This window comes from Mastacembelus armatus, chromosome 16 (genome assembly GCF_900324485.2).
Source record: "Mastacembelus armatus chromosome 16, fMasArm1.2, whole genome shotgun sequence".
NCBI classification, from domain to species: domain Eukaryota; kingdom Metazoa; phylum Chordata; class Actinopteri; order Synbranchiformes; family Mastacembelidae; genus Mastacembelus; species Mastacembelus armatus.
In genome coordinates, this window is record NC_046648.1 from 7195159 (window position 1) to 7267247 (window position 72089).

Genomic DNA, 72089 nt, shown 5'->3' on the forward strand with positions numbered 1-72089 from the left:
GTAGTTGTCAGCAACAAGTTCCATAACCCCAGTAGAGCAGCACTAGTTAATTCATCAGTATTTGTTAACGGTTAATAAGATATTTCACTGTTGAACTGAAATCAGAAGCAATACCTCCAGCCTCTGAGCTCTGTATACTAGAAGAAATAACAAAGACCTGTCACTTCTGCTGGATGATTCGACCTGTGCTCAGGCTGAAGGTGGGCAGAGGCTACCTGCACCTATAAAAAAAATAAATCTGTACTTTGTTCCACAGTCCGTGCAACAAAGCTAACGGGAGAGGGAAGATAATAGTCAAACACAGCCTTTAGATTACCTCACACTCTTGAGAATAACTCTAATCTTCCAAAACAATTGAAATGACCTATGTGGGTGTATCAGGGTCTGCAGGGCCATTAAATTTAAACTCACTGATGTTGCACAGCCAGCCCAACAGCACTTTAGAGGTTATTAAAGTTTATTGCTATTGTTTTTTTAAATATGTATTTGGTGATTAGCACTGCTGTAAGTGTGTGTGTGTGTGTGGGTGGGTGTGTGTGCACGCAGTGTTTTGTGCATTGGTCGGCTTGTCCAGCTTTTGACCCTTTTCTTTTTCAAAGATTAAGGGTGTACTTACACACTAAGACCATACTTGGGCACAGCAGAGCCTCGAATAAACATGCTGACAGTAACAATGCTAATAATCTGTTGTAGCAGTTATACTGTTTGCCATGTTCACCATCTTAGTTTAGTGATTAAGTGGCTAACGTGCTAAATCCAACCTGCTAACGTTCAATGTAATACTAAAGTGATTCACTATTTAACTTGAGAGGAATGTCCATTATAGTATATAGTATATATAACTGTTACTATATAGTATATCCCTCTAGGGACCATGAATGTCTGCACCAACTTGTTATCCATCCTGTAGTGGTTGAGCCAATTGATTAAAATCCAAAGCCATCAACCTCGGTAATGTCTGTACCGAATTTAATCCACAATCCATCTGATAACTGATATTTTGTCTGGACCAAAGTGGTGGACCAATCAGCAATGGACTTTACTGCAAACAGCTGGTGTGGCTAAAATAGCTTGCCTGCTTTTAAATTCAACACGCTCTACTTTTTCAAGAATTTATTTTCATTTTTTCCATTTCCCATCACCCTCTGATATACAGTAACTACATATTTCACTGTATTTGATTTCAGTCCATCCCTCTTGTTTAGACCCTTCCTTCAAGATGACATAAAGGATAACAGTGATCAAGTCAGTTCATGCCATCTTCTTCACCCTCAGTTTGAGTCTGAGTTTTATTTTAATATCTTGCTGCAAGACATTGGCAACGTTAGGGGGAAAATTCACAGTTTAACAAATGAAGCTTTCATGCCTCTTTACAGAGCTTCATTCAAAGTGATTAAGAGCTTCTACTGCTTCTCTTCAGACTAGTAAAACACAATCCCTTTAATTTGGGGATTCAGCCACTGCATCACTGCTTCTCCCCCTGATTCAGCTTCCCAGCAGAGTTGCCTGTCAACTCTGTGGCACTGGCTTTTTTTCAGCATTAGTAGGGAGCACTGAAAGACAACACAAGCTCATTGGCTTTTAAGACAAGAAAACGTGATGCCAGAATAATCAGGGCTTTTTTAAATCTGAAAACCATAAAGTGAAGCTGAATCTACACTGGGTTGCTACAAGTCTTGGTCTGGTCATTTCTTTAACATCCACATCAGGGACAACTACTAGCAACAGCAGAAACTTCTATTTATTTTCTACTGCATTCTTTAACTAGTTTCTGTAAGCCCATTATAAGTTCTCTCTGTTTTTCTCTCGTATAAGTAAAAAACTCATGTGAGACAATTTATTAATGCTATACCTTTGGGGACTCAATACAGATTTTGGATCAGAAAGCAACAATTTCATATAGACTATTACATAGGAGACATGATTTTGGATGTGAAAACATAATATATGAGCACAACTTGTTGATCACAGGTAAAACAACATTTCATTTGCATTTTTTTACATGCTGACACGTGACATGTGCTTTTATTATTATTATTATTATTATTGAACTCTAATTCAGAATTGAGTTTTATTCTCCTTTTAAAAAAATGATCAAATTTAAAAGGCATGTAGCAGAAAGTAGGAAGTAACCTTGAAATGACAAAAAAAATCTGAGCTACAAAAGCACTTACAGTATATTAGAGAATAAATAGGTATGTTTTCCATCATTACTGACAGTTGGTGTGTTTATAGTGCTTGGAAATGGGTAGGACCTGAGGTTCTTTTCATCTTTGCCCTCTGCAACACACTCAACCATTCTTATGTCGTACATTAGCATAATGCAGACAAAACCATAAAAGTTCTGAAAAAGGATTAAGGGGCCAGCGATATCTCATTATAAAAAGTCTGGTCATCCATACTTAAATAAATGAGATGGGGGCTGGAGCAACATTTACGATAACTGTTTTATCATCAGTCTAATGGAACTGTTCAATAATTAATTAGTTAATCAATTAATAAATATGTATTTAGTTTTTTGGAAAGTCACTGAAATCAATACATAATATTTTTTATCATACTGTACTCTTCTCTCTTTTTATGCAAATAAAGCATATCTGATGACGACAGGATGGTTTGTAGTGCAGTCGGTGGAAATGATTGACAGCTTGGATTCCTTCAGGTATCAGTTTTATTTTTATTTTATAAGGTTACATTGTTTTATTTTTTATTTAGTGCTTATTTAGGAGCAATCCAAACATATTAGTTAAATATTAACACCCATGCATAGAAAGAGCTTGGATAGGAAGTCTACATTTATTTTCTCCTATGTTGTTTTAGTAGTTCATGGGCTGATGTTGACATAAGCACAAGCAAATGCTGCACAGGGGAGACCCTTTACCATTTTAGGTTTGTATGCTGCTATTGTCAGACGGTGAATCACTATGAGAGCTGGAAAATGTTCTAACCTTTTCGAAAACCACTTATTTAACAGGCAGCCGCTGCCTAATACAGAAACCTCTTAGATTCAATGTTTCCTGTTGTGACGAGAGAAACCCCTCCTCCCTTGAGAAATGTAAACACAGCTCTACATTAGGTTCAGAGGATAAATGCATATTGTATGCCCCCAAAAATACTACAAACCAAATATAAGATATAGTACTAACAGATGTCAGATTTTATTAGGCTTTACTATGATCTGACCATCTTGTTTTCTATGGCAAATTGAAGAGAAAGTTACCTCAGGGTCTCACGCCACTCTGTTTTAATACTGAGACCAACATGTAAAGGTGTAATCTGGTTTGACAGCTCAGATGGGGAAAAAGCCCCTAACTCTCTGTGCTCCACCTGAGTCTCCATGCCCAGAGCAATTTACACTTACCTCACCTATCTATTCTCCTCAGTGCACTAGCACTGCCTGAGGAATGTATTGAGTTATTTTGGGTTCATGTTGGCTTCTATTGTAGAGGTGAGACTGTCTGTATACGCTGAGCCTTCATAAACACAGGAGGATGCTTAAACCTTTCCACGCTCTATGGCTCGGCCACCTCATAATCTATAACCCTCACCACATTATTTTATTTATTGCATGTGACACATTATTGACTGTTTGATAACCTTGTCATTATGATTAACATAATGAGGACCCCACGGTCATACCATCATTTTCCATCATATTGTGAGCAATTGAGCCAAGAGACCCAGAGAAGAGTTGCACTTGTTTTTGCAGGTCTGACGTAAATGGACAGCAAAGCCCCATATCAAAACCTCTGTGTCCTTTAAGGCTCATTAAACCCTGCTGGTGCATGGCCACCTACAGGCAGACTGGCAGAGAGGAGATCAGGCAGGCAGGCAGACAGGCAAGCATGGAGGATAGCAGGCAGAAAGACAAGTAAGCACGCAAGCAAGCATGAGCACAGTACAGCAGGTTCCTGACAGAGTATTAACATAGCCTTGTTCTTCATGCTGCCTACATGCCTGATTAATGAGGACATGCCTGCTGGATGGTTGAGTGAGGTAGTGAATAAAGACAGAAGGGGCAGAAGTAGACCAAAAAAGAGGGAATAAAACAGAACGAGATGAGGGACAAAGGTAGCAAAAGGACCTTGGAGATGGTAAACTTTCAAGTTCTACATCTACATTTACATTAACACATTTTTCACAATGCAATATCTTATTACAATAAGTCGCCGATATGTACCTAAAGTTACCGAAAGCCAAAGTGGAACAAATCAGTTTATGGATGTGTGCAATATGACATGGGTGGGAAAAAAGGGGTGAGAGATTGCCTGTTGTGCAGGCATGCAGCATCGTTTCTCACATTCATTATTCATAACAATTTCCATCCTTGAGGCTTGGTCAAGCCATAAAGTGGCAAGGTGAAATAAATCTGTGCTCATGAAATACTTCTCTACAAGCTGGTGATGACAAGCCACAGGGCTAGTTTGTGAATTGTAGAATCTAGCGAGCTAACATGCTATCCAGCCAGGAATATTGGATAGTAGTCAGTAGTCAGTCATCATCTGCCATTGGCTAAGGTGTTGTAGAGCCTGATGGCAGGGGGGATGAAGGATCTCCTGTATCGTTCAGTCCTGCAGTGCAGTGAGGTGAGACGTCCTCTGCAGCTGCTTCTCTGCTCCAACAGGATGTTGTGAAAGGGGATGGTCAATGTAGTCCAGGATGGCCTCTACCTTTGTCTGTGTGCATCTCTCCATCACAGCCTCCAGTGAGTCCAGCCTCATTCTAGTCACTAAACCAGCTTTTTGCACCAGTTTGTCCAGTTGCCTTGCAGCATCAAACAGCACACTGGCTACCATAGTTATGTGAAACATGTGTAGCATCTTCCTGCAGATATCTAAGGACCCAAGCTGCCTTAGGAGGAAAAGTCATCCCCGCAATTTTTGCTTTAGAACAATACAACTTTACAATCCCAATACAATCCCAATTTTAGACTCAGGTTGAAGATCCTCTGTAGGGGTTCTCACAGTTAGGCAGCACTATCCTTAGTGCTAGGGCCACCTGCCTTCCCACAGCACAGTCTTTGTATCTGCAGCCTCACCCCTGTTACTGTAAGAGATGGTGGAGCATGCCCAGGGGAAGGAGAGGCGTAGCTGCAGTGGTGGAGATGCACACAGGTGAAGGACAAGGAGGAGAATTTGAAGGAGACAATGTTGAGGAAAAATGGCTGGACAGGCTGAGGCTGAGTGATAATTAAACCTCAAAGACTTGACTTATGAGCAGAAAACGAGAAAAGAAAAAAGGGGGGAAATAAATGGGAAAAGTATTTCAAGGGATTAAGTGATTAACGTATTAACCGAAGAGAGTTAATGTTAAATTAAACATGTTCTCATATGTAGCAAATGTCCCCTTACATTCTGCATTCCTTTCAAAGGACAGTTGTCACTGATGCTGCTTTTATTGAGAAGAGCTAATGAGAAAGTAACCGGAAGTGGTTGTGTTGATGATGATCCTAATTACAATTGTCACTAGAATCCTTGCACCCAACATGAAAGAACCACCAAGGGCTTCCAAAACTCATGCTGTTTGCAACAACATTTTCTTGATTAGAGGTAGCTATAAATTGTCTGTCGTGCCTGAGAGTGATGTGAACATAGTGAGGAAATGCTTTTTTTGTTTATGCTTTGTATGTCTATAATATTGGCTTTTCACTTTCTCTTTGAGGGACAAATCCAAACTACAACCACCTGCAGAATGTTCTCGGTGTGTCTCTGTCCTGACATGAAACTGGCTAAGGGACGTTCATTTACATCGAGTCAGACTAAATCTAGAAAATCTTGCTTCACCTTTAAGAGCGACTCCTTCAAGTGCACTGATTGAATGCCTGATTTGATTATTTTAAAAGCTGGTGTGACAGAGTATTTTTGTTGAAACATATGTTAACACTGACATTGTGATTTAGGCTCAAAATAAACCTGTGCATTTATATAAAGACTGAAAAGACAACCAAAAAGAAGCCCAGTGCTGCACGTTAAACTTAAGACAAAGAGTGAGCATGGCAATCAGCAGGAGATGCTTTCACATCCAGAATAGGACTTATTCAATTCTCTATAAAGATATAACACAGTGCTTAGCTTGCGAGTGAGACTCTCCAGCTGTGGAAAACGGTGGTAAGTTTCAGCAGGGGGTCAGGTGGAGGACGCCTGTCTGCACAGCCTTAGTTTAGGGCAAACTGGATGGCGTGACAGGGGAAATGTCAGCCACTGAACCCTGGTGTGTTTGGTGCCTTGCTGGCTATGAGAGGAAAATATAGAGCTCTACTCACTACCTTCAGGACAGCAGGCAATGTTCAAGTGTTCACATCCCCAAAGCCTGGAGTAAATGGAAGAACTCTAATCGATAAGTGGCAGCCGTAGAGAAAAGGTTTTCTGTAGAAGTATCAATGCAATAGCTCACTTCAACCAGCATCTGCAGGGATCTCCAACTCACAGTCCAGTATGAGAATAAAGCTGTTTCAAATTCTTTTCCAGGCTATTAGTATGAAGTGTGACTCTATTATGTAGCAAATATCCAGATCCTCAGTAAAGATTTAAAAAAAAAAAAAAGAAACAATAACAAAAGACATTTACGTTCCACATGACAGGTAACACATACACAGCTATGTGCATTTGAAAGTTCTTCTTTCCGTTTCATTAATGTGTACATATTAACGGGTATTTGCCATTTTTGCTGTGAATGAGCTGTCAGCCTCTTTCATCCAAGCTTGAGAAGACGTGGGCATATCACAATAGTGTGTGACAGAATAAAATGTTAATAGGGGGCAGGCCATGCCCAGGGAGGCTGCTGGAGCTCTGATCAGCCTCTTGACGCTTCTTCATTACCCAAAGCTGTCATGCTTAAGGCGACAGTGTTGATAGAAATGTGCCCACTGACCTTATCACTTTTCGGATGACTTTACTAAGGAATTCAGTAATAATAGAATAAAAGTCTTCATGTACTGATGGGTAGTCTTAATGTGAGCCCTTCAGGGACTTGCAGTGCAGTAGTTGAATGCCAGCAATTTATTGGTACTAGATGCGTTGTTTATTTGGCAGGTGATTTCTAGTAGGAAGTTATATACAATGACATGTGGCATTGTCTTTAAGGTGGCCACTTTTGGCACCACTAGCTTGGCTCTGTCTGCAACAAAATCCAACAACCAGCACGTCTCTGTTATAATCTCAGTAATTATTGTTATTTTTTAAATGACAGACAGTATTTTGTGGGATTCATTCCATGGGATAGTTTTGTCCCAGTTTCCAGTGTTTATGTTAAGATAACTTAAGATAACCAGCTGTTGCTTCATATTAACTGCCAGAATGGTATCAGTCTATAGAATTTATTGCATTTCAAATTGGATACATGGGGATTTGATACATGTAGCACCTAAAGAGTGAGGAAAGAATGGGTACAAACAGATGTGTTAATGAGCAATACTAATAGCTTACTCCTAATTAATTTTGATATGAGCTATTGCGATGACAGGATTAAAGAGAAGTTCAAGAATCACTAGAAACACCTGCTAAAAGGCCTTCACATATATACATGAGCTTAATTCAGCATCATTAAGAGTGAGGCTCAGTGACAGTGACATTTACTCTCCAACAATGGATTTTTTTTTTCCATTTGAAACCAAAACTGGAAAAGTCTGTGACTGCTGAATTAGAGCAGCAGAGGAGTATGAAGAGAGCGTATTATCAGCAGCAGTGGGAAATGAGTAACAAGAGAGGTGAATGGGGGTGGATCTGCTCAAGTGGTGAAAAGCAGCTGGCTGTGGTGGGCTTCCATCCTCCTCTGAGTGTAACCAAGCCAGTTACATCCCAATCCACGTCACACATGCAACGACCGACAAATCTCACTGGGCAGCTTTTGCAAATGTTGGTTTCTGAAGTTGTGGTGTGCATGTTTCAGAACTATGTGGGAGGGGCACTGCTTTCTCAGCCTGAGTGCTGAGAAGCTCATAAGGCTGCCAGAGCTTGGGTGAGTAGCTGGATGGTTTTGTACTGGCCTGAGATCTGCATCACTGCTGTCTTTTTTCTGAAAGATAGAACAAACAGAACTCAATCCAGGAGAAATGTCACACTAAAAGTTTTAGCTGTTTTTAATACCAAAAGCTTTAGGGGATAATTTTAAATGGAACTTTTTCTTTCAGATACCAATGTAAGTTTGTCTTATAATGACCTTATGAATACAACCAGATGTTCATGTTTATTTCTGGTGGAACATTTTGTAATCCCATAGTGTTTAATGTACTTTAATTGCCTTTTGCGAGCTCAGCAATTGTCTAGTCAGTTTATATCTTTTCATTAATCACCAATATATACTGTTTTATGTTTCTTCTTCTGTGACATTACCACAACCCAATAGTACCCACATGTATGAGGAATATGTCCCATTTAAATGAATTGGAATTGAAGTCTTTATGACAACCATGGTCTGTGCCCCATTATCTCCTAATACATTATTCATCAGTAAATCAGATCCATAATAAAAGCCAATGATGAAGATTGCATGAATGAAATGTCACTATCAATATGCCTACAGATTAACATTAGATGGCACTATCAAGTAAGGGAATCATGTTTTTAATATGCAGGTAGCTGGCTGCTCAGATTCAGTTAGCATCATAAATTGATCTGCTGGAGCTTTGTTGGCATGTTTTCAAATGAATTTGCAAGAAACAGAAATCGATATGAAAACATCTTAGGAGTGTGCAGCCAGTCAAGAGCCCTTGGAGGAGGTATAGTGGTTCATTAGATCATAATGGGAAATGGAAAATATTTTTTTACACATTACCATGAGGTAACACATACACATTTGATCTCAGCCCCTCTATGGGAGGCTCAGATTAACTTCATCCACAGTAGTTTCAGATCACAGCTCTCTGAAGCATCTAGCTTAAAACAACATAGATGGGCCTCAGGCCTCAACCCAGATGCTCTCTTGAACAATTTAACTGATTTACAGCCCCATACACCAGCTGCGATGCAGTCTGAATTAACAAGGAGCAGATGGCCATTCAGAGGCACAAGTGTCAATCAGCTGGGATACAGGCAACAGGAGACACTGGAGAGCCTTACGGCACCTGTGTGAGAATATGCAAATGTATTCATACGCACTCTACATCGCACAAAGGTCAGGCCAACATATCAAGTCTGTATTAGCCTTTTGACTGAAATTTCACAGTAACCATTAGTTATACAATTAATTTTCATATGATGGAGATTTCTTTCTGTCTGTTGCCCAGTCTAAACTAAACAGGGTTAAATAAATAAATAACAAATCTGACAAAGTTTGACAGCAGCCACATATCTCTTTTTATTTATCCTGAAACATGATAATGCCCAATGGAGTTCTCATGAAAAAGAACACATTGTGCTGTCTCTAAAAGCTAACAGTGTATTTCAGCTTTCCAAGTTCGCTATTGAGGCATCGCTGCCTCTGTTTTTGCATAGCTGCCACCAATTGACAATAACCATAACAGCATTAAACCAGTAGTATAATACAAAGACAGCCGAGTTTGATACAAATCCAAGCATGAGCACATTCAAAACAAGACTTAATCTAAGAGACGTCATATCTCTATGGTATCTATGGCAGCAGAAAGCTCAGAGGAATTAAATTAAATTAAATTAAAATGCAAAATAATGCTTCAAAAAGTTGTGTGTAGTTGTGTACACAGAGCAGGAGCAGAGCAGCAGAGGAGATTAGAACTTCTGATGGATAGCTGATATCAGATATGGTCTGATACTGAAACAATACATCTCTAATATTACAATTCCCACTAAATACTGCTCTTTACAGTTAACCTCAGTTCTCAGGTCAGCGTAAACCACACATCCATGAGCTACATTTCTCATTTCAACATTGTTACAGAGGTGCATGTTGTTTTGATATGGCTTCAGTCATTGCCTTGTGAATTGTGAATTGTTAGTGGCAGAAGTTCAACCTTTTTAATTTGCAGTTCTGTTTCCATTTTTTAATCTATAATGTCTATAATGATTTTTTTAGAGTTACAACTAACATGAACTCACGTTTGCAGCTCTTGCATTTTTACATTTCTGTTTACATTTCTATTACCTCTTCAAAGGTTATCTGAACAGTATATTTACATGAACAAAGAATCAAATGTGTGTAGTGTGGAAGTGGTCGTTCATCGTGATGTATCCACAGAATGATCATTTGCCAAAGCACATGCGACAAGTGGGAATGTATCTCTTTGCCACAGCTGAAGAACCTTTAAGGGAACAAAAAGAAACAATTTGTCTTAAATACACCAAAAGTCATATAAGCTTGGTAGAACAACGGAAGCTGCATATGAGTAGGAGATGAACTCGCTGAGTTTTTGCACATGACAAAATTTGTGCAGTTCCCTCATTTTTTACTGTGTAGTGATGTTCCACTCAGGGTCGGTATGAAGAATAGGACAAGTGACAAGACTTATTCTCACGTACTTAAAGGTCCCTCACTATTGTTTAAACACTGGCTTGAAAAATTGCACAGTTCCTTTAACCTGAATTTGTGGATGCACTGGCGGGCGATGTTCACTGACAGCATTGTGTTCCTGAGCCCACGCATTGATTTCAGCTGTAGAATTGTGCATGCTTTTATTAATACAGTTCTGCCTGAAGGCCTAAAGATCACAGCCATTTAATACAGGTTTTTGACCTTGTCTTCTGCATTCAGAAATTTGTTAACAAGGGGTTTGGGGGAAACATAAAATACTGTCTAATGAGTGGAATGTGTCAAAAAGTGAAAAAATGCAGCGGAAAAATATATATATATATGCTTAATGGTAAACAAAGCAATTAAGTACAAACTCCACACAGAAAGACCCCTGTTAGGTTTTGAACCAGGAACTCCTCTTGCTGTGAGGCAGCAGTGCTAACCTCTAATCCACCATGCTGTCTGCAAATTATGTAAGTAAAGAACATGTAAGATTCAGCTTCAACCTTCATGGCACAGGGTTCTAATTCATTTTGTTTATTGGATTTATGAAAGGGCCAATGTTTCATCCTAACTTGTGTGTCTTTGTCCACAACTGGTGATTTTATGATTCTACTTACTGGGACAAAAGTAAGAAACATATGGCCTGAGGAAAACCTGTAACATAGTTATTTTTCCCATCTATAAATTTTGTTGGACAGAAAATTCATTGCCATCATTATTGCCCATTGGACTGGCCCCAACACAGTCCTCAGAGATGCACCTTGGTAAAAAAAAAAAAAAAAAAAAAAAAAGCCCACAAGTAGGAATGAGAATATTTATCATAGAACTCATTTATGTTGCCTTTGAGGATTCATTCAGACTGATGTGATTGATTTTCTGTTGAGTCCGGCCTAAGACTTGCTTACAAGATTTTAGTGTTCAAATGCTGATGTAGTGTCTAATTTGTAAACTTTTATTTGAAATGTGTTTTTTTCATATTGTCATTTTGATATAGTACCTTTTGTTTTTGGAAAACTTTGTCATTAGCATTCCTTAACGTTATACTGCTTGACCTTGCACAGTACTTACCATCAGGCAGACTTACAGAGAAAAACAGTGATGACTAACAAATGTCCAAAAGAAAGTTGGTATTGATTCCATTTATCTGGAGTTTCTGCCAGTACATTTTTTTCTGACTCTAAACTAAAAATATATATGAAGGGTCATATGTTACAGATGATGGATTGATGGATTTGGAACAACATAAACTTGGAACAACATAAACTTGATCCTTTGATTTAAAGTGTTGCAGGTAAAGTGCCTTGAGATTGAATTGAAGGGCACTGTTCATCCAGTGCAAATCTTCAAAGTATATATCATCTATACAACACAGTACAGTGCAGCACTAGGTATTGCTTTAATTTTTCAAGAGCCTGTTTTTCTAGAAAAATGGAAACACTGAAGTAATGGCTTAATTATGGAGCCTTCTTAACTGGTACTTACTAGGCTTTAGCTGTTTTATTTGTAATAATGTGTTCATATTGTTTTAAATGCTGCACCAAAGAAGAAATGTTAAGAGCTTGCCCATTAGAGTAAAATAACAAAACAGCACAGAAATAAAGACAGGATGTGTTCTATTTTCTTGAACTGCAGTGAACTTTAACTTTGCCTGCATAGTGGCCAAGTTTAGTGTTTTTTGCCTTTCAGTTTACAGTTCTAATGAAATATAAAGCACTGAGCCTTTTCAACAGAAGAGCAAGTTCAAAGAATTGTGTGCTTTAGAAAAGCTCCAATATAAAGTCAGAATTAATGAGAAAAGAAAAACACGCCATATTTCATTTTGATAAGAAAATCTGAGCGGCAGTGTAAAATGAAATGAGCCATTGATGACTCTCATGTTTGTTTGTAACATTAAAACCTCTTTTTCAAATCTCATGACTGCATAGGTCACTAAATGAAGATAAAAAGCAGGCTGTAAAAAAGCAAGAGCCAGGGGAGCAGAATTAGTAAGGTAGTGCATTAACCTTTTCAGGGATACTGAATAATGACAGAAACTCACTGACCTCTTTTCAGGGAGCATGCAATGTGTTGTACTGTACAACATCCGGCAGTGGTTCAATTCATGGTAATGCCGTCCACTCTGTAGTTACTGTGGCAACCCCAAAGAGTGAAGAATAGTCTCATAATTTTAAAAAGAGTCCATCTTGTTATAGGTGGATAAAAGGAAGAATCACAGCAGGAAGTGAAGTGTATGTACTTGCTTAGTGTTGGTGTATGAGGAACTCAGCCAAATGTGCTGATGATAAAGGCTGCCAGAATCATTGCTTTGAATAAATGTCATTTTCCATATAGCTAAAAAGCAGTAAGCTCTAACCTCCTTTCTTTTAACCTCCTTTCTCTTGTTAAACAACTGCTTTGATGATCTTCAGTCAGGTTTTAGGCCCCATCACAGCACTGAAACTGCACTCATCAAGGTGACAAATGACATTCGTCTGAACACCGACGCTGGCAGAGTCTCTGTTTTAGTACTGCTGGATCTAAGTGCTGCTTTTGACACAGTGGACCATGTGATCCTGTTACAAAGGTTAGAGGACTTTATAGGCATCTTTGGTACTCCCCTTAAATGGTTTAAGTCCTATCTTGAAGACAGGAAGTATTTCATTGAAGTTGGTAACTGTGTCTTAGACCAAATGGCATTGACATGTGGGGTCAATCTTTACATGCTTCCTTTAGGCCAGGTAATACGCAGCAATAATGTGTCCTACCATAACTATGCAGATGACACTCAGATTTACATTTCACTCACAGCTGGTGAATATGGACCAGTCGATTCGCTGTGTCACTGCATTGAACATATCACTCTGTGGATGTAAAACAACTGTCTCCAAATAAACAGTGACAAGACTGAAATAATCTTTGGGCCACAGAAACGAAGAGAAAGTGTCAGCGTGCACCTCGAGTCTCTTTCTCTAAAATTGCCAGAATCAAAGGGATCATGTCTAAACCAGACTTGGAGAGACTCATCCATGCATTTATCTCTAGCAGGTTAGATTACTGTAACGGCCTGTTCACAGGGCTCTCACGAGCTGTAAGGCAGCTGCAGTACATTCAGAACACTGCTGCTTGGGTCCTGACTAGAACCAGGAAGTACAACCACATTACTCCTCAGATCTCTGGACAGGCTTCCTGTCGCTCAGAGACTAGACTTCAAAAAAAGCACTGCTTGTGTGTAAGTCTCTTCATGGCTCAGCACCACATTACATCTCTGACATGTTGATGCCACATGAACCATCTCGAACTCTGAGAACATCAGGGACAGGCCTTCTGCTCGTGCCCAGAGTCAGGACTAAACAGGGAGAAGCAGCGTTTCAATTCTGTGCAGCTAAAACCTGGAATAATCTTCCTGATGATGTTAGACAAGCCTCATCTCTGGCAATGTTTAAGTCCAAGCTAAAAATTCTTCTTTTTAGCATGGCATATAACATATGACAACTGACAGTGTTTTATCCAAAGTGATTTATCTGCACTCAGTCTCCTTTAATTTTATTTCAAGAAAGGCATTTCTTTTAATGCTGAATACTAGTGAGTATTAGCATAATTGCTACCAGGTTATTTTTTTGTAAGTGATAGAAGTGACTTTTTGTTTCAGAATAGGTCCCTTCATGGTCCGGTTTAAGCAACAAAAGCAGTTTGGTTATGGAGAGAATCTTCACACTGCTAGATACTGGATCTCAAGCTCCTGTGCATACAAGTTTGTGTGGTTCTAAAGAAAAAGTAATTAAGAAGATCTTAAAATTAATAATGAAGCATACTTTGAGCCACTGTAAGAGTGAAAACTACTAGTAGCTGGGTCCTATGATCCTTTAGCAAGCCAGTATGTTTTTTTCATTATATTTTTTATTTTATTATCTATACTATAATTATTAGCCTCAACATAATATTTAGAGCGATCTATTAGCAGAAATTGAATATAGTATCCATAAATATGTCGTGTGTAATCACTGGAAAAAAACAGCCATTGGCGGGCAGTAGGTGTGAGGGGTGCACCACTAGATGCAGCTAAATCTTTCACATCTTAGTTTGTGTTGGATGTGAATTTTTTCAGGAAATAGGTAGATATGACTGAACCTTGAGTGTAGTATTTGATGGACAAATGATGTTGGACCTGGTTCTGAACTCACTCGTAGAAATTCATTCAGACTTTTTTTTCATAGCTATATTTATTAAATATATATACAGTGGGTACGGAAAGTATTCAGACCCCTTTAAATTTTTCACTCTTTGTGTCATTGCAGCCATTTGCCAAAATCAAAAAAGTTCATTTTATTTCTCATTAATGTACACTCAGCACCCCATCTTGACAGAAAAAAAACAGAAATGTAGAAATTTTTTGCAAATTTATTAAAAAAGAAAAACTGAAATATCACATGGTCATAAGTATTCAGACCCTTTGCAGTGACATTCATATTTAACTCACATGCTGTCCATTTCTTCTGATCCTCCTTGAGATGGTTCTGCTCCTTCATTGGAGTCCAGCTGTGTTTAATTAAACTGATTGGACTTGATTAGGAAAGGCACACACCTGTCTATATAAGACCTTACAGCTCACAGTGCATGTCAGAGCAAATGAGAATCATGAGGTCGAAGGAACTGCCCAAGGAGCTCAGAGACAGAATTGTGGCAAGGCACAGATCTGGCCAAGGTTACAAAAGAAATTCTGCAGCACTCAAGGTTCCTAAGAGCACAGTGGCCTCCATAATCCTCAAATGGAAAAAGTTTGGGACGACCAGAACTCTTCCTAGACCTGGCCGTCCAGCCAAACTGAGAGATCGTGGGAGAAGAGCCTTGGTGAGAGAGGTAAAGAAGAACCCAAAGATCACTGTGGCTGAGCTCCAGAGATGCAGTAGGGAGATGGGAGAAAGTTCCACAAAGTCAACTATCACTGCAGCCCTCCACCAGTCGGGGCTTTATGGCAGAGTGGCCCGACGGAAGCCTCTCCTCAGTGCAAGACACATGAAAGCCTGCATAGAGTTTGCCAAAAACACATGAAGGACTCCCAGACTATGAGAAATAAGATTCTCTGGTCTGATGAGACCAAGATTGAACTTTTTGGCGTTAATTCTAAGCGGTATGTGTGGAGAAAACCAGGCACTGCTCATCACCTGCCCAATACAATCCCTACAGTGAAACATGGTGGTGGGAGCATCATGTTGTGGGGGTGTTTTTCAGCTGCAGGGACAGGACGACTGGTTGCAATTGAAGGAAAGATGAATGCGGCCAAGTACAGAGATATCCTGGAAGAAAACCTCTTCCAGAGTGCTCAGGACCTCAGACTGGGCTGAAGGTTCACCTTTCAACAGGACAATGACCCTAAGCACACAGCTAAAATAACAAAGGAGTGGCTTCGGAACAACTCTGTGACCGTTCTTGACTGGCCCAGCCAGAGCCCTGACCTAAACCCAATTGAGCATCTCTGGAGAGACCTGAAAATGGCTGTCCACCAACGTTCACCATCCAACCTGACAGAACTGGAGAGGATCTGCAAGGAAGAATGGCAGAGGATCCCCAAATCCAGGTGTGAAAAACTTGTTGCATCATTCCCAAGAAGACTCATGGCTGTACTAGCTCAAAAGGGTGCTTCTACTCAATACTGAGCACAGGGTCTGAATACTTATGACCATGTGATATTTCAGTTTTTCTTTTTTAATAAATTTGCAAAAATTTCTACATTTCTGTTTTTTTCTGTCAAGATGGGGTGCTGAGTGTACATTGAGAAATAAAATGAACTTTTTTGATTTTGGCAAATGGCTGCAATGACACAAAGAGTGAAAAATTTAAAGGGGTCTGAATACTTTCCGTACCCACTGTATATTTATATATTATTTATTGCTTTATAATGCTATATAATGCTATATAATGGCTATGTAGCAAGTTTAATATGGCATAAATTAAAGACACATTTACTCCTTGAATTTCCCTGCAGTGTTCATTAAAAAAGTAAGACATCTAATGGGCTGTTTGTAATTAGCTACATAAGCAATGTGTTTAAACATGTAAGCAACAGGGAGTAATTGCTACAGCTACAGTAATAAATCTACTTCAGAAAGCAGAGAGGGGCCTTTGGGTTGATATAATATGATGCTGTCGTGTGAAAAAAATATGATTAGGGGTGAGATTACCCGAAGACGTTTAGCAGACAGAATATTTTTCATTGATTAATGTCCAAGCATCCCAGACTCCAGAATGAAGCCTTTTCAGACATGGGCTTTGGCATAATGTTTGATATATCTGTCTTCTAGGTGCCAGGATCCCACAAACTGATTACCAGCTCCTGGACAATGACTGGGTGTATTTCACAGTATAGAAGAATGCGGTGCACTATGTTGACAGAAAAAAATGCTTTCATGTATGATATTATATAGACTAAAAAAAAAGTTCATGTATGATGTTGAACTGGTGCATGTGATACATTTGCTTGTGATGAACCCCATGTTTCTTTATACAGGACTGACACAGGTGTGATTAACAGTTAATAAGAGATCTTACTTTCCATTCAGACACACATCAGTGTGACTAGTGGTGAATCATTAGACTAAGCTCATCAGTGTGATGATGAATGCAGAGTTGTGACAGCGTAGCAAACACTTGAGCACAGCCTCTTCATCACTGACACCATGATGACTGCTTCTCTCTCACCGTGACAGCGATCATGACAAAACTGCCCTGACAAAACAATGGCAGCATTTAATGGGGTTTTTTTTGGATGGTGTTTACATTTGAACGAGTGTGAGTGTGAAGCTATGTGTCTGTTGGTATTATGTATGTGAATGTGGTTATAATGTTGTGACTCTTTTGACTGTGTGTTCTACTGTGAGTGAGGTGACAAATGTTTCTCACCGAGTGGACCATTCATCAAGCCCACCTGCCCTTCTGGTTAATGAAGTCAGGGACACCACACAGAACTCAGCACACAGTATCCTTCCACTAACACAGACAAAAAAGGAAAGCACGAGCGATCGCACCAGTGTGACTGCCTAGCACCCCCCCCCTCTCTGTTACACCAACAACAAAAGAGACTCCTCAGCACCACATCATTTAGAAGAGATGAAGCAGCTGTGTCACACACTAGTAATTCAGTGGTGCTTGCTTTCAGGGGATCATCGCAGATCCAATTCTGGCTCTTTCTGAACTCTACAATGACAAGGAAATAAGTACGTAAATATGACTCACACTTGGAGGAGTGGATTTGAGGAGTTATATTCAAAAAAGTAGAGTCCAACATTTCAGAATGAAAAACAGCCTACTCCAAATCACTCATCAGAAAATAACTGCCAGTGCGAGAGAACATGATGAGTTGCTATTAAGTTGTGAGTCACCATGAAGTATGTTATCATCGCACATGTCATCCAAAATAGATATGTATAAAGAAGGGAGAGATTGCATGATTTATATTTTGTACTATAAAAAGTAGTGAGAACTGATTTGTTTTAGGATCAATTACAACCCCAGAGAACTATAATTCCAGCCTTAGGGTTATTGGCTGATGTGAACAGTTTCCTTCAGATTTTTAGTTATTTTTATTTCACAACAAAACTTGCACTTGTACCCAAAGCAACAGTACCCACATTTCATCTCTCATAAGGTTAATAGCTTAGCAGCTGATATGATGAAGAAAAACTGGGACCTGTGATGACGTCATAATTAGTGTGAGGATGGTTAACTACAGATCCTCAAACTTCTTTCACTTAATTTCTTTAGCTGCACAGGCCTGGAAAATGGACGAGTATCCCAGTTATGATTGCATATTTGAAATACACATTACATTTGATCAAATTAATAAAATTCAGTGATTACTAAATCTTTTACATTGTTTAATTTTGTTAAACAAAAGTCAACCATTATTTTTATTACCTATTTAATTTTGTTTGCCCAACATTAATGTATTACTATATAGAACCAATTGTATTTTGAACAAAAGATTAATGCTGGCAGTTTGGATCATGTGACGCGGTGCTAATACAATGCATTATTAACCTTTCAATCCAATATAGGTTATGTAGATGCTTCTCATGAGAAATGTGGTCCAGAATACATTATTACATACATAACATGTCTGGTCCCTGCAGGGGCCAAAAGTCAGGTATGATACCCATGGGGCAACAGATCAAGTCAAAAATGTTTGAGTGAGTGTTTCCATTTTTTAAGTCATTTTCATCATGGAGAAAATTAAACAAGAATTTAGCAGTTAAAATCACATTTCTAAACCATTCAGAAAGGATCCATCCCACGAGGACTGTCCCAGTCATGGGGCCCCACCATGTATTAAAAATGGGTATTTATGTGTATGTGTGTGTGTGCGTGTGTGTCTCATTCATGGTAATGCAGCATGCACTCACACCTACACACTGATGATCCCCTGGCTTATCAGACTGCCAAAGCCTGAGCGATGATGCCATTTAATTCTGCAATTGGCTCACCACTGTGTTTGCTGAAAAAGGCAGGTGTGCACCTGGAGGATAGAGGAGAAGACAAAATATATAAGGAACATAGCGATTACCTCTATATTTATATGATAATTTATTATAGTCTATAGCAAAGAAGTCAGTTTTTCTGTGGGCAGAAAGTACAACTTACTGGAAATGGCAGCACTGAATTTATGGTAGTAGTGTGGTGAAGAGAACAATCTGTTCATTGCCTGCAGGGAAGAGTGAGGAGGAGCAGGGTGGTGAGTCTTGTAATTTGACGTCCTCTGTAAAAATACTGGTTGTCTGGTTTTGGCAAATTTGAAAGAACAGATGGCAATTAGAATTGCTCACTGAGAGACTAAACTTGGGTGATACCGGAGGCTATGTACATAGCCAGGAAATGGAATATCTTAAATATTTCTGGCTTCATGATAACCTTTAAAATGAATTTCAACAATCATTTATCAGTGGAATTAGTTGAAGAAATTATAAATATTGTATTGTGAACAAAGGAACACTGATTTCTTTGTGTTTAAAGTAGTGCTGCTTATTTCCCCAGAGTTGTTCTTTACAGGCCATACGATACATGAAAAGAAAAGATAATAACTGCTTAGAAATCTGTGTTTCCTAGTGGAGGACGATAGTTCACATTAATGATGCGCTGCTCTTCATCATGAATTTGCAGTTAGATTAAGATGTAAATGTGAACTTTTGTGAACTGGTTATTATTGGATGAATGCAGGTGGTTCCCTCCTCTACAATACATTTCCTGTTGCATTTCTCAAGAATTCTTGCTGGTAACGACACGAAGCGTGAAGTGCCATATGTCTGTTATTAGCACAGACACTGAATTGACTTTTCAGAGTAGGCAGGGCTGTCATCTACAGTAAAATACAAAGACATATGAACAGCTAATTTAACGCAGAAGCCCTATTTAGGGTTTTAGGACAGGGTCTTGTGGCTGCAGGGAGCATTCACTGAAGTATCTGCTTTTAAGTCTGAGGACAGTCCTCTGTTTTTGCTTTCCCCCACTCATGCAGCATGTGTCACTATAAGTTCTAGCAGCAAGAAAATAAGTGCAGCTTCACATGAATAAAGTGAAGAACCTCATGCTATGACCATGAGAACCACCGTCATTGTGTCACATCCTCCAGTTTATGGTTACAAAGTTGTAAAAAGAGTGTTCAAATGTGGATCCCTGTTGGTTGTTGCTTTGCTGAGGGTGCAGCTGAGTGTTAGGAGAGCTGTCCAGCTGCCTCAGGCTGCTTAAACCAAGATAACTGTGGTAATAGGCTAGATGTTGTCAGTTGTAGAGGAGGGAGAGCAGATACGGAATGTCTCAAAAACTCTGAGTTGGAGGGAAATTATTTATACACCTCTTTGCACTGAAGCCCTCCCTTTTCACCCCAGAGGAGCATCTGCTTGAGCATGTCCATTTGTTTAAATATTTCAAACAGTGTCTGAGAGGTAAAATGATCACCAGCAGCAAAACCAAAAGGAAAAAAAGAAAAAAAAATTAAACTTTTCACTCTATCTCTTCATAATGCTGGGCATCTGCCAGCACAGAGGTGGATAATTGACCAAGGCTCCACACACAGACAGTTTGTGTGTGTGTGTGTTATGTAGTCCTCCACTACCTCCTAGGTCATTACTCTGCCCAGAGCAGACAGGGCATCAATCAGTCTGTCATGAGGCAATGCAAGTGTAGGCATTTCCTTCTTAAACATGAGGAGGAAACCCTCCTAAATTCCACTCTTGGCCAGATCTCAAAAAGCAGATTCTTCTAGTTGGGCATGAAATTCAAAGTCCTGGCCAGTCTCATAAATTACTTTAAAAAGATTCCCAACTTGTCACTTTTCTTTAATATATTTTCAGACTATTAAGACTGGGTATCCTACATCTGCAGTGAAAATCTGTCAGTTGTGGCTAAATGTGACCCTGCTGGGCTGGACTTTAGGTAAAGTAAATGAAACAGAAGCTCTTAAACTTATACGAGCTACCAGAATTCAGTCAAGTGATTAATTAAACAGAGTAACTGAGCCGAACAGGAGTGGTAGCAGTGTCACCAGGGATTTCATAATAAGGCAAAAAGTGTTGATCTTTTAAATTAAGAGTTTGAAAACTTGTTCAGTCTCAGTAAAGTTTAGACTAAATTGTGTATGACAAGAACTTGCAGCATGTTTTGAAATTTGTGCAGTGGACTGAAACAGAGGAAAACTTCATTTGGTGTGAATCATTGTCTTTGGAGTTTCTTTATTTTTACCTATCTCTACGTTTCAATCCCCTGCATTATTAAAAACTTTTCTTTTCAATATTCTATTTCATTAATGTTTAATACCACAGCTGGGTTTTCACAATTACCTGTACAAAACATTCACTCTAACATTCGCTCTAAAGCTTCAGCTGCAGGCTTTACCTATCATTTAAATTAGTAGAGCTACAGTACATGTAAATCTACTTGGGATTCATACCTTTCAGTCCTGTCTAGACAGCAGAGAATATACAGATAACTCAATACAACTTGAGAGGCAAAGTCTATTCAAAGTTGGTAGGATAGAAATGCTTATTAAAGGGAAGGATTCTAGCAAATTACAGTTAATTAAATGAGAGAGATCAATGCTAATGGTTTGTCATTTGGGACTGAGTTAAAAAAAAAAAGATTTGAAATCAGAAATATGTTTAAACAGTCGACCTATAAAAAAACAGCCAGAGGCTTACTGAAAGTAATCTCTCTCTGAATGAAAGACCTAAATGTTCTGACATCTTTTTGCCAGGCAACTATAATGTAGTTTAAGATTTCAACAATGTTTAACAATTGAAAGCAAGCAGCAGGAGGCTATTTTAAATGATGTACCAGCGCGTATAATAGCTTGTCATTTCAACAGGCAATGTTTGCAGTATATCATGATTCAAAAGTCCTCACAGTCCTAATCCTTTATCAGAATCACCTAATTTCTCATCAGTTTTATTGTCAAATTGTACTCCTAATTGTATATCAATGGATTCTGACATTGTGATATCTCATCATCATACATAGAAATGCTCAGTACATGAACAGACAGACTTTTAACAGAATCCTTCAACTGAACTACATATACTGCATGTTCAGTGTCATTTATTGACTCTGTACCTTTTGCATCAGAGCTCCCCTTGATGGTGACTGACAGAGCCAGAATATAAATGTCAGCTCCAAGACCCAGGAGGTCACATGACCACTGAGTCTGCACAGTCTGTTGTGCTGTTCAGTGTGGAATAGTAATGAACTTGGTCAGCTCAGAGGAAATCAATGTTTTTTCAGGTTACTCCTATAGCTCTGAAAGTAAGGTGCTGCTCCTGACTGTCCCCCAATGCAAAAGTTCACAGTGGGTAGTTTAATTATTTATTTATTTATTTATTTATATTTGCAGTTCTTCTGGACCTAGCAGGTTTTTGATATTACCCTGTACTTCCTTAACCCTTCCAGGATCTGGTGCAGAGAAGCACCTTCGCTGTTTGCATTCAACTGACACAAGAGCTGTGCTTAATATGAAGCTCACAAGCTCCCATCACACCTTCTACCTGCCAATATGCTTTTTCACAACACCTGTTAAAGATGCAGGAAGTTTCCAGCAGATGTATTTCCTACAAGATCATGGAACCCTGTTACCTGCAACAACTCTTTCTGAATGTGAATATAGACACTATAGTAAGTGAAAAAGGGCACCACTGACATCAACTAAGGACAGCATGGGTAAAGAACAAATAGACACCACTGAGGTCCTTCTGTGTACTGCTGTGTACCACAGAGGAAAATGGGCGTAAATATTGCATCAATCTGCATCACCAAGCCGAGACTCCATATCCTGCTACATCAAGTTTCCCCTTATGTTGCTACAGAAACCATCCTAATGGTATCCATCTCTTTCACTTTGGTAGTTTTCATTATTCACCAGTGAGGATTTTCTTCTAAAATTGTCTTCAGGCACCTGAAAGAATCATTGGCAGCACAGCCTTTAGAATCAGACTAAATACATCTTCATTCAAATAAACTATATGAGTCTGTTTGCTTTAGTCACAACATGCTTGTAATTAATATAGACTACTGTGTGCAATCAATATAAACCATGTAGCCTCACACAATCCTGGCTCTGATTTATTTCATGAATACTTACATGCAGGTAATACCAATGAAGTGATGACTAGTTAAAACAAAATACAGCATAATAATTCAACAGTGCATACATCTTTGTAAAATGTGTCTTGCTTTTTGGTGCTTAAAGAATATTTTGATGCAAATACTTTTTACTTGTAACCAGATGATTCAGATATTGTGGTGTTTCTGCTTTTAGTAGAGGATTTGAGTACTTGGAGTACCACCACTGATGCAGTCAGGACAGACTTAGATTCTATTATTATATCCCATATTAACCAACACTGCCGCCGTGTGGTGTAGTAGAGTACTACATTTACTGAACATGTAGGAACCATTGTTCCAACCATTGTTTCCTATCGGAATGTGACGTCTGACGGTAAAGGTCGTTCACCCCAAAGTACTGCTGCGGTTTTAGCGACGTATTTAACACAACTTTGACTCTAAATAATTTTAAAAGGTAAATTACGCAGAGTTTAGCTGATCTCGACTAGAGGAAGATATGATAGTCGGACCCAGTATGTCCGCTCTGAGTTAACGTTGTTCCGGGTCAACTTCTTCATGTAAGGTACGTCAGAGCCTGGCAGCTTTTATTGACACCACGTCTATTCATCTCTCTCTGAGGTACTTTATGAACTGAGCGAGTGTGAGCTGGTTCATTACTTATAAGACATATGAACACCATACAGAGCCGGTTCGTGTTATGCTGTATTTGTCTCTGAAGGTAAAACAACATGAGTAAAGAGTCCAGGATGAGGGCGACCATAAACCAGAAGCTGACAGAGATGGGCGAGAGAGAGAGGTGAGAGCTACCAGACAGCTTGACTTAACGCGTCACATATTAGATACTGTGTTTCAGTAATTATATCATAATAATATACTTTTAGCGTTATCCTAGTGTCTCCCTGTGTCAACAATAAGGGGACTTAGTTGTAAAAGTGAAGACATCAGTTGTTCATCAGTGTCTGACTACATATGAACCCAGCTAGTGTTGTGAACTATTCTGTACCGGTGGTTGAGATGTAATGTAAAACGCCTCTGTTGTTGCTGGTGTTAAGGCACAGCTAGTGAGGAGCTAACATGGTGTTTCCTGCTCCAAGCCTATAATCTTTAATCTCGCTCTGTCACTCACACTGTCTCAGTAATGTACATAACACGGCTGGATGCTGTTAACACTTAGAAAAGCAAAGATGTTGCCAGTTGCTATATCATCACGTTTGCATCTTAATGACAGACTGAAGGAGTTACTGAGAGCTAAGCTGACTGAATGTGGATGGAAGGACCAGATGAAGGCTCACTGCAAAGGTAAACACTGCAATACTGTTGTTAAAATGCGAACTGTAGCAGGTACTCATTAAAGCACTGCTGCTGACTGCTGCTTAGCAAATCCTGTGCTTCCTGAATCATTACACTATTTGCTTTTACTTTTCACTTTGTAATGGGAGTTATTAGGTTTCTTAACAGTATGTTTCCGATTTCAGATCATAATACTGAACTTGAGCAGTGTCTTGTCACCCAGTTTCATATTGTTATAGTGTCTTTGGGATGGCCTGCTAGAGCAGAAACCACAGCAGTAGCATGTGTTTAAATGCCAAACAGTATTTTTTGTTTTTCCACAGTTTATTACAGGAGTTGAAGCACAGGTGTTACTAATAACATTAATGAGGGCTCTGTTCTGTTCAGTCCCGGTCAGAAGCCGTGACAGTGGCACACAGAGGCAGCAGGCACGACACCAGCCGCTGAAACTAAAGCAGCTAAATAGATTTCAGCCACCATCCATTTTATTGTCTGCACCTGTGACATGTTAAAATGTCCCCTGTGAAAAAGGACTATATGGGACATAAAGTGCATATGTATTCGAGTGTTGGAACCGAAGTGTTTTGCAGTCGGTGTAGTAGTTGCAGAGACGCCTGACATGGAACTATTTTACTTGCTGTGTTTTTGTTACTGATTTGTTGTTTGTCGGTTTTGACCCAGTGTTTCCTTTGAAACGTTATTAAAATCACATCTACGTATATTTGCAGAAGTAATCAAAGAAAAAGGCTTGGAGCATGTCACTGTGGAGGACCTTGTGGTAGAAATCACTCCTAAAGGAAGAGGTATCTCTACATGACTTCTCATTAATTGATTATGGAACAGTGTCAAATAACAGGTCATAACCATGGTTGTGTTTTTCTTTTGCAGCCTTGGTGCCTGACAGTGTAAAGAAAGAGCTTCTGCACAGAATAAGAGCATTTTTAGCTCAGCATGCCACCTAATGTTATGATTTTTGCCATCAGTGTGTAGTGTATATTAATTATTTGATTTGCTGAGTTTGGCTGATAGTACTGACACACCCTTGGCTTATATATATATATATATATATATATATATATATTTATATATATATATATTTATATATATATATATATATGTATATATTGTGTGATTAAGACTATCACATGTAAATGCACTTTCCTAGCAAAGTTCAGTTGTCCTTTCTGTATGAGAAATAAAGTTTTTGAGCTGTTGGATTTGAGTGGAGAAAATCATTTGCTCCAAAACAAAACTGGCACAATTGTGTCACAAGCTGAGGGTCATGATGACCCTCTGGATCCTGTTCAGTACTTACAAAACCAACCAGAATCTGTTCGGTACTGTATGCATTTACAGTAGAGTACTCCAATATATGTGAATAAAAGCTTTATTTGTTCTGGATTTCATCACCTGATTAATGCTATTTTCTATTTTTTAATGCAGATTTTATTAACTTTTTAAGGAAGTACAGTATTGGCATGCTGATAGTATGAGTGCAGTGCCTTCTGCTGAGATGAAGACTGTGAAGTAAATATTTCAAATGTTAACGCCGCTGAGTTTAAAATGTATATCATATGATATCTATGTTCAGGACAATGTAGTCTATGGTGATGGAAGGAGTACTCATTTATTTAGGTATCCATACTGCACCGATAACACTCAGTACTTTTACTTTAAACATATTACATCAGAAAAAGTACTGGGTGTTACAAGCAAAATACTTATGGCTTCTGTGAGTATATTTTACTGGAATAATAATAAATGTAATGTTTGATGTGTAGTGTAACTAGTGACTATACCGAATCTGCTAAATCCATAGAGTAAAAGGTGCAACAGTGGAAATATGGCATAAAGTTGCATAGAGATTCTTACAAGTTGCTTAAATTGTACAAAAGGTACTTAGTAACTTTAAGGCTGCTTGACACAAAAAATTAATTTAACAATGTGTAAAGTTAATTTGAGGGTGAAAGCTTTTATTAATACAGATTCCATAATTGTCTGTGAAGTGTAAGTGTATTCATTCTTATAAAGGCTGGGAAAGAGTATAATGAGTTTAGCCCTGTTAGATGTGCACTTGCCAGATGCGTAAGCATGATTCATAATCAAATAATTGTCGTTTGATGTTATGTCCAATAAAATAATGTGTTATCCTTAGGGCTTGTTGTTAGTAGAGCCAAGTGCTTTTCCATTTCATTTCTTGTCTAATCAAGGATCCAGCTATACATGTAGTGCCATCCTATAGCATAGAAACAAAACAAAAAAATGTGAGAATGGATTAAAGTAGTTGAAAAACTGTTGCCATGGTAACCCAAATCACATCAAACTGGATGTGGTGAATTAATAGTATCTTCCTTTGGTTAACTTTTGGTTATATCCTAAAAATGATCCTGTAATGACAAGCCTGATGCTGCTTTTACCACCTAGAATAACAGTGTTCTAATGACAGGGAGAGTTTGTTGAGTAGTGACTGTTTTCATGGAGCGAAGTGGATGCACCAGGGAACTAACTTCACCAAAACTGGTTGTCAGGTTGTTTTCAGGCCCATAGTTACTATAGTGCACAGTAGCCTTTCAACTACAGGGGGTGGGCTGACTGCAAGAAACACATGTTATGTAAACCATGATGAGAAAGAAAAGTTTAATCCGTGTATGATTTATTGTTTTGATGTTGTTGTGCAACTCCCTGTCAAATCATCAACACCAGCACTAATGTGGGACTGTTTGGTCCTTATGTACTCTTTGATTTACGTCTTTCATCCAAATGCTGTACCACATCATTTTGTTTTGTTGAAAGCTTGCACATGAAGTGTGTCTGTTTGCTTATGGCCTGCGTCTGGGAGAGGCTATGAACTAAAACACACCTTTCGACAGCTTCACACTAGCTCATTAGTGGGTGAGTCTGGGCTGGTCACCCACCAGAGATAGACAGTGTGTTTTCTTAGCTGAATGACCTGCTGCGACATTAGGGGACAACACGCTGACACACACTGCTGCAGTGGGGGACAAATGTGATGCGCCCATCCAGCGAACACACACACGTCTTTAGTAGCCCTCATCAATCCCCATGTTATCAGCAGATCTTCCTGGGTCCCTGCATGTACAGTGAAAGGGGTCCTGTGCACTGTAGCAAAGACCAACACTGGCCAGAATTAGCAGTGATGCAATTTATTATCATAGAGATTTTTATTTACTTTCTCACTCTCCGTTCTCAGCTTTTCTCCATCACTCAGTACCTGTACAACTCTGCCCATGAGCTGTACAGTAACCAGATGACTGCACATCATAAATAAGCTTGAAAAGCAAGAGCTGTGCAAATAAAAGGAAAACATGATTTAAAATATACCATTCTCCTGTTTATTTGCTCAAGGTTATACATCTTGGATGCAACAGGTAGAGATTTAAATAAAGATAAAATAACTGTTTTGATGATTACAGCAGCAGCTGATTATAAGAAAGCATGCACATTTCATACATGCTGTAGCATCCTGTTTGGAAGCTTATGCACGAACCGCCACAATTCAGGCGAAAACAAAGGCTAAGTGTGCCCTTATTCCAGCAAAGTCAATATCAAGCTGTGTCTGAACAGCACTTAATAACAGTATAAAGAAAAGACAAATGTGTGTTCCCATGTGTGTATCTATAGGCAAGTGTCCGCAGATATATTCACCGCCCCTGGAATCAGACCATTGCAACATTATAGCAGCTGTGTCAACAGGCAAAGGAGCCAAAAGCGTGGTCCTGTATATGCAGGATCGTGGAGTCCCATAGGTGTCACGTGGTGCTCTCTAGTGAAAATGGTAACATCCAAAGACCATAAACACCTCTTACTGTATACACAACTGAAGAAAAGGCAGTGCAGGGTGGAAACATATGGCAGAAATGTGTTCATATTGTAAACAAATGATGGGAAAGATGATGTTATAGCACATTGCCATATTTGGACTCGCAGTGCACCTGCTTTGTGGGGTAATATTTTTTGAAGAGCCCGTGAAATGCTCAAGCACTAGTCATATAACATGGACAGATAAATCTCTCTGTGTTTACAATGTATATCTGACATTTGTAATTTATAGGACACAGCTATAGCCATTTGTGTCTCATATATTTCCCTGTAATGGAAAGGGCAAAGACATTGCTTAAGCATACAAAGGGTCAATGATGGTGTTTCAAAGCAAAAAAGCACCATATGCTACTACAAATTCCCAAGAACCAGTGTACAGTTGGCCCTCTTTACTGTCAACATGTGTGAATGCCATGCTCGATAAATTTTTCTTTGCATTCCCTTTCTAGAATTTATGAGACATGGGGTTGCAACTCTTTTGAAGCTTTTACACTTGCAGTGCTGAATGCCGTTTATGTTCTCATTTTGAAAGGAAAAAAAGCAGAAATAGGGAGAAGTTGGCATGTAGCATCCTGCAGTGTTAAAGACTTTTCAATGTATTTAAACTTTGTTGTGTCTCTTGGGAACTGTTTTCTATGCACTAATGAGTCTGAGCAGCAAATTTCTTTCTGTTATTCCTGGCATTGATGCACCAGTCGCAGGCATACCACTCACACTCTCTTTTTTCCCCCCTCCCTTTTCCCTCTCAGTAGCCCAGTGCAAATAATAAATAAGAGGAAATACATCATCCCTTTTTCAGTCTTAGAGCCAAGAGCAGGTCTGCCAAAGTTAACACAAAGCAATCTTAGGTAATGATCAGCAAATGTGTATAAAGTTTCATAGAGCATGACTTCACATAACTCTTGTTTAGATCACATTGGCTGGCTGGATCTCAACTGTGATGCCGCAGCAGTCGAAACCATGCATTTGAGCACATACACACAGACACATGCTTTTTCTCTTCTGAAGCTTGTTTGTATTACACTTAGAGCAGCACTTCTGTTTTATAAGTTGCTGTAATTGATTCGATACAGCGTAAAACTGTGGCAAGGATTAGCTACCAGTCATAAATCCTGGAATATTAACAGAGGCTTTATGACGTGCTCATTTGTTCTGCAAATATGTGTCAGATTTTCCATTCATTTACACATGTCAGGGGCACAGCCACCAAACATTTCATCATGGATGAAATGATGAAAATTATTTGCTCACTGTAAAAAAAAAAAAAAAAAAAAAAAAAAAAAAAGCTTCATTGAGTTGTTTTAGTGCTTTACCTACAGCACAGACAGTGCACAGATGAAGAGCTGGGGGGTCTCTATGCAACAACACAGAGGAAAGAAGCGAAACATAATCCAGACATTGTTTACCCTGTTTCTGATGTAAAGGCCACTTACTGTCGTGTCCAATGCCTAACCCTTAATTTGCTGCCCTAGCCTTTGAAGTGTGCACATATTTCTGTTCCCTGACACTACCTTTCCTCTCCCGCTCTCTCCTTCTGCTCTGAGCCCCAGCAGTTGATATTGCAACTGGATAGGCCATGTTTCCATGTAGGGGCTCTTTTTTAGGCCTGGTTTGATGATAGAAAACACAAGTGGAGAAAGGGAAAAGGAGTGCTAGGAGCACAGATCCACAGAGAGGCCCCAATCCCAGCCCCGGGCCCAGACAACGCTGCAGGGGATTAGAGCACACCCTGGCAGCAGAATGGTTTCACTTAAGAATTTCAGTAATCACTTTTAGGAGTGTAATATATAGCTGACCTTCGGCAGCGCCACACGACCCCCTGCTCCCCCAGCCATTTGATCAAAGGAAGCGGCAGTGGCTGTGCAAACAGGCGCTATCAGTGGACTCCAATGGATTTACTGCCTGCTTTTTCTCTCTTGTCTCCCTTGAGTCGTGTGCTGATATGCACAGAAACCCAGTTTCGTCTTACAGAACCTATTTTTCTCCCAGTACTAATTTACGGGCCAGATCATGACTCAAGGGAACGTAAAGGAGGAGGATGTATTGAAGGGGGGTGGGTGGGGGGTGACTCTGGAGGCCTCAGGGAAGGGAGAGAGAGTGGAGATGGGAGCAGCTTGGGGCCTGCTCACTGGGCTGAGCAGAGCACTTCTCATCATCATGGGAAAAGCCCAGTAGGTGCTCTCTTCTCAGCTAGAGTAGCCAAACACCATGTCCTGTGCTCCAGCAACAATAACAGCAACCAGAAAATGACAGAGGTCTGGCCCAGTAGGGTTTATATACTGCCCTAAATCACAGGATGCTCTAGCAAAGAAGTGGGGAGACAGGGTGTTGGTATTATAGCAACTATTAATAACCCAGTGCATACTGGTATAAACACAGCTGAGGTGTCTGTGTTGAGTCTCCCATTTTTAATTACACTCCTACGCATGTTCATCCTTAATAGAGCAGCTTGTGTGCAGCATTTTATTGCTCTAAATGGCATAAAATAACATTTCTGTCAAATATAAACATGCAATTACTGTAAACATTCCTCAATGAGAAACAGACTATCAGAAAACACTGTCAACATGTTGACCTTTATGTTTTAGAGCGGAATATCTTTCAGCTGGTTATACCCCGAGTAACTTGTAATTTGTGACTCATGTTCTGGTCTAATTTAAAGTTTAAATATTTCTTGCAGTAATCTTTGTACTTATGCTACTATGCTTGTTTATTTTCTCTTTGTGTAATTAAAAGACAAACCCAAAAAAGATTTATTTGTTGTGTTTCTGTTTTTGCATAAATTCCAGTAAAAGCTGCATAATGTTGTGCTTTGGTGGGCTGGAAGTACCAAGTGTAACCAGTTGAGGGCGTCAAAGAACAATTGACAGAGAAGAATGTGCAGGTTAACAGGAGACACAGCAGGTCATTCAAACAGCTCACTACTAATAAATCTCCCATAATATAAAGGCAGAAATATTTCAAGTGTAATTTTATGTCCTAGGAGTTTTCCTCCTTGGTCATGTAGGCTGTATATGATTTCAGTTTTCAGGAGCACAAAGGGATGGATTTCTAATGGTACAATAGACACGTTTTTTTGGCTGGCATGTGAAGGACTGTTTATGTGACTCAGTTGATGACAATGCATGCTGTGTCATTAAATGACCCCAGGAAGTCCTGTGCTTTTATGAGCTTTTTAGACAGGATTGAGGTGGGGAAAAAGAAAAATGTTTCCTCATTCGAACATGTGAGAGCAACTCACCACATGTTCTGTCTGTCCCAGAAACAACAGGGAAGGACTCAAACAAAACCTTCCATGCCAAGGCCCTAAAAGACAAACCTTACCCTGCTTTTTATGTCCTAGGGTCACTGTAGGTCAGCCTGGTCCCACGGATTGCGCTAAAGGTCCTTTAAAGCTTCTGCAAGTACTTATTTAGACTCATCTGAATCCAGGGTGGTAGTTATCTAACCCCAGTCTTTAACAAGAAGTGATGAGGAAGTGGAGGTGTGAGGCAATCTTACTGAAATGTTTTTGCAATCCCCTCATCAGTTGATAAGGTTCCTTGTTTAGAGAGCAAACGAGAGGAAAAAGTACCTGCTATAAATGCTCTGTGACCCTAAAGTATTTACAGTATATGGTGTGGCACAGCTATGGGCAGACTGATAAGTCTGATACATGGGTGTTTGTTGTGTCATTAAGGTAATACAGCTGGTCATTTTGATGCTAATTGGTGTTGAGTCAGTTACAGTAAGAAATAATAACTTCTCCCTTGGCTGGAAAGAACTCTGCTCAGACTGCAATTGGCTTTTTGGTCTTGGATTGAGAGCCAGTTACATTAACATGTGCTCACCAGTTGCTTTTGGAAAAACAAGGAGAATTGTGTTGACCCTCATGATTATCACTAATTTTGCAGAAGAACAACTCACTGGGTGGGCAAATAAGCTATCAGGCTTAAAGATGATTAACTACATGTCTATTTTAATTAGTAGCAAACTGTTGTAGCCATTCTCTTTGGCTCTTTGTGTTAGAATTATCATCATCTGTTTCACACACATCGTGATCTGGCCCTTAGATAATACAGTACAGATATGAGCAGGTGAGTGGGTTGGGCTCTGTTTCTGTATGGCACTGGGTTTGTGAGTCAGCTGAGGCTCATGTGGCTGGCCTGACTCAGTGGGGCTCAGCCACCAGCTGCCTAGCACCCACTACACATTCCTGTTTTATTCTCAAGCTCCCCCCACACACCCCCCTACACTGGTCAGGACAAAATGTATAACAGCTGCAGCATCATTAGATAAATGTGATTCTTGCACACGCCTTTTTAAGACACTGTATTGAAAATGTGTTAATGTGTATAAATATGCACATACTGTAGAAATATATTTAAACACGCTGTCATGGGTCACATGTAGTCATCTAATACAGCTGTAAATTACTAGCCCTTGGTTTTTAGTTTAAGGATGACAATGTAAGTCGATGTAATGTAAGTCGGCCAAACTGAAAAATATCAAAAGTGAGAACAAATAAATTGAATCCTCTGATTTTTCCTCTGACATGGCAATGAGGTTGACCTTTGTGATTTTGATATCTTTCCATTCTGTTGACTTGATTGCCATAAAATTTAACACAGGCATTCTGTTTCCTTTCAGGATGAATTGTAATAACATTGCTAATCTCTTAACTTGGTATCTAGTTCCACTATCAGGTCAAGTGACACATTCCCTACAATTGCCACAATTGTATTTTGTGTTTAGTCTTAATTAGCTAACACACAATGCTCAACATGGTACATATTATAGGTAAAGCATCTAAGAATTGTCATTATGAGCTTATTAGCATGCTGACATTGCCTGACAAGTTGGAGGTGAGTTTAGGACACAGACGGTATCTCCCAACAGTACAGCAGGACTACCCTCATTGGAATAATAGATAAAATCTCCAAAATCAGCTTTTCCATTCTGCTAACATTTGGTGAATGCAGCATAATACAACCTTGAAGAGGTCAGACTCTAGAACGACTCATGGTATAAAGGACAATACTAAATGTAACCTTGTGGCAGATATTGAAATCTCATAATAATCTTGTTGCTGAAGTTTGAGCTCTTTAGATTTTGGAAATAGATGAAGTTGTCTGCATGGTAATATTAATGTCAAATTTTTGCTTATAAAACACTTATAGATTAATCACAGGCCACAAGGTAACATATAAATCAGCATTAGACAAACATGTAATTACCCTAAAGGCTTAAACTCTAGAGTCACACACATCAATATTTCATACCAAGACACAACACACACAATAATGTCCACATTCACTAAAAACTACCAGACAACACACTGCCAGACACACACACCCTTCCCTCCAGACTGCAGTCACAGCACTCCACACACAGCTGTCAAAACTCAGGGACTTCCAACACAACAATAGTGAGATGTGCTTGTAAGGGCCAGAGAGACAGAGGATGTTGAGCTGACACATCTGAACGATTCACGTTTTCTGAATGGGGCTCCTAGGTTAGATCCACATTTCTTACATTGCTTCTGTTTTTTTTTCCTTTTTCACTTTCCTGCCACTCATGTTATTCAGCTCCTTCTCTCTGTATTAAACTCTTTTCCACCACTCCCTGAATCTCTCTTTTGCTCCAGGCACAGCCCACTGTTGTCACACATCAGCTCTCATAACAATTTCGGGAAGACCTCCCTCAACCTCACGCCTTGTATGTGAGTCCACACGTCCGAGAGGAGTAATAACACCAAAATCCTCCAAATCAGGTCATGTCAAATTAAGGGAGGTATTTCGGGAGCCCACCCACCTCTCCGAAGAGGTCAGTCGAAAGCTGTTTGAGCCTAGATTTGCATATGAAAATACACTTATACTTAGAGTATAATACAAAGTGGAACTGAAACCCAATCACGCTGTCTTAAAGTCTCTGAGATGGTCTAGATTTGGCCTGTTTGCGTCGGTCAGGGCTGGATGTGGGTGAGAAAGCTTGATGGCAAAAAGAGACTGGCGAATTAAAACCCCCTCCTTAATTGAAGCAAGCAAGTGCTCCTTGGTTGAACTAGCTGCAATAATATTTTTTCATCGTTTCCATCCCAAATGCCTGGTAAAAAGATATACATTAAGCCTGAGAGGTTTGTATTAATTTAACAGGTGATGCCAGTTTTGGCACCAAAATTATGTCTCTCGGTTTTCCTGATTTAAATGCAGAAATGTCCTCTAGTGATGCAGGTTACGGCACACAGGGTAACCATTCTGTTCTATTATTGGAAATATTGTCTTCTTATTCTGTGCAGAAAGAAAACTTCTCTCTCAGGATTTACTCCGAGGCTAAAGAGATTACTTTTATCTCAGTTTCATATCTGATTACCCAGAGATGTGTCGGACACTGATAAGATTTTGACCTTGCTACGGCTAATAAACTATTATTTGGCAACTCAACAAGCATTCCAGAGAAGTTCACACTACCCTCTGATTTATTGCCAGGATGTGGCTGTATGGAGAGAGTGTTCCAGGTTGAGGTAGCTGGTGGCACGGCAGGTCAGCGAGATAGTTGAACTACGTAGCTGTGGGATACATTCAGGAAAGTTCCCGAGGGGGCTGTCGACTGGAAGGAGGCAATAAATATTCATTCTGAGGATACTGTGCTGATGTGTAACATTTTAGTGAGGAAGTTTAAGCTGCAGTCTAAATGGTTGTAGAGTCTATTGTGTGTAAGGCTTGTAAATTAAGATGAGGATGGATAGTTGAAATGACCATTTCTGAAGTAAATATTATTTGATTCTACATTTTTTCCTTTTTTTTTTACCTGTCCAACTTTGTCTACTGTTTATTGATAGAGGTAGTGTAAAGTGGACCACTGGTTACTGAAAGCAAACAGTAAAATTATTTGCCAAACAACCAAAGCAATGTGCTGAAAGATAGTAAAAGTACAGCAGAGAAATAGGGAACTGCAGATCTGATTGGTAATTTCCTCATAGTAGATATGACAGTTTTATATTCTTTAGTTGGCTTCTCCACAGTGACATATCAGAAATGAGTCAGTTCCAAGTCATTCTGTGAGTGCTTTGCTCAGTGAAACCATTTTCAAAACCTCTCACTAGTATTCAGAGGCACCTCTTGCTGCTGTTGATACAGTAGATAAAAATTTCTCAAGCTGCAGCAGCAACAACTTTCTTTATCATCCTCTTTTCTTTTGCATGGCCACCACAGTGAAACAAAACTCATCTGCATGCTTCATGTGATATAATTTATACAGGTCCTCAGCAGCTGAATTAGATGCAAAGCACTTCTCTAGTGCAAGGAAATGATGCGGTTTCACAATTCCTAGATTAGGAGTGAAACCTGCAGCTCCCCCCACTGCTTTAAGTGGCTGTGGTGCACACACAAACCCACTGAGACCATAGAAACATACACAGTGGTTTAGCGTTGGGCTTTGGCCAAGATAAATGACTGCTTCAGGTGAAAACAAACCGTGGCCCCAACAGATTTTTTTTTTTTTTTTTTTTTTTTTCCATTTGCAAGTTTGGGGCGACTTCTCTTTGTGTGTCAACTGTTCTTACACATATGCTCCACTTTGACTACTCCACCCTCGAACACTCATTGGGCTTGTGAATTATTCAGAATGAGGAATTAAAGTTCAAATGGTGCTCTGCAGACTCAAGTGCTTTGCATGTGTTGGGTACTAAAAGTGAGACGGCCCTTTCAAATCCATTACCACAGATATTTGTGAGGTCAAGTTGAGATAAGAAACAGAGACCTGGTCATTCATGAAGAATGATGCTAAAAGGAAAACAAAGACATTTTCACTTATCACAGGCCCATATACACCCTCAGGGTTATTGATTCACTCTACAGTTGACCACAATAAAAGTCTTAAGTATACACAGAAGTGCAATAAATCCTGAATAGGGTTTTTATTGCTGCTGTGTCATTTACGTGTTTCATAACAATATGTTTGTGTTTATGAGCCAGCAATACATATAATGAGCCTCTATAGCTGTGGTGCACAGGAGGAGGGCTCATATACAGTAACTTCTTTGCATTTACTAAGGTACAACAATAGAACTAGGTGTTTGTGTGTGACAAATCATACATGTGGATATAAGTTGCATTATATTCCATAACTATTCAATTGCACATCTGAACCTCTACTACCCTTCTCACTTTTAAATCTGTCCCAGTAGATACTTAATTCTAAAAACAGGAATTCTATCATATGATTAACAATATGAAAACACCATTCTTTCTCTTTGAGTGATCACCTGCAGATCACCTGAGTGATCATATTAAATAATCACCTGAGTTCCACCTGAGGGAAGAGGGAAAAGCCTGTAAAAGCCATGAATGGCTTCAATTAAGAGAACAATTGTTTTAGTCACACAATTATGAGCTCAGGGTGACTGAATGCAAAAGGCCCTGAAGGAGGAGCGCAGCTAAAGATCTCTGGCATCCCATTCAGTGTGGTCTGCCCACCCCCTGCTGCTCATTACTGGGACCACCAACTGTGAGCAACATTACAGTGTGTTATAGCACAGTGCTGCAACAGTGATGAGTGATTCAGCTGTAACTGACAGCTAAAGGGCATGGATTGTTACACAACCTGATGGACATTTGGCCTGGTGACTGCTGAAAAAAAGCATGCTTACATATGTATGCTGCAGGACAAAAAATTATAATAGGATTCAGTGAGTTTTCTAGGGCCTCTAATAGACAATTCATACTTCATTTCAAACACTGATAAAGAGGCCACACAAAGAAACCTTAAGATTTTCTCAGATATTCCTATCCTATCCTACTTTAAACTTAGATAAACAGATTTAGGTGATAGAATAGAAGCATTCCTAAATCCCTTAGAAGGATGATTTTTAAAAAAAAGAAGAAAAAAAAAGAAGAAGGAATGTGCAGTGCAGTTGCTGAGTTATTTAAAGCCATAATGAGCTAATGGAAAAGCCCTAGATGAATGGTCTACTAATCTTTTACGATATTGAAATGTATACAGTTTGTGAAGTGATTAGCTCTTGAATTAATCAGTTGATGTACTCATGTTTATGAAATCCCTTTCACATGCCAGAGGATTTCAGGACCAAAGCAACTCTGACATTCCATAGGTGTCTTTTCCTCCTTCCCACCCCTGTTTACAGAGCAGAACGCTTAGCGCTGTAAATGTAAAGAAATATAGGTTTCAAACATATGCCCTCACAAATCAGCACAGGGTCTAAATGGTTCGATAAAATCAGCAGCCATCTTGGGGACACTATTTAGATTTGTAACTCAGCAGAGCCGCACACTTCCACTCAGTTTGGGCTTTGCTTTGGCAACAGGATTTCTCCTTGGAGAGGAATGAATGTGCAAATGTGTTACAGGTGGGATTCATTAAACTGAGACCTGGCACATTGGTACTCGCTCTGCACAATTACCATGGTACAAAACCAAGGAGCAGAGAGACACTAACATACAGCTACTCTGTACGTGAACATACACTTGGAAGGATGGAATTTTAAATTTAAATAAACTGATAAACGCAAACATGTTGCGCACTTAATGCACATTCTCCGTCCACAGCTGAAATTTAAGCATCTGATTTCATAGCCCTCTTATGAGCTCTCCCAAACATAACACGTATTAATGGAGTAGTTTGTGCCCACGTTATTTCACAGAAAAAGTTCAAATTTCATGAGATCTTTTATCCCTATTCAGCGCTTACTTTTCTCAGTCCTCAGATAAAGTTTTAAGCTGTCAGTACTCACTTGATGAAAAATATATCTGCTATATTATTTCCTCCTCCACCACACAGAGCACATTAAGGAACCAAAGGCAGTTATAGTGCAGTGATACTGAATATTTGAGAGATGGTGGAAACTGAAGGTGTTCAACAGATGCTAATTATCACTGACTACTAAAATGCATGAAGTTTGTTTGCAGCATTGGAAGCATTAACAGGAACTGGCTTGCATAATTGTGTGCATTTTTTTTTGGTTTGATTTGAGGTGCATTGAAGTTTTCTCTTGTAAACTCTTGCACCGACAGCTGTTTTTTGTCTTTCCACACATCACACTCATGCATCTTCTGTAAGTGCACTCAAAAAGCTTGCATGCACCCTTGGTTGCATTGTTAATGCATCAAAGTGTGTGTGTGTGACTTTTTGAGAAGAAATACCACAATACAAATGGAAAGCTGAATTCATTATTATAAATGATAACTTACAGTGGCTAATGTTTGCTATAACTATTATTTGGGTCCCAAGTGGCAGCTGTTCAGCAGAAGTTACATAGTCTTGCCATCAATAATGTATGAAACTATTACTATTACCTTACCTCATTTAAAGTGGGTCTAAGATAAAGAGAAGAGTCAGAAAGCCAGCAAACAGGTTCAGTTATAGCAATAGCTAGCTGAATTTAGCTAGCCTAAAGGATCATTTCAAAAAATTACAGAAACGATGGGCAGAACCACAAAAATAGGACCTGAGTGATAAAGAAATGAAATGGACTATTATTAGGATATACCCCAAAAACAAGAACATTGGTTTTGTAAATTTCTAATAGATGTTATTTTGTTGTTCTATTCTATAAAATATTGCCAATCTATACAAATATTTTGCAGTAGGAATGCTGGTTATTCTCCCACTGGAAGCCCATGCGTCAGTCACAGCCATCCACCCTTCACACCTGGTGAACAGGGCAGGGTGCGTTGAAGTGACCCGCTTCCCAAAGTCCACAGCTAGATAATTATTTCCAGTTGCAATTAGAATAACCACAAGATTTTTCTCAGTGAACAGAGGGGATCAGCAAATATCCTTTCCCCTCGCTTTTGCTTTTCTGACATGCTTATATAAATACCGTCCACCTGGTCATGGGAGTGCCTTCAGGGGAGCTATCAAAGCATTCATAAAAATCAAGATGTATGTGACATCCAGTGGATTTCCCCCAAGCAGCACACGGCAGGCCAACTCAGGAGGGCCAGAGCCGGGGTAAAGTTTCCCCTCTTTTCCTCCCTGACTAGCAGCTGATGCCTGATTGACTGTGATAGGCTTTTTTACGCCCTGCACATGTTGTTCAGTGCTGTTCAGTACTCAGTCGATCGTTCTCTCAGCGTGGTGTTTCTCTGGCCTCTGCTGCTGCTGCTGCTGCTGCTGCTGCTGCAGGAACTTCTAGTCTGCAATGTGTTTGTCAATCCAAAACCTGACCTGAAAAGACTTCTCTACTCATGTACTTCACGATTTGTTCCTAAATAACCCTTTCACTGCAGCTGTCCCTTTCCTCCCATGCTTCGTTTACAAATTAGAGCCTGCACTGGTGTATGTAAAAACATAAGAGGCAATAAGATATTAGGAACATGAGTGTGAATGAATACATCTGCACGTGCAGTGTCGCTGTGTGCCTTGGTTTGCGTGTAAAACATTTATAAAATTGAGCGTGATGACACGCACACTCATATCTGGTGATCAGAAACTCTGGGAAGGCGGCCATGATGGAGGGCCGCCTCACTTCTGTGTGTTCGACCCTGTGAAGACTGATTGTTCTGTCTGAAAACAGTTAGAGCAAACTGGGAATGCTCAATGAAAAGGAAACAGATTTGAGGGAGGTACAGTGCAAAGCAGAGACTCAGATGTGTTTGTGGAGTTTAGGAGGAAACACAGGTTTGCTATTATGTAGGATGTAGCGTATGATTAAAGAAAGGGTCTAATCAAATGTCTGTTTGAGCCAAGCAAAGAAAAAACAAAAAAAACTACTGCTACTCTGTGTTGCAGAGACAGTGACAATCCTGTAGGGGACAGTGTTTGTTCTACTCAGTAGAGTCTGACTCTTGCCATAACTGGGCATATATGGTGCAGGTGAGAGCAAAGGCTGCTGCCTGCAGAGATGGCTACATATTTTCCATTCTTTAATTAAGCCCTTCAATGGCGCTACAACACTTAAAGCAAACACACACATGCGCATGTTCCAATGGTGCACAGCCCCTGATAATAGACTCTACATAGGAGGCCTGTGAAGCATTTCAAAATGCCAAACGGCTGGGAGGGTGTAGACATTTGAAGGACACTAATGTAGGAACTGAGGCCTAATATAAACACCATTATTCACATGAAAGCCGGGCTGTGGCCATTAGGGATTTTCGGAGAGGTGGCACTTCTCCACCGGCACCCTAATGGCACTTGTCGTTTAAACATGCAGATCTGTGTATACAACAGTTCCTTTGTAATCTATCTTTTCTGAAACAATCAGCTGCAAAATGCGTTGTCACTCTTTATTCTGCACAAATGTTTCCCAATCTCTGGGATTTCATCAAATCATAACACAAGTCTTCATCCAAACCTGTGGGGGCTTTTTTTGTTCAAAGTATCTGCTTTCTGTATGCCTGTTATCCCATAATAACAATATAATAATATTCTGCTGAGAAGCAGCTATAGCAGCTGTTCAAATACACTCTCCTTTCCATTGTGAAACCCAGAATTGCATTTTTTTCATTTTAAGGCCTATAATTTACAACCACCTTGAGAATATATCTGTCCAGTGGATCAGACTCTTACGAAATTATTAATCCTACAGAAACGTTGGCCGACCATCTGACTGGGAGAAGCTGTTGAACTCCAACATCTTGTGCGGCAAATACACCAGACCTGACCACTGTCATCAACAGTGTAACATGGCCATCCCACCGGCAGCACATTGTAACATGAAGCAGAACAAAACATCCTTGTAATCTTTGAGGAAGATCCAATCGGAAGAAGTGGGGAGGAACATACAGTAAAGGGGAGGCGATGAGGATGAATAACACATTTCGTTTTTGGCTCCAGCTACAATGGCTCATTCAGTAGGAAATTAAACAAATGAAAGCATTTTCAAACTCAGAGAAGACGAAGATTAATTAGATTTGAAATGTTCTTACCAGCCAGAAGAAGTAAGCCCTCTTGCCTTATAATGGTATGGTTTTGATCAGGGAGCCATGGGACTGCCAAGTTGGTTGTTGCTCGGCTGTTTTTGGCCTCACCGCTCCACATCCATCTTGTCAACACATTGACCAACTTCCCCTTTCACTGATAGTGACTCAGGAGTTTTACACCATTGCCATTACCATGAGACTTAAACTGAGAGAGAGGAAGCACATGTGATGATTTTCAGTTGTTTTTTATGTTGTTACTGATTTTTTTTTTTTTTTTTTTTTTTTTTTGATAAATTGCATGATAAAATGTGTATCCAATGCTGGGGCTTAGTAATTAAGATCACTGCAACTCTGCCGCACAGCAAAGCATATATCATTACATATCATGAAACTACTATTATTTTTCTCAGCAATATGCAAATCACATTATCTGAAATGTCAGAAAGCTCTGCAACAGTTTTCTGCAATATGGAAGCGACATTTTGTCTGTTAACCTGCAATCAAAAGGATCTCAAAAATAAAGGAATCTCCCAGTAGGAATTTGTGAGTGAGTGACACACTTTTCTATGGGATTTGGGTGAATCATTGGATTGTTTTAGGTTAAATCCTTCAGTACCACTCTGTGACCCTTCTACAGGCCAGGCCCATCACAGATTAAAGGTGAACACAGGGGCAAATCAGTTATCACGTCAGAAACACTCATCATCAACTTCTCACTGTGCCATTACTGCACAGGCACACATACACACACACACACACACACACACGGTCAACCCTCATCCTTCCTGTGATGCAGGTCATGACCTTGTGTACGAGTACCAAGAAAGGAATGAGAGAGAGGATGCATGATCTTTCAGAGCTATAGCTGATCATTTTCTATACCGTGTGCATACAAGTTTATGGTTTATCTCAGAGTTTATGTACACACACACACACACACACACACACACAGACCATTTATTTGTCAACAACAATATATAAATATATATATATATATATATACATACATATAGGTGCTGGTAGGTGTGTTTTATCTTACCTTTGGACAGAGCCACACTAGCAGTTTCTCATCATTATGCTGAGGTAGGCTTACCAGCTGCTGGTTGTATTTTCATATTAGCCATACAAATTCAAGAGACATATTGATTTAATCTAACTCTTCTTAGATTTCCAATATGTCATATTCTCATTCTTAGACAAAGTTTGTAATCATATCTCTAAAGTGAATCTAAGCTAAACATAATCAAAAACAGTTGTATTTCACCATGACTTTCTGTGGGAAAAACATTCTGCTTGCAGATCTTCTCTTTTGAATGTGTTTGGGCTCAGTTGTGGTTGGGCCTGTGTCTTTTAACACTCCAAACTCAGTGAAATGTGGAGAATTGAGGCCCACTGAGCCTGAACATAAATGCTTTGTAATGGGTGACTGAGGAGTGACAATATGTAAGTCGAAATTACAGAGCAACAGAAGGAAAGACAGAAACAGAAATGAAAGGAATGAGAGAGAGGATGCATGATGGATGCTGGTGACTGTGTCTGCATCCTGCATTTACTGACTCTTAGACAATCAATTATTTGGTCTCAGTTTTAAAATCCAATCTGTCCAACAAATCCTCCAACTTAAACAACCATGAACTTGTCCCCCTACCTTCAGAATGAAACCAAAAGGATCCTTCTAATGCCACATCTTTGTCGTCATGATAACAATTATCTTAATGCAACTATTCTACTGGCAAACAAACCAAACACGCAGTTACAATTAAGGAACCGTCACAGTTTCATTGGCTGGGTTTAGACAAAGATGGTGGTTTGGGTCAAAATAACTTTTGTCTTCATGGTTTCACACAGTTAAGGTTGTGGAGCAGTCATGGATCAAAAACATACACAAGAATTCAAGACCAATCTCCTGTGGGAAAGTCCCATGTTTTCTAACTGTTGCTGTAAGTAACCACAAACTACACTGAACGATTTTTTTTCTTACAGGAGGTGATTTGTTATTAATTGGATTTTTATACTTACAGTAAATTACATTTGTAACTAAGAGTTGTATTTGCTTTGTTCTTTTTGAGGGCCTAAGTCTGAAATGTCATTTGCTGTATATTCCACACGTTGGACTGTAAGTTACTGTTCTGCAGCTGGTTTTTACAGCAGAAGAAATGACAGTTTTAATTTTTTTATAACCTGTGAAAGTCACTAGCCAAATATTTGTTTCAAACTTTCTTGATTTTCAATAAGGTGAATTTACAGCATTGGATAGTTTGATTTTGCATATTGTCCAATAGACATCTTTGACATACTGTAAGTGGATTCATTCTTGTTTTTCATAATGCTCGAGGAAATTTTGAGTGTAAAAAGAAATCTCCTGAACTTGAGCTGGTAGCAAAACAATTACAGATACTAAGGAAAACCCAGCAGGGTAGGGAATAAAAATGATGTTTAGCTGCATGTCAAAACTGCACTAATCAATATTTTTATACTAACAAGAGCTCCGATTACTGTGTGTAATGTGAAAGGGGTCACTGAGAGTGACAGCCCATGGAGAATTATCACTCGATGTAGTTTCCCAACTTTTTTGTGCCTTTGAACTCAGTTGTTTGGTTTTACAGTCTGGCAACTTTAATGTTTTGGTTCAGTCTCACCTCTCTCATCAGCCTTATATCCAGCAGCAGCAGGCAGCTGTTTTCAATGGAAAAGTGCTGATAAACCCACTGCAAGCACCAAACAGCAGACAGAGTTAGAAGTGAGTAGCGCGTGAAGACAGGGGAGCATTTAGTAGCAAAAGAGACACATTCTTTTCCTCAGGACTTGCTCAACATGAGAAGCTACAAAGGGAAAGACTATTACATTTAATTTGTTCTGTGGACAAAAACACGAGATACGCTAATGATGTCGGCTGAACGAGCAATTAGGTGACTGCTTGGTAGCACCTATATCAGTGCAATGTTTAGAATTTGTTCTCCAAAGTAGACAAATGCTGCATTTAAAGAGAAAAAAAAAAGTTTAAATGCCATAATCAGTATACCGATTACTATCTACAAGGAGTTTAATGGTTCAGAATTCATCTTATTTAGCCCTGAAGTCATGAAGGGCTTAGTGGATATTAGCAATGAGTAAGTGGCTCCTCAACTGGAAAAACACTGGCTTATAGTTGTAAAGAACTAATGAAGCATTAGTTCGCACTGCTTCTACCCCCATTGCACGCCCATAGCTTCTCCCAACTGGAGGGACTTTGAGGGGGTATCAACTGGTAGTCCACTTGTTTTCTGTTAATCTGTAATCTGTTATCTTTCTAGCAACCTGTTGCTTCTCAGACTTGGCCCAGCCCCTGCACCTTCCTCTGGGCATAGGTTTCTTGTACGCTTCGCTGACAGCTATCTCCCAGAGCAATTGTTGGTAAACATGACTGAACTGCTTACCCCAACAACAGGTTTCCTCTAACCCCTAATCCAGGCCACAGAGGAGACCCCCCTCTTACCCTTTTGACCTTTTGCTCAGTCCGACCCCAGCACCCCCCGTTCCTCCTTCTCCTCTGCGGAGGTGGTGGTGGTCGATGGGCCAGTGAGATAAGCCTTGGTGGAATTCCCGTCTGGGTGTTCTTGGGAGTGACCTGGGTGGCAGAGGAGCGTCAATGAAAATCACTCAGCACTCCATTCAATAAGGAACCAGTCTGAGCCATGGCTGCATTTCACTCTCTTATTTCTGTTTCTGTTTTGTCTGGCAGTTTCTTTTCCGTTTTGGTTTGAAGGTATACAGTAGCAAGATGAAAATGATGAAAGTGAAAGCAATAGTGACTTTATTGGGAGCCTGTGTGAACTTTTGACAACCCCTGACCCAGGGTAAGACAGTCTTAAAAATCTTGCCTGAATCAATGAATAAGCTTAGTGGTGAAAAAGAGCCTGAAAATGGCACCAAGAATGTGATCTAACGCAAATCCGATTTCTTAGAATTAAGAAAAAGAATCATATTTGGGTCACATTTATTGAATCACCAGACAAAGTCGAAGCAAAAGAATGTAATGCAGTTGTAGTTGCTACAAAAGAATGTATGTACTTTTATTACTGGAGCCATTAATTCTTGTTTGCAGCGTAGATTCCTCAAAGTACACAGGCTTCTCAGATGAGCTGTGCAGCTAGTTGGCCATATTAAACCAAGCATCTAGCACTTCCTTAGAGACTGAGGGTCCACAGTTGAGAGGCCAGTTGTCTGGGAAAGAATGCTACGGGTCTAGAGTAGCCTCTGCTAGGCAATGGTCTGGCCATTGTACCCCAGGAGAAGGTAATTAGGAAGTGAAACCTTGACCAGTTGACAGCAGGCTTTGTTTAGGGGCGAGCAGGCCAAGAGAAATGCTTTTGAAAGCTCTTTCACGTTCTTTGCTAAAGCGACCTCAACCCTTTCCCCCAGAAACATGCTGGGGGAGATCATATAAGTTTCTGAAGAAAAATGCATGGGAGGGGGGTTAAGTGGTATTTATTGAAAGAGGAGAAATCTATAGGCAGCACATTGTTTGACAAGGGTACCAAACCAAATATACAGCATATAGTATCTTTACCAAAAATGTCATTTCTAATCTATGTTGAACTACAGTTCCAGTACAATATATTTAATTCCTTACATACCAACTTCTAGATATTATGCTAATAGTACCCACATCCTGGGCAGAAATCAACAATTTGTCCACTTCAGAGTCCAGTATGGCCACTTCTTTACTACTGCAGCTGCAGCTGGAGCTGCCAGCCAGTTCATAATCAACTCTGCCGTTTACTTTTCCTGTACTGTACGTTTACGCTCCAGCATTAAACTTGTGGATGAGCCAGCCTCACTGCAGTGATGGCATGCAGCACCAGGAGCCCACGCCTGTCCTGTCCCTGTCGACCCTGGAGCTCTGCTCTCAGCTCCTAATGTGTCAGGAAAAGTGTGAACATGACTTTGGCAAACTGCAGTTCATTTTACCATCATCACTGCGGCCTAGTAAGGGGAAACTGTACACTCCTTGGACAGCTGGTGTACAAACTCCTGCAAAGGTTTAACTCCTTGTACTTCTGAATCCAGGCAGATGAAGTAGTAATCCTGACATATTTTACAATAAAAATTATCTACCTTGTTCTGTTTGGCATAACTTAATTAAATGTAAGCCTTCCAACAGTATATGAAAGAAAGTAGTCCAAGTTTAGAAGTTCAGATTCATAAGACAGATGGTGCTTCTTTAATCTTAGATTATTTTGGTTCATACCTGCTGCATCGTTCTTGTGATAGCAATGCTGCCCCACAACAACACCATATTTGAAAAATGCTTGAAAATAAGACAGAAGCACAATGGGAAAAACAAGGAAAAATGTGGAACAATCATGTCTTACCTGAAAAACCCTTCACCACAACAAACAGATTCCTCTGTGCTTGGGTTTGGGAAATAGCCTTGCAGCTAGTCTATAAAACACCAGACAGAAGATGAGAAGAATCAACATGTCCTTTGTTATCCTCTTTGTTCTCTGCCTTATTATTGGATGTTGTTTAGCAGCAGCTTCATCCAACTCAGTCTCACATTTTTGGTTTCTCTTAACATTGGTTTAAACTGAGCAAATAATACATCCACATGTTTGAGTGAGTAAAAAAAAACATTAATGGGCATAAGTCAATCAAATAGATCCCTGAGTTGCATGCTATGATGTTATGATTTTTGTGAATCTGCAATTCAGAGAGTTAAAGGTGGAAATTAAAGGACATTTATGAAAAGTCTAGAATGCAATTTACATATTAAAAAAGCCCAAACCACTCAGGTATATACTTAAAAATAAATAAAGGAAGGATTAACTTGGCCTTTCAGGATTGACTGTGGATCTTCAAACTCTGTTTTGGAAAAACACACGCCAACTACAGTCCCTAATCCTTCACATCACTCGCACTTAAATTGTTAGGGAAAATCTGCCCCTTAATGGGTGGTTTTACGCTGCTTTTCTACATTTACAGTGCTTACGTCTATTAGGGCAGGTGTCACAAACAGGCTTTTCCAAGTAAATGAAGTCAACTGATTGCTCTTGACTTTCTCCTGGAGACTGCAGAGCTGGGACAGGGATCAGTCCTCTGTGACTGAGGTGATTAAAGTTTTTATGTAGTTGACACAGGACTTTGAAAATGCCAAGGGACATTTAGATTAATAATGGCATCTTTGTGGCCCGTATTATGTCACTCCAAATGAGGACTGAAGAGACAGAGGGATGACATTTTTAGAGGTCCAGTACTTACAGTATAAACACTGTATTTGCAAGGAACAACTTGCCAAACACACAAAAACTTGAACCACCACACACACAAACACATGCACACTCCTCTTGAGCGCTACACCATAACACGCTCACTCTTTGGCTGCTATTGTATCATGTAAGTGTGTGTATATGTGTGCGATGAGTGCCATAGTTGGCTGGCGGGCCAGTGTTTGATGATGAAGTCATCAGTTTAAGTAAACTCCAGATGGCCAGGCAGAAAGTAAAACAAGTGCCATCTGCTTAGATTCAACTTCTCCCCTCCCTATCTCTCTGTTTCCCGTCCTCTCTCAGTGGGCACAGCTAAGGATCAGAGTACTCAGAACATTAATGCCATTAGTGAAATGTTTCAGAAGAGGCAGCCAAGCACAATGCATTACACTAGCACTACATTATTACCACAGGCTATGCTCACTGGCTTATTCAGCCACAAGCTAATACACAACCTGAAAATCAACTGAGGTACTCAATGTGTAAATAGTAAAAACCTACCCTGTGCTTCTATATATATATATATATATATATATATATACATGGGTTTTTTTTACTGTTCAACTAATTATTTTGAGTTATGTACACCCTCTTGTTTTTCAGAGTGTTTAATACAGTGCACTCAGTAATTAGGCTTTAACTAATTTTTCACAGACAGGATCCTATTAATTTGAAATTGCTTAAAACTGCCGATCCACTTCCCTTTTCTATCAGACTAAAACCCCTCTTGTGGCTAGGATATAATCCCATTACTTTGTTTATGGCGACTGAGTGACATTAGAACTACATGAATTACAGCATGGATTCTTACCGCAAGTTAATTTTGCATTTCCCTGTCTTTCAGTTGCCCTAAATTAATACCATAGACATCTATGAAACAAGCTCATAGCTTAACATACCCCCAGACTGCATGCAGAGGCAAACATACAAATAGCAGCACTGTATTTGTCCCACTTGTATTCTCGGGAAAAGTAAGGCTTCATGGAAGTAAATCTAAAAATGCACTATTACACACAAGTGGGAAAGTAATGGTAGACATATTGCTGTTACTTGAATGGCTTATGTTGTATGTTATTGCTCCATTTGATGAATAAGCTAGGGCAGGTCTTGTTTCCCTCCTCCCACTGATGCAGAACTTTCAGTGATGGCCTTCATGTGGCTTAAAAACATTGGACTCTACACATTGGTTAAGCTGTGTGTCCCAGAAGAAAAACAGGACCAATCCCCTTCACCACTGTGTGTTGTAATTAAGCCCACAGCTGGCAGTTCCCATTACGCCATCAGGCCGAGCAGGTGGACGTGGTCTGTGCCACTACGGGCCCTCCTCCTCCTCACCTCTATGCCTGCTTTCTTTTTCCTCTCCTCAGCACCTGAACATTGTAAAGAAGCCGTGTCGGCCCAAGCCGCCCTGCAGCCAACAGACTGATGGCTTTGTGAGTGTTTGTTGTGAAACGCTTTGGTGTAACACATCATCTCCCCCTGCCTCAGTGTACAATTTCAAATTCCGCCTCGCTGACTGTTTTAGCCGGGCCAGGTGGGGAAAATGTCCACATGTGGTTTTAGGTTCAGTAAAATTCACACCAGCCTTTTATATCTGACAGGAAACTACATGGAAATGTACCATAATGGAGAACAGGCAAGTGGTGTGACAATTGCTGTGGGGGCGACAACGCTGAGGGCTACAGTGCAACAAGTGACGGTTTCATCACATCTGCCCTGCGCCCTCACTTACTCACTCACCCACTCACTCACTCACATACTCACTCACTCACTCACTCACTCACTCACTCACTCACTCCCCATTCCCTCACACTTCATGGGACAAAAACGTTATGTTCAAGCAAGAATTTTAATGCTGTGCCGCTCTGTGTTTGCCCACACCAAACACAGGCCTGTCCCTGTAGGCTCACTCTCTTCTGGCCAAGATCAGCTGTCTGACCACAGAACAGCCTGCTGTAAACACTAGCCAGATTACCACGCAGGCGACACACACACACACACATATATATACACACACACAGACCGCTCTGCTGGTATGATCACACTGAAAAAACTTACAAGCAACAATTGTCAACAAAATAATTTGCTTGCAGCTGCATAACATATTGATTTAGATGGAGGCAGTTAGAAAGATTACAACTGGATCAAATAAAAACAGAACATTACCATCCAAATCCATTTCAAACTGTGGGAAGACTTATGTAACAGGAGGACTTATGTAAAAAAAAAAACAGGAGAAAATGCAACTCCGGTAATGATGTGCACATGATTGGCAATAGCAGACTATTAAATTTCCCTTCCCCACCTTCCCTCTAAAACCACTGCAGGTGCTACAAAAGCACGATTAGAGGTAAAGCTGAAAACTGTAACCAACCAAAACATAGTGGAGCAGGGTCAGTGTTATTATTGTTCCAAGTGGCACTGTCAAACATAAAAATGACCATGCATTTTGTTGGTCTGTCTCTCTTTGTTGATGTATGTTTATGTAAGGCTTTCTGTCAAAACATAGAAAAAAAGATAAATGTGGCTAATTAAAAGAACATTTCTTTGGTAGTTGCTGTAATAGATACCTCATTGTGGGGTCCAGGGGCAAAGCGCCCCTTTAACCAATCATGGCTCATATTGAATTTGACTCTTGCAAAAGTGGTTGATTTTTGAAATCCTACATCCTGCTTACCAATGCCACACACACACACACACACGCACAGACACAGAGGCATGCATGACTATACATACACACAACCTACATTCAAAAAAATCTTTGTGGTGTCACATTAGATTTGTACAAAGGTGAGACCAAGGTTTACCCTCTGGATTAAAAAACTGAACTGATGGAAAGACTGAGCCCCCTGTGAGTCATGGCTCTGAAGCGAATTGAACCAAGACGCTACAACATGAGCACTTCTGCTGTACCTTAACATTACCCGCAGATTGTCCTCTGCTTTTGTGTGTGTGTGTGTGTGTGCGTGTCTCTGTGAGACTGTGGCTCTGATGTGTCAAAATGCAACATGTTCCAGCTGACTGCAATTAAACGGTAAACTGGAAATACTTACCGTTGATTTAGTTGTACATAAATTGGTTAAAATGTGTTCCAGGGAGGAGCTGGTTACCTCACCATTCACCACCCAAAGCGGACACACATTTATCTAACTGGAGGTTTGCCATTTAAGCCCCCCCACCCCCCACCCCTCCTCACCTGTGCATTATGTGTAGAAAAACAGCACACAGAAATCGCAGGCTTCACTATCAATCAAGGGCCAGGTCTGTGAAACGTTGACCTACGATGAACGTAGCCAAACAAAGACAGACTAAGAAAAAATGCTAACTTTCTTAAGTTGTTTTTTTTTCTACTCTTTATTATTTGACTCTGTTTAACATCATAAATCCTCTGGATGGGAGATAGACTAGAGAGTCTTGGTGAGAGATTTATATCTTATGCCTTTTTCTAATCCAATATCCCCTCCTCTCCAGCCATTCCCAAAATGGTTTGGCTGTGAGGACTCTGTGGAGGCTCTGCTGAGGGAAACCGTGCACACACACATACACACACACACATTCACACACCCTGAGTGACCAGAGCAACAAGAGGAATGTAGCAAGTTGCGCCACATCCCAGCTGGACTGACAGTGAATGCTAGCGGTGTCCTCCTTTCCACTGAGGAGGATGAAAGGACATCAACTCATCTAAGACGCTGAAGGAACGCCTGGAATTAAGAAAAGGGGAAGCTCTCCAACAGGGGCTTGCCTGGGAGACGACCTCGGTTCACTGCTAAAGCAAAGAAGAAGATGGAAAAAAGAGAGAGAGAAGAGAACTTCAAAAACACTCCCTATGCCACACCTGTGATCAATTATGATCTGCAAAATTAGAGAGTTACTAACAAAACCCCGGCCTGTAATAATTCATAATTATCAAAAGAGCAGCGAGGAGGTAGCTCGCAGGGTTCACACAGCCTTTGGAACAAGTCTGAAAGAGGGAGGAGGGGTGTACAAGTACATATGGTGTCCTCGGTGTGGTGTCCCACCTTAGGCTGAGGCCTCGCTCAGCCAAAGGGTCAGAAGAATCTAATTGTGGTTTAATCATACACTCATGTGTGTTGTCAGTGAAAATATTTGGCTTTAGTAACAGCTGTGTGATGAGAGGCATGTTATTATAGAACATCAATGTTAATATCCCCTACCAAAACCTCTTTCACACTTCCAACTTCTAAAACCAAACGGCACTGTAAAATAAATAGCTCAGCAATAAATACCTACTCCACCACTGCTTTCACAGTTGTTTATGTAGCTGGAATTTGCTCTCTGATATAACACGTTTGCTGGTTCATGGAATCCATTATCAATTGATCTAAAACAAATTAACAAGATATTTTATAATTTTCCAATACACATCCCTCTATGAACTAAGAGCAGGGCTACAAAGGACATAACATGAGAATGACTCCATAAGGGACAATCTCTAAATCACTTTAAATTGGTCATCACTGGACTTTATGGCTGTAGAAACAGCTTTTATCCTAATGAGGGATTAGGTCCCTTGCATGGAACCCTGTTTATAGCAGTCAATTCAAGTCAAATCTAAATGTCTCTACATAAATACGACACAGCAGTAAGGCAGGGAGAGATACTATTGGTGTGAACTACAATGGTCTAGAGATAAAGCTATGTCCTGTTTATCACAGCCGCTGATGAACCTGTCAGACAAGCACAGCAACATGGTCTCACAAAAAGCGGAGGCTTCATGCATTTGGTAGGAGGATGGGAATTGGGGGGCGCAAAATGAAAACTCCTTTCTAAACAATTCCTGTGCCAGAGAATATCCCAGAGAATACACTCTCCCTGAAAGAAAATAAATGGAATCTCCTGCTTGGGTTAGATCGCTGAGAAAAAAATAAAGCCAATTTGCAGAAACTGCTCAATATGCAGTGGTTTAGCACTGGAGTTAATTGGAGGAAAAATGTAAAATGTGAGCCAAAATGGACAAGGATAATTGCGGTTGACTATGAGCTGGTAGTTCACAGAATTATCTTTAAATAGGATCATTGTGAAATCAGAGGATTAATGGTTATAAGGTATTTCTTATCAGCATGATCACTCTCAAGGAGACGTATTGTAGACTCCATAGCAGACTGTGTTCTGTTGCATGATGCAAAGTCAGACATTCCAACCTGGGAAATTAGGAACAAAGTTATGAAGTGGGCCATGTCAAGCTTCTGGGAAACAGAGGCAAGATTCTCATTTATTTCTATTTAACAAGGAGTTTTCTCAGCTGCAGGTAAACGTGGCTGTCTCTCATGTTACTGTGACATTACACACCATAATACATCATACTTAGTGCTGACATTTGATTTTAGATATTGCACAACTCTATGAAAACATCTGTGTAGGCTATTAAATGGCTAAACATTGACATTGGAAATGTAAAGTTGCGCTTTGCAGCTCTTGGTCTTCTGTGATGACATGATAGCAAACATTCTCAAATAATACTGATGTGGTAGCATTTGCATGAGGTTATACTCATAACCAAAGCAGCTGGGATTTTCCCTTTTCTGGCCTCCACTGCATGGCAGCTTGAGGGCCACAGAGGCTGTTTCATATGGTTTTGTTCCACTGCGGCATTTTTATTGTTTAATTACTTCTGAGGATTAAGACTGATTGTAGGTGATTCAAATGATATCATTCCTATACATGTGATTGGCCAATGACTGAACCCTATCGCTCAACAGCGACTGTCCAATCAGCACTTTGCAACCATCTTTTTGTTTTCCATAAGCAAAAACAGAGGAAGTGCAATGAATGGGTTAAACCATGTGTATGTCTGCAAATGTTAGCATGCCTAGATCAGTACCTACAGTAGTAGTTCCTAGATTGTGGGTAATTTTAAGTGAGTGAATAATCCTGCTCCTTTGCATCGATCGGTGCACTCATATACACTATACCAGTCAAAAGTTTGGACATGCTTTCTCATTGAGTGTGATGGGAAAATGACTATCCTTTGTACTGATACGCTGATTAGATTTATTTACCTATTGTTAACACTGATTAGGCTTGCAAAGAATAGCTGTTAACTGAGACAGTTAAACTATGTAAAGAGGGCCAAGTTACTTGAGCAGTTCGCCTGCAGGGCTGCCAGGGTGAGGCCCGACCACAGTGGACCCGGTTAGCAGGAGGTGCAATCTGTCTCACAAAAAACCTTAGTGCTAGCATGTATCTCATTAAGTTAACAGCTTGCCGTCAGCACGGAGACAGGAAGTCAGACTGTTGTGTCATGATGAATGCTCTCGTAAGCACTGCATGTCATGGGTGGCGGTTAAAATGAGGTATTTAGATGGGAAAGGGGGTTGCACTGTGTTGTCCAAATATCCAACTGAGATTCTCTTCTTTTTCTTCTTTTATAGTTACGTGTGGAATCATATAGGGATATATTTAACCTCCCAGTGTAGGGTAAGTCATGTTGTTTTTGTTCTTAAATTTTTGAGAATTGTCTTTTAATTTCGTTTCTCAAATATTTCAAACTCCAATGCTGGCGTTGTTGTAATTTAGTTAGTTTAGTTTTATACAATACCCTAACATAAACTATTTTGGTGCAATTTTCATATGTGCAACTATCCCAGCTTATTCTCACTCAGCACTGGGTTACAGCTGCACATGCTGCTATTCAGATAATATACATCAATACAACTGCAAAATGGTCCTTTAGGCTCAACAAGACCAAATAATATAATAATATTAATATTTTACCTGGGCAGAATTGTAAACATTACTAGCACTAAAGCCGAAAAGCAAATTTGTGATTGGCTTATCCAGCGCTAATCGGCTTGGAAATGTTTACTCTATGGCAGCAGTGTTTTATTGCGAGTTGAGGCATAAAACACTTGCCTGTCACTTTGATACATTTGTTCTTCCACTAATTTGCAAACAATACCCCAAGCACTTCATATATAACAATTTTCTGGGATAATTTGATTGCTCAGATGCTTGTGTTGGTCCCCTGTGTCCAAGGTTTTTGCCCATGTGTGCAATATACACTATGTCAGCAAAGAAAATGAGCCTCATAAAAGCTGGGGTCTGTGCCAACAAGTACCCAGATGGGTGATTTAAGTACCATGAAAATAACATTATATGTTTCTTATTGTACATGTTTCATAAAACTGTACACATAAAACCACCTAATTCGTTCCAAATTTTATTGACAGGCACACTAATACACTGCAATTGTATTACAAATATCATGTGAGCTTTCTTCCATACCCCCTCTGCAATATAAATTTTTCAGGGTGTCTCCTATAATTAATTAATAAGGTTATGGATGTAAAAAGTAAAAGTATAGCACCTAAAATATCCAATAAAAATGTATGTGCAAAACTTAAGAAGAAATCTTTTTTTTTTCTAATTCCGGCCTTTGTTAACAAGACAAGAATGTGTAGATCAAGTCCAAGTTTTTGGTATGCTCTATGTAATGTGCTTTTTTAGGAGTAACCTTTAGGAGTTTTTTTTTTTTTTTTTTTTGAAAAAAACATTTATAAAGATTTGTATTATTTTATCACAAATTTAAAATAATTTTTAAAGATGCTAACACATAACTCAGATTGTCAGCTTCTCACAAATATGTGTTTTGTCTGTATGGTAGTTTTGATTTGAAGCCTCTTGCCTGTTGCCTCTCAGATCAGATGTGTTTTTCATTCATCACATAACAACACAAGCGCAAACTACTGATGGGATTCTTGAGTCACAATGTAGCAGGTAACATTAATGACTCATATGGTTTATGAGGTAGTGCCCTGTCCTTTCAGTACAATATGCTGTACTCCCTGTTCATCTTATCATCCATCCACCAATTCATTTACACTGGAAAGCAGTATCAAAATGGTGGACTGGGGCAGTTACATTTACTTTCTTCATCCCAATAAATTCCATGATGAAAGGACACTACCAAAATAATTGCCCCTCCCTAGTTCACCATCCCAAACCAGACCAACTGCCAGCTTTGCTCCTCTGGCATCATTCCCGACCCCTGCCAGTCTCTGGGAAATTCCCAGCGTGCTCTCTGTTCCACCAGGAACCGCAGGAAATGAGTCTCGGGGAGCGCTGAAGTTTAATAAAAAATAAATGAATGGGGTGTCCCAGGGACAGAGTGAATGAAGAGTGAGAAACAGAGGGGAAAAGAAGTTGGTGCCCTGAAGTGGAGTACAGGCAGAAAGAGGAGATGGGAAGGAAAAACGAGGTATAAAATTTGACCCTGTTACTGTGTGTTTCTGTACAATGATAAATCAGGGAAACTAAAACCAGCTGTACCATCGGGTTTCTCGTGAACAAGAATGGGAATGCGGATCAACTAGCAAATCATTTAAAACCACCCTCTCTTTATCCTTGCTTACAATGACTAGTGGGCATGGAGCCTCCAAACACAGTACAAACATACGCTCAAACACAGTTTCCTCACATGTGTGTGTGTGCACACAGAGATAGCCACATAGATCCTTTTCTTTCCTCTCCTGCCACAATAACCCTCTTGCTCTGAATAGAGGGACAAACATTCCAGACATGCCACATGTCGGGGCTGCTGGCGAATCATTAAACTGTGGAAGAGAAACTGCAGGATACCCCCTTTTTTTCTAATTACTCTTAGATTTTTAATTGATGTTACCAGGTATTAACTTAAAGGGAAGGAGTAAAATGTAAATCTGCATTTGGAAGGAAGTGCACTTTATGAGCAACGAGGAAATGTGATAGCTCTATAAATTAGAGGGTACTATCTCCCTTCAGCATGTGACTGCTCTCAGGATTACACCTTACTTATGGGCCAGACATGACGAGAGTACAAAAAAAATAGCAACAAGGATACACAAATCCAACTCTGAGCTGGTCTCAGAGAGAAATGCTAGTTGTCAGATATCTACTCGCAACTCGCATACCCTCAGGGTCCTGGCCCCCTCCCCTTGAAAGCGTGGCCATCTAAGTGCCTGAAGTGTAACACCAAGCAGTCTATTGAGAGGCAGGTGATGTGCAGAACAAAGGGAGGATTCAGCACCTCAGTGACACAGCGGGAAAGAGATGAGTGATTATCGGTTCCACAGAGGGCCTTGACAGACCATTTAAAGGCAGCTTCCTTTGATTGTGACAGTGTAATTGTTTCACAGATACAATCACGTTGAGCAATTACCTGGGGCTGGGGAAACTGGACTTTCATTAAAGTGCGGGATTGTCTCCAGGCTGCTCTGTAATTGTGTCTGTTGTCTTGTTTTCAAGCCCTGTCCCCCTTCTGCTCTGAGGTAATCCAGAGGTGTGTGTGCGTGTGAGTGTGTGAATGTGTGGGAGTGTGTGGAGATTTGACTGGAGGCTAAAGAGAATCTGAAACAACCTCAGATTCCACACATACAGTGTTAAAACCAGAGTAAAAGTGTCTGAGATGCAATAAAACAATTATTTTGTTAGATTTGCAGATTTCACAGACGGAAAGCGGAAGCGTTCTAAAACTTTCTCATTTAAAGGGTTAACTTAACTAGTCCAAAACAGTGACGAGGCACGAGGATAAATCAAACTGAGAGAGTGTAAATGAAGCTAAATAAGCAATGCAGGACGGTGGGAAGTCTGCTCACTTAATCCTTGTCTCCTCAAAAAAGCAAACTCGCCCCTGTGTTTGTTTGTGATACAGCAGGCTGAGATGACACAGTCTGTTGGGTGCTCTATTGGCCATGTGGTCTGGGTCCATTGAGCGTGGCTGTGTGTCCAAGGGCCGAGCTGATTAGATAATAAACTGCAGACTGGGTTTAACCACTGCATCATCTGTCTGGATGCTAAAGAGCTTGATTCCGGAAAAAAAAAAACAGCACTGCACAAATATTTTTAAAGATCTTTAAAGTGTTGATGTCCAGCATGTGTTGCCAGCTACTCATCTGTGTCTATGTATGTTTTATCCAGAATGGAATGAACTACTTACATGCATTTATTGGCTTTGTAAACACAGGATGTTTACCCGTTAGTTTAAGAAATTACACAATTTAAGACCAAGCCACAAACAGCAGATTTTGCAACTTGATAAGTAAAACATACAAATCATTCTTGCTTTGATATTTCTGTGGATGTTTGATTTGAGAAGATTAGTTCCGAGGTAATAACAGAACCCAAGCACGCTGCCAACCATGATTTGGCAAGATGAAATACACAAACACGCAGCTGAGAGCTCGACGCAAGACCTCTCCCTCAGTTGTTTATTCCCCCATGTCGAAATGCAGTGCGAAGTATTTTTCATTAAAGAAAAATAAATTTGTGTTATTATTGTTTAAATCAATCATGTTTCCCCCTGAGTGTGTAACATAATCCCATTCCCCTTCCTCTTGGTTTTGTGTTCACCGCTCACTTTAAGTGATATATTTTTGTTGTTAAATGACAAATGTACGTGTAGGAAAATGCAGGAGCTTGCATGTCTATGTGTGCACATTCTGCAACAGCCACTGACCCCCTGTCGTCCATGTTCAAAATACCCACAGCTAAGAGCTAACCCTATCAAGTGCAATTTGGGAGCAGCACAGAAAGTTAATGAGATGATGTGAATGAAGGCAAAAAGACATAGATTCACTATGTGTGGCATAAAGTCAAATAAACGTTTTATCTTGAGCTTAAAAACTGTAGCCTTTCTAGAGGGTAATAAGCAAAACAGATGGATCTCTTAGTTAATGGACCAGTTTGACAGGTTTGGAAATATACTCTTATATATATATATAGATATTCTTGCAAAGAGTGAGATGAGTGGTCCTGTGGTGGTTCTCTCACCTGTGGAAAAGCAAACTGGTTCTGAGAAGCTTGGCAAATTGAACCAGCTTTGAACTGGTACTTAGTTCATGTTGGTAGAAATGGGGTATCTGTGCACAATGAACATAGGCTCACAAGCAGCCCAGAGTTCATTTTCACATGGTTATACTGAGATGGATATATGCACATTTTTAATTGTATTTGAAAGCAGCTGTCAAGAGAAAACTTGAAAACTTCAGGAGCATTTTCAACCATATTTATGGATTTGCTAGCCTTCTTTTCTTATTGCTTTTTTTTTTTTAACAAAATATTAACTAAGTATAGCTTTCATATACTCTGTTCATCTGTAGGTCCACATGTACTCACAAAGAGCCATTTAATGTGAAAAATTGTTTAGCTTGTAGCTCTCCTCCTGGTCCATGAGGGGGTAAAATGACAGTTGACACCAATATTGTATCCCTTAGTGGTTTGGCGTGTGTCCATGAGTCCTAGGGTTTTGCGTTCCTCACAGGAGGCTTGCTCCTCAAGCCAAATCTCATTCCAAAAGGCTTTGGGGAGTGGAGTTAACAGGGCCCCCAGGAGCAGAGCCATAATGGGGACCCTGATGGACCCTGATCTCTGTGGAAAGATCAGTTCCCCTGCTTAATGAGGCCCCAGGCCCCTCCACACTGCCAACCAACTTCTCATCACTGTTTCTCACGTCTTCCAGATCAGATTCACTTCCTTCTCACTATAAATCTGGGCTGCAGCGGCCCTGATCGACATTAATTACTTGCACTCCTCCTTGAGGAAGTTCACTCACTCGTCAGATTGACTGGAAGGGCTGCTAATGTCCGCCAAGCTTGTGCTTGTGCTTGTGCATGTGCATGTGTGAAACGGGAAATTGAGTTACGATAACAGGAGATGAGCAAATTGAATTCTCACACCACACATCCACGCAGTGGGACAGCCCATTCCTCTCTCCTCTTCACCCGCTCCCCTCTCCCTCCTCCCTCCCACTTTTCCAGAGTCCCCTGCTCTGTGTTTATAAGTGCCTCAGCCCCCAGAATTTAAAATAATAAGATCAGGTTTCCCTGCAGGTAAGTGCATCCAGACTTGTTATCTGTGATATCACCGCTGCCTTAGCCCTCTTCCTCCCACTCCCTCGTTCTCTTCCTTATCCCTTCTCTTTCTGCCTCTCTCTCCGTCCCTTTCTCTCTTTCTAGGGTATCTCCTGCTCTTCTAAAACTGTACAGTGAAACACAATACTTTGCATTATATACTTTGTGAAAAGCGGTTTCTGCAGCATCTTGTCATCGTTTGGGTGACTGGGTGCTGTTTGAAGTGCTCTCGGGTTCAGGGCTCGGCGTATAACAGTGACGGCTCTGCTGCACAACAGCGTATTATTTACCCAGATGGGGTTAATTGCTGAATAAAAGAATGGTTCTTTTCAGTTGACCATTGTAAAGCTTTGCCCACCCCTCTACCGAGCCTTCCTCTGCAGACACACATACACACACACACACACACACACACACACACACACACACAAAATGGCACGGCTGCAGAAATATGAGTGCACATATGTAGGGGCATATACATGAACATAGAAAGTTGTAGTTGTAGTTGTAGGACATACAGTAATGTATGTGAGCAGCCAAAGAGTGAGCATAAGAAGGTAAAATATTATTCACTCATCTTCGATAACAGTTTTATACTAAACAAACACCTGAAGAAAAGAGTCTAGCATGTGTGGCTGAGGTAGAGGATGGTGGTGGGGAGGTGATAATCCACCAGCTTTCCCCATCAGATTAGTACTACAGGAGGTGGCATCATTCCACAAAAATGCAGGCCTCTGATCACATACAGTACTGTTACTTATCTAAATGAAACACACATTGCCTGCGTAATCAGATGACATATGATGGCATGCAGTAAGTATGAGAGGAAAAATTCATAATGCATGAGAAGGAAGCAAGGGAGAAAAAAACTTAATGGACAGGAGGGAGGAGAGAGAAAATGAGAGAATGTAAGAAAGAAAGAGGAGGAGAGGTTAAATAGCTCCCACACTTCAGGGCAGGATGGCAGGTTGGACAGGGCTTGACAAGTCCCAGAACAGTAGCCTCTCCTGATCCCCATTAGCAACAGCCTGACAGTATTTCTCCTTTGAAGAACAGAAAGTCAACACTCCATTTGTGGAGATAAGGTGCAGGTGAAAGAGTTAGTATGGGGCCAAAAAAATGGTTTGGTCTTTACTGGCTAAGAAAAAAGAAAAGGTTAAATCATTTGAACTGCTGCACTGCTTCATTGGAACAATGTGTACATTACTGCAACTCCCTCCATCTTTCTTCTAAAATTCCATATCAAAGCCTTTAATGCTTTACTTTCCCTGTGGGTTAGTTTCTGCTGACCCATTTGTGTAAACATCACTTGGACGCACACACATGAGCAAAACTTGGGAGTGAACGCCATCAGCATTCCCATTCTCCATCTCAGTGACCTGCATGTTTCTTTAAAGGGCTCACACTCTCCAACCAAGACCCCCCTTTTTGAAATCCTAGTGTCCCACCTTAGCCCTGCTCTTCAAACAGACCTGCATTGATTAACTCAGGGGGCATTCTCTGCCATCCACATATTAATTATATGGCCTTCATTAACACTGGGCTGATGAATGGCCTGTGCTGGAAAGGCGAGTTAAGAGGAGGTGTTAACACAGCACCTGTCTGCACTCATGTGGCCACTTATTAACCAACAATGACCTTCCACATCATAAACTCACTGGCCAGCTATTTGCTGTCCAATAAACGGAGCCCCCTCTCCCTCTGTTCCCCGCTTTCCTGCTCAGACCCTTTTACTCAAGACCCTGAGTTTATTGTTCTGGATGAAAAAATAGATGCCTGTAAACTTCAGACACCTGGAATCAACTAAAATACAGATCCATGAGACCAAAAATGAGTTAAGTAGCGTCTGGTGGTTAATGGATTGATGAAGAGCCTCTCCACAGAAGAGAAGGTGGAAGCAGCTATAGGTGTCATGGCTGTAATTGGCATTGTAGCTAGTGGTAGCAGGTAGGTAGTGCTTGAATGTCAATCTGTTGGTCAATATTCACTGTGGTACTCACTGGGTATATATAAGCCCATAACATCGATGTGTTCAACTTTCAATTAAAGTAATGGCTTTTTGTCCTTCAGCCTTACAGGCCACTGCCACACAAAGCTAAAATTCTAAATGCCATCAGAATTGTTGACATCTGTTTTACCATTTAAAATTTAAGCAAATGTTTGCATCTGAATCTGCTAATCAAATAATCGGTTACTTTCAATTATTTTACCCAAACCTGCTAATGAACATTAGAAACACAAATAAGAATAAAGTGCCATTGTCTGATTGTTATCATGATACAGTCTGTTAGTTTTTACCCTTAGGTGCTCACACTGTGAATGGTAAAAATAAACATGATAATACTTGAGGTTATATATTATTACATTGGTCTTAATTGTGTATTTAATTTCTCTCTGTTCATATTATATTATATGTGTCTCTTGAGCAGCTGTAACCGGTTTTACAGAATATTTGCTAAGAATGCTGTCCTAACATTTACATGAAAATAACTTTTGAGCTTATTGTAAATTTCCATTTCATTTATGTAATCCTTTACAAAAACATAACAAGAAGAACTATACATTTGCGAGTTTGTTAAATATGATGGTGAGCTTAGGAATGTTTAAATGAAATTGAGCCAAAATGAAAGCCCCAAAAAGAAAAAAAATCACAGATGATTGGGATTGTTGCAGGGATATATTTCTGTCTGTGTCAGAGTGAGTACTTTCAGCCATTTGCCCAGTGGTTAGAGTGCTCTGTAGCGGCTGTGTGGATGGAGACCTCTCAACACAGGGCTATAGTTTGGTAGATCTCAGACAGACATAATAGTCCAGGGCTGAGCCATCGCTCAGTCCCTTCACAGACCAGGGGGAGAAATGGGAGAGCGAGACCTGGTAATGGGCCCTAATGTGAGGACGTATTTATTTCATCCACTGGCCCAAGTAATTGGCTGTCTTTCATTGTGGCCGGGGTTAAAATGCAGAGTGATGGATGGCAGTTTTGACAGAGGTTAGCTGGCTTCCGCTTTCACTGCTATTCTTCTCTCCGTGAGATGGATCCTGTCACTGGCTTTGGTGGAGTGATCCACTTTGAACCCCTTCATCCTGGACCACAAAGTCAAGGCCAATTCTAGCAGAATCACTAACTGAAAGTTAAATAAAACATGAATTAAGGAAAACAAAAGAGCTATTACCAAAATGAGAACCCACATGTTTACCCTGGACTACAACATAATTCTCCCACTTTGACTTATTATGTCACACTGAAATTCCTTAATGCCGTACCAAAGTCACTGTGGGAGTATGGGATAAATGGGCATGTCAAACCTTTTAACGACTAATCTTAATGAATGTAATAATGAGAGATGAATTTAAAGCAAAGCACAAACTGTACCAATTACAAAAGCCACCGCTATGCTGGCATGAGAATGTTTTCCTGTCTATTAGTATAAATGTATTGTACAATAAACTCAACTAATTCCCTATACAATGAGTATAAAGAAAGAAAAAGCTGCGCTCTCTGCAGAAGTTTCTTCTCAAGTTTCAGTTGTTTATGGTCATTACTGTTGAGACCTCTTCTCTCTTTATTTAAGTCACAATTAGATCAGTGTTGAGTGCAGAGCGGATCTGTTTTGGACTGGGTTAAGATGCCATCCAGTGAAATATTTTTAACTGATCAGTTCAACCCTTCGCCAAAACCATGAAAAGCCAAAGGTGTGGATTTAAGGTTACATTAGAGATTGAAGCAAGTTTCTTTTGGCTTACACACAAGCATTAGACGTGATTCTGAGAGCTGTAAAAACAGTACTGGGGTTCCTGAAAAAGAGCAAAAAAATAAACAATGAATGGGAGACAAGCAGGTATCGCTGCCGAAACCCCGACATCTGCCTATTCTGAGATCTTGGCACAGTCTCTGACCTGGCAGGTGGATCCAAACATGATCATAGAGGAGGAGGGGCTGGCACATTAAATTACAACCAGGGAGACAAGTTCTTTCACAGCTGCCAGGCCACCTAGCCCTTCCAGCTAAATAAAAGCTGTTTAATGCATTCCATAAATCTAATCAAACAAACCACGCTGTCTCATTACTCCATCATATTCAGCAGCGTTCCCTCATGCCACGCACACTGCACTATTCCAGGACAGCTGAAAAATCAGGCCTTGAAATCCAAAAACAATGAAGAGGTCTTTTTAAAACCAGACATGGCCACAGTGCGTGCCTTGCTTTTTCTTTTTTTTTCTCAGCAACCATGTTCTCTGCTCTGAAGAATTATGTCTTCAGTTATCCTTATGTTGATCCCTTGATTATAGTTATAGTTACAGGTTATGCTGAAATTCTTAAGCAAGCTGGGAAAGGGGCTTTGAGCATGCAAAACATACTGCTTTATGGGAATGAATCAACCATGTGACAGCTTTTAAATTCCTCAGAGTCTCCCAAACAAATGTTACTGATGGTCAGAAAGGAAGTCTTTGCTGCATCCAAAAGTAAATCAAATGCATATTTATGTCTCTATTTTTTGTGTCTTGTACTCTTTTTTCTCCTTCCTTCTTCCAAAGCATAGGCTAAATGGCGACCTTTCCCTGCTTCAGCAGACTAGGCCGTAGGGATATTAGTCAAGACAGGCAATAGTGTTGATTACTCATTGGCCATTAGATTGCTTTCACTGCAGTGGCTAAGCCTCCTACATCATGAGATCGCTTGGCTGAGTGCAAGATTAGAGAGCGTGCTTTGCTCAAATCCCTCTGCTCACCTCCACCCCCTGACCCACCACCCCTTCAACCCTCCAAGCCACCCTTCCTTTTCCTTTCCCCACCCTGAAAAAAAAAAAAAAAAAAAGTTCATCTGGCTCCCCTCAGGTCAGTGAGGCAGTGCAGCAGCAAGACAGGTTGACTAGCTGTGCAGTCCTTATTACCTCATTTCCTGTGACCACAGTTTTACCCCCTTTCTTTTGCTGGCACAGGAACATGTTTTATGATGGTTATACATAGTTAATGGTCCCCATGACTTAATTGTTTTTAGGGTCAATTTGGAGTGACAAATTCAACTGAACCCAATTGTTTTGTTGGCTCCTTAGAACACGTTTGGCAAGTGAGGAGGGTGCAGGTTCTGTTTATGATTTTAGCGAGTCCTGTCATACACTCCATCACACACATACAAAACCCAGAGAAAACTCTCTATATGCATAAAACACATGAATAAACACATTGCCACACACACTTACAATACCCCTGTGGACAGAATGAAAGATGGTAAGAACTAAATGTTAAATAAGAGTCTTGTGACCTATTTTGACCTCGGTTTTATCCCTCTGTTTCTAATGTTGGCTTCTCTAGCTCTGACAGGATTCAGAAAAAGCAACAAAAGATTTCCTTCTCAAAACAGAAAAAGACGGGGAAAAAAAAAAATCACATGTGGCACTAACATCCAAAAGTTCTTTCAGAGTCACTTGGCAAAGTGAACCCAAAACTTACTATGAGGGTTTATAGCTCCTGAGGCTTCTCTTCAAAATAAAGTTGGACTTGAAAGGTGGTGGAGCAAAGGCAGGGAGAGGCATAGCAGTGCAGCTTAAAGCTCATTACCCTCTCTCCCTGGCACCTCGCTGAGTTGAAAAGGCTTGGCTGCCTCTCGCAGACACATCCACCAGCTGCTAATCAGGTCAACAGCGGAATTAACCAATCTTTTAGATTTGGTCACTGATGCTTGCAGGTTGTAAAAATACTTGCTTTTGAGTGTCACTGTGGTTTACTGTGATATAGCTCTTATCTGTCATTTAGAACAAAGAGGGATACTTTGAGAGTTAACAAACAAGGCTGGGAGAGTTCGTGGAGGCTCTACATTTTGCACTACTACATTTCAGAACTGGTGTTTTTCTCACCAACTACATTTGATGCCTGTTAGATACTTTAAAAACTAGGATTTTATACATAAACATTTTGAAGAAAAATATCCCTAATTGCTGTTTCTACATTTGTAAATGTCACATTTCAGATGGAGCTGTACCTACTGTATTGTTTAACAGATCGAGTGCAGCTTGTCTGCAATAACCAGCCGCCCTGACACACTCATACAGTACAGTACAGTCGTTGCAGAGAGGTACATCAATCTCACAGTACATCAGTGCTAAAGCCAGGCCATAAACCTGCTAAAACACAGAGTGGCATGTGTGTATTTTCCCCAGAGGAATTTTCACTGAGCTTTCCTTCTGAAAGACCTCATCCCTGCCGTCAGCATCTTTCTTGCCACCTCTTTAACACACACTTTTTTCCCTCCACATACACACACCTACAGACACACATTACCCATTAGGAAGTAATATGCACTGGATGTTTTATCAAATCTTTTTGCAACATAACAAAATGGCATCAGAACATACTGAGGCTGAAATATGAGATCACGGAGCTCTGGCAGTTTCCACATAATAGGCTGCTGAGCTCTCTTAGGGGACAGACGTAAATCTGAATGTAGCAAACCCTGCGTGCTGTTTCACCCCTGCAGTCATGTGGCCTCAGGGAGTCGAGGGGAGAGATCAGAGGAGGAGGTTGGGATGGTGAGAGCTGGGGGGTGCTGCAGCAGTGGCAGAGACCTGGGATGAGCTGTGGGAATGTGGGCTATGCTCCATGACACCTCTCATCCTAGTGGTCTGCTGTGGTCTGGGCTCCTGCCAGCTAATCGGTCCCATGCAGTTTAGGTTATTTGGTGACTCTAAATTGCCCCTAGGTGCGGATATGAGTGGTCTCCTGTTTCTATGTGCTGTGACAGGCTGACGATTCACCACGTGGAGAAATATTAGCCTGGTGTTGTCATCATTCGGCTAACAGTAGTAGATGGAGATGTGTATTAAGCTGCTTTTTCTTTAGAAATTCAAATACATTTTGTGCCAAATTTGAATGGAAACTTGACTTAATTGATTACATTTTCCAAACCCTCTTCCCACATTTTGTGCCTCCAAACAACAACCTTAATGTGCGTACTCCATGAGACCAAAACCATTTTCTTTACATTTCTTTCCTTTTACAAAACACTGATGCAGTCTTTTATTAAATAAGAACAAATGCTGATGAAATGATAATTTAGTGCCTAAAAGGGCGATAGATCCTTTGATAGTCTAGCTCTGCCAGACTGTACTGAGCTGATGTTTAGAAGGTATAATGTTTTTTATCATCAGTGTTTCCAATGGCAAGTTAACATACTAACATTTTCCAGTACATAGTAAACAGCTTGGCCTGATGATAGGACTAGATCAATAGTTATTAAAAGATATGATCAACAAAGTTATTATATTTCATGTTGGGTAGAACATTAATGTTTGTGCCAAGTGCTAAGCCATGCCATGGATACAACCATGCTGCAAGTAAAAAGCTGAATGTTGCGTCACTGTGCTGCTGATTCTTCTCGTAGCTAGTGTTTGGAGGAGCTGCACCAGACACTGTATTACACTGTATTATGTATGTCTCTGAGGGGACAAACAGGACATTACAGACGAGAATAAATCCCTCAGGTGGGTGAAGCTCAGCTATTATATGACCTACGATTCATCATCAACTAACTCCATTTGAAGCCATTAATAAGAGACAGTCTGAGTCTGTATTCTAAACCCATGACTCATTCCACCTTTGTCTGTTTTCTACAAAGGGCGTACGAGAACACAGGGATAATCAGGTGGGTAGAACCACTTAGAAATGAAGATCACATGTGCAACATTTCTTCGAAACCACAGAGAAAGAGAGATATCAAGGCACAGAGATAAAAGAGGGTGCGCTCTCAGCACAGAGAATAGTCTTCACCCATTTAGTTCATACCTCACATTCCAGTGAGGAGCAGGAGTGAGTTTCACCAGTGTCTCATTTGGCATGATTGACATTATTTGCTACCACTAGCCACTAGTATGCAGGTGCCCTCTGACCCTCCAGCAACCATGTTGTCTGAAAAAACTTTAGGCAGTACGGTTTAACCTGCATGGGAAAAAAAGCTTGTGGAACCCGCCTGTCCAGGGGCCTCTTAGATCAATCAACAATTAGAGGTGAGATAATGGCGGTCATATCTCCAGGGTCAATGGTCGTAAACTCTCCTCTCACCCCAGTCTGGCTTAGCTGAGTGCGTCCTTTCATTATATCTGAAAAAAATAATGATGAAGGTTATAGTTGTGCATTTAGTGCGCTGTGTGTTACTTTAACTACAGCGGTTTGACATTATGGAAAGCAGAAACGTTGTCTTGCCTCTCACCAAAAGACATTGACTGACGTAAGTGTGAATCAGGCAGCGCAGCACAGAGGCAAGACTGAGCTGGCTTACATTATGAGTTACTGTATGTGCAGGAGCATTTTGATTGACAGTTTGATCCTGGAGTTGAAAGCTTGTTTACCATCTACTGTGCATGGTCTGTGACGGTGCTGAGACATTTATGCTTAGTAAAAGAAGCTACAGTAAGATGATGGTATTTCAGTCAAATGGGAAACACCCCAATGACAGCTTTATTCATTTCATATTTACTTGTGATATTTTGCTAAGGGAATAAAATGCATTACAGGCTCTGACTACCTGTACAGTATTTCTTCCAATAATAATTCCCTGTTTTGAGTGACTCCATCTCTGCTCTGTGTCCCTACTGCAACAAAATGCTGTTCCTGAAACATGGCAACAGTGTGGCCAGTGTATAACCATGTTAAAGAGGGCCAGTGGTGTAAAAATGAACACCTGAGGTATATTAAATTTGCAACAGGATGAACTGTGACCCTCTCACATTGAGCAGCTGGTGTGAAACAAGGGTTACCATGACCCCCTACTGCCCAACACACCCCCAGACACACACATACACATTTGCCTCAACTGCACCCCCCAATAAAATAAAATTAATAACAAAAAAATCTTCATCCCCCAAAAAGGTGATAAGTGGCTGCAGCCCACATGAGGTGAGGAAAGGGGAACTAAGAGGGGGGCAAAGGACCAAGGGACGTCCTTGGTAAATGCAAAGAATAGTTGTATGCTCAATGCTACAGTGTAATCACTGCAAATATGACTAGAAGTGATTTCTCACAATATACAAGTGTTTTAAGTAACAGAGAAACCATCCAGGTGAATCCAAGAATACTTTCTCTGACACGTGATATTGATTTGCTCTTGTCTGTCAGTAAAGTGAGTCATTGTTTAACTTCCTCTCCAACACCCAAAACCGACATCCCTCTCCATGGGATGAGGAATGTTTGAATGTTGAAGGATGAAGGTTCTACTGTTGGTAATAATCCTCCTCGCTGAGTTGGGCTGCACAAACATATTGGATTTATACAGGCATCATTACAGTGATGACAGTTCAAACCCACACTGAAAGTAAACACATGATGGTATTGTTCTAGTTAAAAATTCTAACTATTCATTGGCATATTTTAAATGTCCAGCACAATTAGAGCAGTAGTAGAATGTAAGGAAGTACATTTAATTACTTAGTGCTGTTTTTAACATTTAATATTTAGAAATATTTCAAATGACATTAATTTATCATCAACATAAAATATAATGCATTATTCTAGATTAAACTAGAATACTAATACTAATACTAATACTAGATATCATATATAATTAGCCTCACAATGATAAACCACCACAACAGCAAAATACTACTTACACTTTACTACATCTGTAATAATGATCCTTGTTCTTGCTTCTGCGTTCAAACATCAGTCAAAGGCCTTTCTTTGTGGAGTTTGCATGTTCTTCCTGTTCCTGGGTGGGTTTTCTCTAAGTACCCCAGCAGTCCAAACACATGAACGTTGGGGTTAGGTTAACTGGTGACTCTAAATTGCCCATAGGTGTAAATGTAAGTGTACCCTGCTAGATTTTTCATGAAAAGGAGTTACAGACTATAACCCCACCATCTCTGGGACTCTTCATAGAAATAAGCAATATAGATGATAGATGGCTAATGACCGAATACTATAATATATAAAAATCTAAAATAGTCACTGGTGTCATTTAAAGAACTTGTAAGAACTTTTACTTTTAATACTTAATGTACATTTTGCTTAAGTTCAGTGAGTACTGGACTTTACTTGTAATATTATATTGTGCTGCTGGTACTTTTGGATAAAGAGTTTCAGAAAATTTCAGTACAGTTTTAGCTCATGTGTTCTTGAACTAGACTGCCCACATAATATTGTATTCTGTACAAAGCCAGGTAGCAAAAACAAAACAATTTTTAGGGTGGTTATAGATATTTTCTGACACATGGACAAATTTTATAGCACTCCTGGTTCAATTGATGCAGCTTTTAAATGTGACATGGTTCTTGCAACACTGCCAACTTTTATAAAACAATGTTTAGCGATGTCCCCAGCCCATGAGGGATTGATGCCAGAACATAGCACTGAGATACAAATTTTGTCAACATGTGAACCTGAAAAGATCATATATGATGATTGTTACTTTAATTGAATCCAGGTCACAACAAACAGTTGCTTCAGTGAGTAACTCAGGGCTCACTGCTATAAGAAAAGCTAAATAGGAGCCAGAGGTTGCTTCTTATTCCTTATAATTCATGTTTGCAGGTTAGGAAGGGCACCAAGAGCACCACTGCACTTCCCAACTGATACTAGGCATCTGCTCAGCATTCACCTTGCACAACAGTAGCCCTTTTTTGTTTGAAGCAAGTCTTTAAAACACCAGAAATGTGTCAGAAATTATTTTTTAAGAAGATAAAGCTGATCTAAATTATGCTTTTAAGCCAGTAAAGCATCGCCCTGACACAGAGCAGCTATAGGTCTTACAGCTGACATGAAGACTTGTATACGGTAGTGCTTAGTTGCTGTGAACACACGTGTCCTGCTCCTGACCTGTTTGTCTGCTCTCTCTGTGTTGCCAGATGCTGCACTGATGTGCTCTTCCATATGGAACCACTCGGCTAAGCAAACAGACAAGAGGCTGGATCACCACAGTGGGAAGGGAACCATCCCTCTGAGTAATAATAATGAGAAGTAGGTTAACCATACATCAACTATCCCACAACACAGCCCCCCCCTTTTTTTTCCTGAGTCTGCCCTTTTCTCTCTGCTCCTTACCTGGCATCAAGTGCACTGATCTACAGAGGTAGGATTTCCACACATATCAATACATACAGTGCATTCAGAATGGATTCAGATTCAGAAGGTTTCTACACCTTGATTGGAGTCCACCTCTGGTAAATGAAACTGGTTGGGCATGATTTGGAAAGGCACATGTCTCTCTGTAAAAGGCCTCACAGCTGGCAATGCATATCAGAGCAAACACCAAGCCATGAGGCTAAAGGAACTGTCTGCAGAGCTCAGAGACAGGACTGTTGATAGACACAGAGCTGGAGAAGGCTAAAAAAAGGTTTCTGCTACACTGAAGGTTCCCAGTGGCCTCCAGTCTACTCAAATGGAAAAAGTTATAAAATAGTTTTCTACAATAAATATAATAGAACAAATTGTTAACACAGATTATCACAATGTCTGGTGTTTCTGAACACCTTTAAGCTAAACAATAAGGCAATGGATGCTACACATTCAACTTGCTATTGTTAAGAAACTGTCAGCTCTAAACAGCAAAACAGGTTGTCAGTGCCTTCCAAAATGACAAATATGACGTTATAGAAATGATTCATAGTAACTTTTAATGATCTCCTACCTTTGTAGACTCTATTTGTGCTCTGACATAACTATCTTTACCATAAGGAATACACAATTAAATCAACAACTAACATCAGGATAGCAAAACAGGCTGCAGTTACATAAGATTACAAAAAAATTATATCATGAAACACATGGTCTACATCCATCCAATAGCAGTGTGTTGGACATGACCATGTTCAAATGCTGAGGATTCATCATCTGGGAGCCATGGATGTCTGTACTAAATTTGATGCCAATCCATCAACTAGATTTAGAGATAGTGAAAAAATGAAAAAATTTGTTGCCAGTAGCACTAAAGAAAAATCACAATCTAAAGTCAGTAGGATTGATCTACCATGACTGTACAGAATTTCCTGGTAAACTATTTAATAGACGTTGCCATCCCTACTGAGAGATTCAATGCAATTGGATGGTCCCAGTTGTCAAACTCATGCACTATGCACTCATGTACCAACTCACTGACGCAAATATCAAAGGGTTTTGTGGGGGTACAATAATGTCATAGCCATTCAGACTTTAAAGGGATGCTGCTGTATTCTGATATACTCACATGATCATGCATTAGCTATATTGAGTATCTTGTAAAGGACCACAGGAGACCTGGAATCAGTCACAGCTGACACTGGGTAAGAGACGTGGACAGGTCACTCACAGGGCTGACACATAAAGACAGACCAACACACACTCACAGCCACAGGCAATTTAATCTGACCCCGAAGGTCCCCAAATGTGGGGACTTTGTGGAGCGATTAATAACTATAACTATAACTAATAACTAATAATAAAACAATACAGTAACACTGACTGAATATATGCTATGTTCCACATTAAATCAAACAGCAGAGCCTGGGCTACAAGACTATATAAACCTTCTTTACATGCTCCAAACACAACGAAAAATTACAACTAAATGAATTATTAAATATTAAAGTCCAGACACCACCAAAGTGCCAACCCACTCACCACGATTCCGGGTCTCCTGCTACTTCACTTGCACATGCAATAAACACAATATGCACCTCAAATGAAAGCAGAGACTCCACAGACTCTCTCAGCATTTGAGAGATATAAACCAAAACACAGCAACAGCAGAAATCCCATCACCAAACTATAACTGTAAAAATGTATCTTACCTTGGTCGTTTTGCCATCAAAAGCTGTATTTTACCGGTAAATCCATACTTCATTGTGTTAAGATGGATGCCTGTGTTACATTGAAATCAGTCCGGGCATCTCTGTGGAGTCTAGGACCCAAGAGAGAAATGTAACACCTCCCACGATACAAATGTATTAACGTTTCAAAAGGAAAGACACTGAATTTTGGGGTAGCAGATTCAAAACTTTCCACTTTATTATTGTTTTTGAAAGTATTGAATA

General features: G+C 40.1%; 1 protein-coding gene and 1 long non-coding RNA gene across 5 annotated transcripts; one reads left to right on the plus strand and one right to left on the minus strand.

Moving 5' to 3' along the window:
- Nucleotides 1–9702: 9702 nt before the first annotated feature.
- On the minus strand, nt 9703–41126 carry LOC113122846 (uncharacterized). 2 transcript variants are annotated; one of them, XR_003294908.1, is made up of 4 exons: nt 41004–41120; nt 19039–19099; nt 18803–18913; nt 9703–10213 (listed from the first exon to the last, which is right to left on the minus strand). It is a non-coding gene; the product is annotated as an uncharacterized LOC113122846 (long non-coding RNA). The 2 variants fall into 2 exon arrangements; XR_003294909.1 differs by lacking the exon at nt 19039–19099 and having other exon boundaries at nt 41004–41126.
- eny2 (ENY2 transcription and export complex 2 subunit) lies at nt 23373–26293 on the plus strand. Of its 3 annotated transcripts, none has more exons than XM_026294472.1 (5): nt 23373–23622; nt 23723–23800; nt 24233–24303; nt 25023–25097; nt 25183–26293. In XM_026294472.1, the coding sequence occupies exons 2-5, from the start codon at nt 23733–23735 to the stop codon at nt 25254–25256; spliced, it is 288 nt and encodes a 95-aa protein (XP_026150257.1). In that variant the 5' UTR covers nt 23373–23622; nt 23723–23732; the 3' UTR covers nt 25257–26293. The 3 variants fall into 3 exon arrangements, with proteins under 3 accessions (XP_026150257.1, XP_026150256.1, XP_026150258.1); XM_026294471.1 differs by having other exon boundaries at nt 23373–23566; XM_026294473.1 differs by having other exon boundaries at nt 23427–23458.
- Nucleotides 41127–72089: the final 30963 nt, after the last annotated feature.

Excerpts from the sequence above, each read along its gene's own strand:
- eny2 (XM_026294472.1), top strand. The coding sequence starts at position 23,733 with ATGAGTAAAGAGTCCAGGATGAGGGCGACCATAAACCAGAAGCTGACA. Across the intron at positions 24,304-25,022 it reads GATGAAGGCTCACTGCAAAG|AAGTAATCAAAGAAAAAGGC; the intron begins GTAAACACTGCA and ends GTATATTTGCAG. Across the intron at positions 25,098-25,182 it reads AATCACTCCTAAAGGAAGAG|CCTTGGTGCCTGACAGTGTA; the intron begins GTATCTCTACAT and ends TTTCTTTTGCAG.